At 36.8% G+C, this 67,220-nt stretch overlaps 1 protein-coding gene and 3 long non-coding RNA genes across 7 annotated transcripts; 2 read left to right on the forward strand and 2 right to left on the reverse strand.

Annotated features, from left to right (window-relative positions):
* Positions 1–1,051: 1,051 nt before the first annotated feature.
* On the reverse strand, positions 1,052–18,843 carry LOC126822141 (uncharacterized). The gene is made up of 5 exons (XR_008788069.1): positions 18,829–18,843; positions 4,714–5,025; positions 3,119–3,159; positions 2,186–2,453; positions 1,052–1,393 (listed from the first exon to the last, which is right to left on the reverse strand). It is a non-coding gene; the product is annotated as an uncharacterized LOC126822141 (long non-coding RNA).
* A 20,236-nt stretch (positions 18,844–39,079) lies between these two features.
* Positions 39,080–41,562, forward strand: LOC130012834 (uncharacterized). 2 transcript variants are annotated; one of them, XR_008788071.1, is made up of 4 exons: positions 39,080–39,218; positions 39,949–40,405; positions 40,658–40,835; positions 41,482–41,562. It is a non-coding gene; the product is annotated as an uncharacterized LOC130012834 (long non-coding RNA). The 2 variants fall into 2 exon arrangements; XR_008788070.1 differs by lacking the exon at positions 39,080–39,218 and having other exon boundaries at positions 39,229–40,405.
* A 10,752-nt stretch (positions 41,563–52,314) lies between these two features.
* On the reverse strand, positions 52,315–55,000 carry LOC130010219 (uncharacterized). The gene is made up of 4 exons (XM_056100802.1): positions 54,290–55,000; positions 53,533–53,781; positions 52,819–53,093; positions 52,315–52,442 (listed from the first exon to the last, which is right to left on the reverse strand). Exons 1-3 carry the CDS (start codon positions 54,988–54,990, stop codon positions 52,925–52,927), a joined length of 1,119 nt encoding a protein of 372 aa, XP_055956777.1. The 5' UTR covers positions 54,991–55,000; the 3' UTR covers positions 52,315–52,442; positions 52,819–52,924.
* A 3,492-nt stretch (positions 55,001–58,492) lies between these two features.
* LOC126822148 (uncharacterized) lies at positions 58,493–66,341 on the forward strand. 3 transcript variants are annotated; one of them, XR_007680677.1, is made up of 3 exons: positions 58,493–58,507; positions 65,255–65,522; positions 66,001–66,341. It is a non-coding gene; the product is annotated as an uncharacterized LOC126822148 (long non-coding RNA). The 3 variants fall into 3 exon arrangements; XR_007680676.2 differs by lacking the exon at positions 58,493–58,507 and adding an exon at positions 62,994–63,075; XR_008788072.1 differs by lacking the exon at positions 58,493–58,507 and having other exon boundaries at positions 63,092–65,522.
* The last annotated feature ends 879 nt before the right edge of the window (positions 66,342–67,220 follow it).

A 67,220-nucleotide genomic window follows, 5' to 3' on the forward strand; every position in this document is an offset into this window, starting at 1 on the left:
TAAAGAATTGTTCAGGAAATGTATGTAGGAAAACTGGTGTTGGTGTGTCATTGTTTTGTGATCATTCTTATATAGAATGCAAGGGGTGGGGGCGAGAGGGGTTAAAGGCACTGGACTTTATCTTGAATTAAATAAGGTTGGCGGGGTGGGGGGGGGGAGCGAAGCACTAGTGCCCGGGAAAATAGTAGCCATAACAGTTGGAATGTCACCTCTAAAAGCAGAGGTGAATGCCTGTCTGCATTAGCCAGGTCATTACTGCATACTAATAGGGAGGGAGGGAAATGGGGTTTAACGTCCACTCGACATAAACTAGGTCATTTCGGGACAAACCAAGGGTTCAATTTTATTTCAATAATTCGCTTGCGTGTAGGGGTCTTTAGCAATGGGGGAAACCGGAGTACCAGTAGAAAACCAATGAGGTTAGACAGGCTACCCTACTCCCTGTCACGTACAACCGGAGAATCGAAACCACACCAGTTGACTCAATGATACAGCGCACACGTGCTAACAATTCGGCCATGCAACCCGCCATATTAATATGAAATGAACCTAACTGCAATCGTATATAAAGATAAACAAAAGCTTAGTTATCTCTCAACTCCGATGACGACGACAATACGTCAAAAATCTAAGTATAAGCAAAGTCCAGAATAAAGAGATTAATGTTGTCGAGTAAGCTCTTTTGAATTTTCCGGCAAACGTTTCCCTTTCGGTGGATCTTGGTATTTGTACGTTATTAGCTGATGCCAGAGTCGCGTTAATGGCCATCATCTTGCTATGAGTTGAGGAACCACCTTATCAGGGTGTACCAAACTCTTACCCGAGGGGCCCAAGAATGAAAAGGGCTTGGTTAAAACTGGTCTAGCGTGTAAACACAGTATCATGGAAAATGGGAGTCTTCCAAAATCAGTTCGACACGGAAAGCTTTGTATGACCTTTGGTCCCAAGCGATGCCCTGATCTAGCGTGTAAACAACGTTTCATAAAAATGGGAGAATATTAAAAACCCTTTCTCAGTTTCAGTTACAGACATTCCAACACAGTGAACGAGGTAATTGTGCAATATTTTTTATTCTTTCATGTTATCCATTTAGATATTTATTTATCACAAGGACAACAGAATCGGACTTTGTAATCTTCACAATAGTGATCATACTGGTTTCGATCTAGGCAGAGAAATCCGTACGATGGAGAGACAGTGACGTTCTCGCCGCATGTTCGAAAGTCGCGGCCATTGCTTCGACGACGGACATCTATGGCGATTGGTTTTTCACAAATCTCATTTGGATTTTCTTCTCGTAGCTGTCCCAATAATTCCCAATCACCTGTGCCTGAGGGGTTGTCACGGTCGTAGAAATAGGTCCATTCATATCCGTTCGGGCATGTGACTTGGGCTGAAAATAGAGAATATTAACGAGGCTGACATTTGGCGACGAGGCGGGGAATGATAAGGGCCTGCTGACGATGCACTACTACTTCCAGTGCATGGCTCTACCCGTGCAATGTCGGGTAATCCGCTAGTTCTATTAATAATTCACGAAGTTACATACCCAAACAAGGGTCCATAAGTAGCCAAGGTCTAACAATATATAAATATATTCTGATTTCAGTTGAACTCTTTTGATAGGAAGAAATGAAATGAAATGGGGTTTAACGTCCTACTGTTCTGCTCCTAACCTGGGATAATGAAGACGGGCATACGCCATACAGTGTGCTATGAGGGAAATTTTGCCCGGGCAGCGGCGCTACGGCCTACTCTTATATCGAATTCCAACTGCCAATGGATCTTTTACGTGCACGCCAATGTGTACACGGGACCTCGGTTTTTCGTCCCATCCGAACGACTAGACAGCTGTCCTTGCCAGGCCCTCCATCCTGCATCACTGACAAGGGGAAACCACGCCGGAAAATCTGGTAGAACTTTCTCGGCCAATGCAGGGATCGAACACCCGATCTCATGGCTAGCGAGCCAGCGTCTTACCCACTTAGCCACGTGATCCCCATTTTCTCTATTCAGCTCCACGCTCCCATCTTGCCCAGTGAACGAATATGGCTGCAAATTAACGCTGTATAAATGAAACATAATTCAAATGTGATATTAATTCTAAAAGATTACTAATCGTTGGTTTCTGGGTCCCAGATATTGTATAGTTATATTTTCTTTATATAATACCTATGATACTTACCGTCTAGACAGCAGTATCGAACTTTGTAATCGTTACACCTTTGATCGGGTTGACGAGAATTAACACATGCGAAACCCGTGAACGGTGATGCTGTAATCACTTCTCCGGTGTTGATACACGCTTTTGTGGATACGGTTTCATATTCCAAGGTAGCTGGTCTTGCACAGATATTATCATAGGGCCTAGCCGTTCGAAGACTGTCCAATGGTTCCTCATCACCATAGCCGGACGGGTTGTCACGATCATAAAATTGGGTCCATCTGTTACACTGAAGTACAACAAATTAATAAGTTAAATTTGAACTATCACCAGACTTGTCAGTGGCGTTTCTGTCCAATCCTCTTAGAAAACCAAGTGCCAAGGAATCTTTAGGTGTACTGGATTTCGATCACTGGTTACGATCCATTTTTCTTAATTTACTTTTGTTATATTAGACGATTACGTACGCGGGCGAATGGGAAGCTATGTGATTTCAGGTAATTAGCTCAGAAAAAGAGAGAGAGAGAGGAGAGAGAGAAAGAGAGAGAGAGAGAGATGGTGGGGTTTCCGTTGCATTTCAATATCTCGCTTAGCAGTGGGAGAAAACCGGATGACCCACGATGTTGGACAGACGACCCTACTCCTTGTCACTTAAAAGCGTGGAATCGAAACCACACTACTCGACTCAATGACAGACCTTATGATCCATCGCGCACGCATTAACCATTCGGCCAACCAGCACCCCAGAGCACGAACAGTGCCGAATTGACGTGTAATTTCTATATCTATGCCATTATATTTTCTTGTTGGTGGAGTAAGCAGAGACCTGTATTGCTTAATTGACTTCAAATATACAAAACCTTATGGTGAGAAGTAAAGAAATAGTCAATTCTATGGTGTGGACACGAGCTCAAAGTAAAGTTTATAAACGTTCAAAAAAGGATATCTACTTACCACTAGAAAATCGCTCCAGTGGATACCTGCCTGGGTAGTTCCTATATAACATATATCGTAAAATCAATGGGGTTTAACGTCCACTCGACACAAACAGTACAGTAATACAAGAGGTCAAGTTAGGACAATTAAAATATATTTGAAATTGAACGTCCACTCAACTCAGACAGTACAGTATATGACATACATATTAATACAAAGATGTCAACTCCGGCCAATTAATATTATGTTTGAAATTTGAAAGAAAGAAATTTGTCCTAATACAAAATGAAGAGCCCCGGGGAAGAACGATCTAAGTCACTTTTTAAAAAGAATCCCAGTTAATGGCTCTATCTGGTAGCAAATTGTAAAAGCTTTCTGTGGAACAATCTATTTCAGATAAAAACAATCGACTGAAAAGGCCTCCTGGAAAAATACAAGTCCATCGTACCCTTTATTAAACCTTAATTTGCCTGAAAAGTCGAAGTCAGTTGTACTGGTAATTATGATTCGTATTTTAAACATCATTTTGAAGTTGTAATTAACCCACTCGTTCTGTTCGCGTCCATTATTCTCGCCCAAAAGTCTGCTTGCCTTTTATGCGAAAAGACAAAAATGTGACCTAGATCGTTCTTCCAATGGACTCTTCAAATGTATATGGCAGAGAAAGAAAGAGAAATGGGGTTTAACGTCCACTCGACACAAAACTAATTCATTTCAGGACGAACACATGATTCGAGTTTATTTCAATAATTCGCTTGCGCATAGAGATCCTTATCATTGGGAGGACCATGAGAAAACCCACGGGGCTGGACAGGCGACTCTACGTCCTACTGTTCTGTACCTAATGCTGACACGTCATACAGTGAATTTTGATGATAATTTAGTCAGGACAGTCGGGCTACTGCCTACTCTTATTTCGAATTCTCATAGCCAAGGGTTCTTTTACGTGCAGGCCAACGAGTACACGGAATCACGGTTTTCTTTACCTACCAGAACAACTAGACGGAAAAATTTGCGGAAAAAACTTCTGGGCAATCCCCGGGGTTGAAACCTAGTTAGCATCCACTCACTGTGCCACAGAAGCACCGTCAATGACATGGGGGCCACGGTGGCTATGTGGGTAAGACACTGGCTCGTTAGCTTGAAGATCGCGGGTTCGCTCACAGCGTTGCCCGAAAACGTCAGCTGGATATTAAGGCGTAGTTTTGGTTCGCGGATGGGACGACTGGAAACGAGATACTGTGTACACATTGGCTTGCGCGTAAAAGATCCCCTGACAGAGAAGGTGGTAGCGCCGCGGTCTGGGCCAAATTAGCCTCATAGCACATTGTATATGCCCGTATTTATAAGCCCATGTCTGAGTAGAATAGTAGGACGTTAAACCTCATTTCATTTCCGTTAATGAAATCAAATAAAAGAAATAATTAACCGGCGGGATGAAAGCCACACGAGCAAGAACTACGACGATGAAGAATTTTACGGTTATTGTAGAATCAATAGCAGTCTGTCTCGATCGGATTGAGAAATTAACAGCAATCACAGATCGCAGATCGACTGAACAGACTGACGATAAACAAACGATATATTAGTGGCAGAAAATAAAAGATACTTACCCAAAGCCACCAGAGCAAGTACTGCGATAATGAAGACTTTCATGGTTCTTGTAGAATCAGTAGCAGTCTGTAAATCGACTGACGACCAAATATCCTGGACAGTCTTATATACTTATTTCTAGGGTGATTTGAAAAATGATGCAATATATTTTCATTGTTGATGTTCGTAAACAATTTTGATTAATGGAAGTATCGTTGTGTCATGCACATCCATGCAGAATTGATGAGACAATCAATTCACTACACTATGTCGTTTCGAACTTTGATCAGCGTGGGGACGAGGTGGACGTTGTCTGCGCCGGACCCGCACTCCTAAAACATCATGAAACACTGACTATAAATGGCACTTTCAAGAGTATTTCCTCATCTTTCTAGCTTATGCACAAATTTAGCGTGTGACAATCTTACTAATTCCCAAATTAACTACTTTTAATATAAGTCTAAAAAGTTCCCACCTCCACCAAAAGTAAAAGAGGGCCTCTCAAAACAACCGTACTCGCAGGCCTTTCTTAGATCACTTCTTGATCTGCTGTAGTAAAATTTTAAAAAGAACCGGAAGTTTCCGACGTCAACAGCCTGCGCTCTTGGGTGGTGCGGGGACTATATCTATTTGTTAAGGCTAGCTCAAATTTAGTTAAGATCACTGAGATGTAAATAAGGTTAGGGCACGTGATCGTTGGCGTAATTATATGTTAGGGTTATGGTAAGCATTGGGGCTAGGTATAGGGTTAGAGTTAGGGTTATGGTTGGGATTAGCGCTAGCCCTGTTTACATCTCGTGGCCTGTGACGTAAAATTGAGCTGGCCTTATCATTTAGCACTAATCGTGATGGAGGGCAAGACAATTGCTGCTTTATTGGTAAGCAACAACAGCCACATTGGTGTACCTTTATGCTTACAGGTTACACCCCTGTGTTTTAGAATATGAAACAATTCAAGGTTTCTCCCAAAAAGATATCTTGAATGGTTTCGCAACTGCATATTACGTGCAGTTAACAAAACACTAAGTGAAATGTGTGCACATATTATTCAACGACTACTCTTGTGCTTCCTGTTCATTAGCCGTGGAAGGAAACGCAGAAAATCCACGAGGTTGGACAGGCGATCCTACTTCTTGTAACGTTCAAGTGGGAACTACTTGATGGTATTAGTTTTCATTTGTCCAAATTGATGTCCACTTTAAGCATGTAGTACAATTTGTATGTCCGATACTATTTACTATACGTGTACACTATAAATAAGTATTTGGTATTTTATTACTATAGTGCTACAGGGAAAGTCTAATCAAGTACATTACAAAACATGACCCTTGGTTCTTGCTAGGACTGTATCATATTTCTAAGATTTTCTTAGCAGCCAAAGCAAAGGGGCGGTTTGCAATAGATAAGCACTGTGAATATGGCCTTTCTGATCTTCGTTTTTTTTTTCTTTGAGTTCTGTTGAAAAGTGCATTTCGTCGTCATATTTCCAGATCAACCTACTCTATAAATACTGTCCAATTAATTAAATACTGTCAAATTAATTACCTGTAGGGGTGTTGAATGGCCGAGTGGTTAGCGCGTGCGCGTTTTTTTATAAGGTCTGTCATTTAGCAAACTGGCGTGGTTTCTATTCCCCGGTTGCACCTGACAAGGAGTGGCGTCACCATTACATCCTCGTGGGTTTCCTCCGGGTCCTCCGGTTTCCTCCCACTGCTAAAGACCCCTACAGGCAAGCGAATTATTGAAATAACCTGTCATTGGGTCAAAAGGCGTGGTTTCGATTCCCTGGTGGTACGTGACAAGAAGAGTAGGGTCGCCTATCCAACCTCCTGGGTTTTCTCTGGGTCCTCCGGTTTTCTCCCAACGCAAAAGACCCCTACGCGCAAGGGAATTATTGAAATAAAATTGAACCATATGTTAGTCCCCAAATAACCTAGTTTGTGTCTAGTGTACGTTAAACCCCAGTTTTTACTCTCTCCCTCTCTCTCTTTCTCTCTTTCTCCCTCTCTCTCTGTCGGATTACGTGTATTGTTACAAAGAAAATGAATTATATGTTTTCGAGTGTCTATTACGCTTTTTAATTACCTTTCATAGCACACATGTTGCAAGCTGCATGCATTACTTATGATATTGTCGTATAAATATTTATTGCTTTGTCATTTTTCATGCACATATGTGAATGCATGTATCACTTTATGACAATCCCGTATGTACATTAATAACATATTTGATTTGTTGTTTACCGCCAACGAATAGCTGAAACTCGACGAGTCAGCCAATAAACTTAACGCGCGTCATCACTGTGTTTGCCGGTTAAATTGGGTTGCTGAAAGATATATAGCGGTCGCTTCAGATCCTAAGATCTTTCACTGAGTCAGGTGGCGTGTGTTCGATATTTATACACTTGTCAAGCAGTCATATGTCCGGTTTCTCCGGTTTCCTCGCACATTTAACGAACCTTACGCGCAAGCGAATTATTGAAATAAAATTGTTAGTCCAGAAGTGACCTAGTTTTTGCCGAGCTTCCTCTCCCCCCGCCCCCTCTCTCTCCCTCTCTCTCTCTCTCTCTCTTAAAGTCCGTTCCGGAGCTAAAAACGTGTTAACGTGATAGAAGATAGTATATATGGTGTGAAGCATTAATTTAAATGTCATGTAGGAATTGTCAGCGAACTGCTTATAACCGTCCGTGTGTTTGTCCGAAAACCCTGTGAACGCGAGGAGAGTGAGAGAGAGAGAGAGAGAGAGAGAGAGGGAGGGAGGGAGAGAGAGAGGGGGTGGGGGGATTCTGTGGTGTCGGTTGCACTTTTGTACTGAGGAAATTAAAACATATCGTAAAATACAACGTGGAAGTAATAAGTAATTATGAAGTGATTCACAAACGGCAAATTAAGTAGAACATGTAGAATACAAAAACTACTGCCGTTCAATTTAAACTGTTCACGTATTTCACCGAACAGAAATGATTAGAAATTACAATATTGATTTTAAGATTTGAATATACATGTAATTCACTTTACAAAAATTCATATTATATCAATATGTACCTTTATGGTTAGCCCGTGCGTGCTGAATCAAAAGTTCTGTCATTGAGTCAACTGGCGTGGTTTCCATTCCCCGGTTGTACGTGACAAAGAGTAGGGTCGCCTGTCCAACCTCTTGGTGGGTTTTCTCCGGATCCTCCGGATCCCTCCCACTGCTGAAGACCCCTACGCCAATTATTGAAATTATGTTAGTCCCCAAATGACCTAGTTTGTCTCGAGTGGACACAATGGCAGACCTTATGATACAGCTCGCACGTGCTAACCATTCAGCCATCCAACCCCCTGTAATTGACTGAGATTAAGATGTAGATACCATAAAACATTAACAGTCTAATTATATGGAAAACCAAACAGCTCTTTATTCAGTGGTCTTAACTCTTATTTCTTAATTCATAGTCCTTTATTCTTATTTCTTCATTTCGTTTCATATTTCGACATTTGTACACCAAAATTAACATTTGTATCTTAAAATCAATATTAGTTGTACAAATGTAGATTATTTTATTGATTTTCTGATATAAATTTTATCTTTATATTCAAATCAAATTAAATCAAACAAAAATACATTTTACAAATCTTATGCGACAAATGTCTGATTTGTAAAACATATATTGATTTTAAGATACAAATCTTAATTTTAGTGTACAAATGTCGAAATAAGACAACAAATGAAGAAATAAGAATTAAGGACTATGAATTAAGAACACTGAATAAAGAGCTGTTTGGTTTTCCATATAATTAATGTTTGAATATATAAAATAACTTCTAAATGCCATGGATTTAATATAGATAAATAAAGATCTGTATATATATGATTGTGATAATGTGAAATAATATTTAAATTATGCTCTAACTGTAAATTATGATGATTACTATTTCTTGGTTATAACATTAATTGAAAATTACAATTCTAAATATATTTCTCGAGCACAATGTACTATAGGCCGGAAGCCTTGTATACCGAGAGAGAGAGAGAGAGAGAGAGAGAGAGAGAGGGGCGGAGGAAGCTCGGCAAAAGCTAGGTCACTTCTGGACTAACAATTTTATTTCTATTTAACGTCCACACAAACTAGGTCATTTTGAGACTAACTCATGGTTTAATTTTATTTCAATCATTTGCTTGCGCGTAGGGGTCTTTAGCAGTGGGAGGAAACCGAACGACCCGGAGAAAATCCACGAGGTTAGACAGGTGACCCTAGAATTATGAATAAAGTTATTATTATCATTATTAAGCATCATTTTAGAATCGATTTCAAGGTTCCAAAAATAGAGACATACGCCCTTTAACGGAAAGTGTGAACCTTGCCGATTTTCAGCAATCTCGGACTTTCTGTTCCAGAGTTATTTTATATGTTGCGAAAAGCTTCTGACCACATAGATAATCGATTTATCATCAAATTTGGTAAACTTCCAATGTTTCCTTTCCAACAAGCTGCTGTGCTGGCGTATTTCTACGTTTTCCGTGGCTATCTTTTTATTACTTGAATTTCATCAATTGTGCATGGATGTAAATGACATACAAATCCTTCCATTAATCAAATTTCTTTACGAATATTAAGAATGAAGATATATTGCGCTGCTGTGGCCCAGTGAATGGATGTCCTGGTTCGATAAGGTTACATCCACACACAGGCATATTAGCGTACCCACGGGCCTACGTCTGGAGGGGCGGTGGGGAGGGGGTAAGTGCCCCTAAGGTCCACCAAAATAACCGTAACCGAATCAAAATATGCCCTTTTTATTGACTAGATGGTTTTTCTTCTTCTTCTTCTTCTTCTTAGTCTTCTTCTTAATCTTAATCTGTAACGTCCGCTTCCACCAAAGATGATATCGCAGACAAGTTTTTCTTTTATTTGTATATATTATATACATCTTAATTATTAATCATCTATTATAGGTCATATAATAGCGTACTTGAAGAAGGGAGCATAACACGAGAGAGAGAGAGAGAGAGAGAGAGAGAGAGAGAGAGATCGTCTGTGTTTTGGTAGGACGACCATAAAATGATTAGTATGACGTTACTTTATATATCATCGATGTCACATTACCAGTCATTCTTTGTCTCAAGATCTGCGAAAAACTTGACAAGTTGTAATATGGAACTTCACCCACGTTCACAACAACAATGACAAACTAATGTCAGTTTAAACAGTGCCTCGGGCTTAATACAACAATTTTCAGAACGAATCGATAGAATAGTAGGGAAATCAAATGGAACTACACGCCTGTATCTTAATTATTATACCCTCCTAGGAAATATTTCATTCGTCCCAAGAGAGTGCTAGACAACCTGGAGGAATATCGGTAGCATTGTCAAAGTTACTGAAAGCAGCGATGGGTCTAATAGTCGCACGTCCTGTTTAGAGAAACATTGTGGTTTGACCCCCGTGACTTGAGTATGCCTTCATCCCAGTAAACCAGATCCAAGGTGACCCCCGTAATATATTTGGACGAAGTGGTGCCTATCAAAAATGAAAAATGAAAAATGAAAAGAAATTAAATGTAATGGGGTTTAACGTCCTACAGTTCTGCCCCGACTGGGCTAAAGATGACGGGCATACGCCATACAATTTTGTCTTGACAGTGGCCCTTTCACCTGCGGGATCTTTCACCTGCACGCCAATGTCTACATGGGACCTCGGTTTTTCGTCCCATCAGAACGACTAGACAACTTCTGTGTTAGTCTCTCTGTGTTAGTTTTCATCATCCAAACCCTCAAATATCTTTAAAGGGACCATCCCTTAAGTACGTATCAAATTTAAGCTCCAAAATATCGAGGAATAGTGTATTTACCTTATCTCAAATTTCAGCTCAAAATATTGAGTTTATTGAACTGATAATCTATTGCAGTTCCTTCAGAGGTCTATACAGTACATAGGTCAGCATGACCAACGTGCTGTACTTGATGACGAAAGGTAAATTTCACCTGCACATTATTTTTATAAAATAAAAATCTGGTTTTATCCAGACACCGTATAATACAGCTTGGGACACCGGTCTCCATTTCCAGATGAAGTCTGACGTGTTTACGTGATGGATAATGGCCGAAGCCTGTCCATTATGTAAATAGAAAGAACAACTGAGGGGCGTTAGCCCCGCAGTTTTTCTTTGTATTTACATAATGGACAGTCTGGGGCTATTATCAAACTTAAAACATAACACCATAGAGATACAAATAATGGATAGTTTTATAAAACAACGAGACATAAAAAATGGATATATTCTTAAAACAAAATACACATGCTCTTGAATGCATGTGACAAAACACTCCAGTCATACAATGCAAGCATACATAGACAGCCCAAAATATTCTACATGGAGACGACATGTTTACAACACAGTCGAAAACAAATATTAATAATGAGAATATATGTGATAAGCATTTGGATACTGATTACATTGGTATAAATGTACTCGATATGGAAAATAATAGCAGTAAAAATTGTGATGTTTTGATATGGGTAATAATAGCCGTCAAAGTTGTGATGGAAAAACTGCTCAAGAGAATGATTTAGATATTGATAATATTCTTAGTACTGTGGTTAATATGGAGGGTACTAGCCGTCCCAATTTTGATTTAAAATTTAATATATACTCTGATATAAGTGACAGGACACAGGATCAAAGGCACAAACCAATTCACGAAATTCAAACTCAACTGTCAATATGGTGTAACGGTGATATATTAGAACGTTTTTTTTATAATCGAATAAAAATTGTGACTCAAAACACGTTTTTTTTTTGTTTAATCCGGGGACATAATCCAGGAAGTTACGGTCCGATATGCGCCAATATCGCAAGGAATCGAGATCTTTGGGTTATAAACACACATGTTCAGTTTCATCAAAATGGGCTAATAATTGTGACTTCTAGTGTCTACAGTCAGGGGTCATAATCCATGAAGTTACGTTCCCATACAAGCCAATATCGAAAGGAACCGGGATCTTTGGAATACATACCTATATATTTTAAGTTATGACCTGTAGAGTGTCCACAAAGAAGGCGTTAAAATGTGGGCGTATAAAAACGTATCAACGGATAAGTGACATATAACGGACGGATTTAAGTGGAATTCTTTATGTAGACAAACACGTGAAATCAACATACGGTCATGTGACATTTCGGTAACATTGAAGTTTTAAAGTAATTTCATGTTCTGTAATTTAATTTGTTCAGAGAATAAATTATCCCAAAATATATGTTCATTTTTCAGATACGTGTCTATTATTGGTATTTTTTTAAACAATAAATAATAGACGATTGTTTAATAAAAGCGTACATTCTCCTATATACAGGTTAAAAACATCAAAGGGTGACGTCATATCTATGTTTTAAGTTAGAAGATTTTGAGTGCTTTAACATAAAATTAAGCAGTTTTATTCTCCAATGTATAATCGAGATTAGCCCTTTAATAAAGCAAAAAGATAATAATTACAGTACTAGCTGTGCTACACTCGTGTTTTGTTTTTTTCAAATTTCTGTTTTAGGGTTACGGGTGAACAAATTACAAGCTGACTAAAGTATAACCTGTTTTATATTATATATAAATAAAATGGGGTACAAGGTCCTACTGTTCTGCTCTGTTTGGGCCAATGAAGACAGGTCTACTCTTATATCTTATGTCCAAGGGACATTTAACGTGCACGCCAATATGTAAACGCGACGCACTGTTATATGACAATGGCCCGTCGTGGCTAGGTGATCTCCAGACTAGCGAATCAACTTTACACAGTGAGCCACCGCGACTCCCAAAGATCAATGGATGTAGATTTCTGAGTGGCTGTTCGCCCATCACGCTTCGTCGCTGAGTGTAACAAAGTACTCTTTAACTTTCATCAAATTGAACGGTCATCAAGGTTCTTAGAACTTTATGACCTCAGCTGATTTTTGATAATATATGATAAACTTCTGTTAAGGCACGGACTAATTAATTCAATATGTCCTTTAAAAGCTACACACGAGCTGTGTATAACACTCGGTAGAATTACATGACTTCAAAGAAAATACGTAGTGCAGTTACAGATACCATAATCTGATAAATAAACAATACCATATATTATGATGATCACTTTTTCCTAATTTTCCTACGCTATATAATGAGGAGTTCACTGACAGTTAAAGAAGACAACTAAAGACGAACAACAGAGACGGGGCACAGAGAGACGAAGAGACCGGCGTATGGACTCAACAGAGTTCAGCCGAAGAACAGTGGATTTAACATAATTATATGTGTTCCTGTCGTAGACTTGTTCTTATATAGTTTAGGTACCTGTATTGCTGTTGTAATTATGTACATATGTGATATTCTGTTCCCGTTGTAAATAAATGCTGTATTTACTAAACTGATCTCTGTTATACTAAGATAGTGTAACAGTTATCTGTTTTTGGTGCATCGACCGGCGATTTCCGTAGGAAATCAGTACCCACAGTATCTGTTATGATGCATCGACCGGCGGTTTCCATATGAAATCAGTAGCTGTGTTCCTGTGATCACGAATAAAAACCCGCGTGGCAGACAAAGAGTTTTCACCACTAAACATCCGATCAGATGGAGAAAAAAACAAAATGCAAGACTGAAACGTTTATCTGTGAAACCGTGGGTGGCAGACGCGGTTTCAATAAAAAAAAATAGTGTTCGAGTGATTAGTTATGGATGCCGTGACTGTGAACCTTGGAGTGAATCGCCATAACAACGGGAAGTCCTTCACGATGATCATAGGCCAATGATTGGAGATACAGAGTTCGATGATATGAAAATTCTTAATTCAAGGATGGAAATGGAGAAAATCACCAAACACGAGGGAATGACGAAGAAAGAAGCTACAAAAGACTTTCAAAGCACGATGGCGATGCAGGAACAGCGGGGAACAAAAATTGTATGTGATTGTTGTTTTGTTTTTAAAAGAATGTAAATTATAATTGTTTGTTTTTGAACACATATTTTGGCTTTAAAAATCAATAGTAACAAATTATTAAGAGGTTTATAAATTCTTGAATAGACGGTTGAATAGTTTTCATCATCCATCGCTATATTTAGGGTGAAGATATTAACTCACAAACATTCACATAGTATTCACGGTTTTATCCCCGATGTTTTTTTGGGAGGGGGGTTGTGCTCGCTACTGAGCTTGTTCTGACTCTAATCTCTAAGTATGTCATGTGGTGCTAGGAGTTGCGACTAGCGACGTGATCTCTGTCGGCAATATGTAGATTTGACTTCAGACCATCCACGGAGCTTTGTTTAAAAACAACGACAAAGGTGCAAGATATCAGAAGTTTAAACATCATGGCACTGGATGTGAAATAAAGAACTGCAACTGGTGTATTCTACTGGCCTGTTTTACAGTAATAAATCGATGCCCCAGTTGACCAACTGGCCTATTCTACAATAACACTGTCCCTGTTTTGTAGACTGATGTATTCATTAATAACACGATATCCCAGTTAAATGACGAGAAAAGCAGTAGGCGACCAGTTGCACCTTAGTTTATATTCAATTAATATAATAATATTAAAGGAGGGGTCCCAGATATGCAATGAAATGAATGGGGTTTGACGTAATACTTCACTTTTGCTATGAGAGTAATTTTGCCCGCACTACGACCTAGTTGTATATCGATTTCCAACTTTCAAGAGTTATTTTACATCCGAATAACTCGACAATGTCCTGTACCGTCCCAGGTATAAACGACCAGGCCTTTCACCCTACACTTTCCCATATATACGTCTACGCCTTCCGACCCACACCGCCCCATACATATACGTCTAGGCCTTCCGCGCTACACCGCCCCATATATACGTCTAGGCTTTCCGCCCATCACCGTCTCTTATATACGACTATGCCTTCCGCCCTATATATACGTCTACGCCTTCCGACCCACACCGACCCATATATACGTCTAGGCCTTTCACCCTACACCGCCCCATATATACGCCTAGGCCTTTCACCCTAAACTGTCTCATTTATACGACTAGGCCTTTGGCTCTGCACCATCCCATATATACGTCAGTGATTAATCAAATGTTAAATTACCTTCCCTTGTCTAAAATAATATAAACGACCAGTTTTGTATCTGGGTGAAGTCAAGTTTCAAATTCTACTCACATTGTCACATTATGGCGTTTTATTTAAACACACTTATATCAACGGATACCCTGTGACATATTTAAGCGATAAGTACATATTCCCTCACAAAGTTAAAACTTAATTATTCTTATCTTATATCTATAATTGCAGTGGGAAATCCGCGGGAGTTGTCTCTATTGTCAATATCTGTGGTCGCACAGATAAGGATAATTACACCGGGATGACCGAGGCAACCTGCACACGTCATATTCTTCTAATAACACCCCTCTGCGGAACAGAAGCCTTTTTAGTTGGAATCGAAATAAAAGTAGGCCGTAGCGTCCCTGTCCGGGCAAAATTCCCCTCATAGAACACTGCATGGCGTATGCCCGTCTTCATTTGGTCAGTAGGAGCGGAACAGTAGGACGTTAAACCCCATTTCATTTTATTTCTGTTTTTGTATAAAAGGATTGGGACTTCTACTTTAATTCCTCCAGACACACTGAATATGTCAAGTTGTATCCAGAGTGTACAAAATTATGTTAGCTGATATAGAATGTATTGTTCAAACGTGTTAATAAAATTATATGCGGATTACATTACAGTATAAAAAAACATCCACTATTATATAACCAAGGTCGTCGTGACTCACTATACTGGTAGGGTGACACACCATAAATAAATATCTCCAAATGTCTCGACAATTACACCACAATATTTATATATACACCAAGCCTTAAATCGGGTTCGCACATTTATAGTCACTAAATAAACGGTCAAATGTACTTAATAAGCTATGACCATTTAATCATCCATAAATAATAAACTGAAAGATGGTTACGAATCTCGGCTATAACATCAGAGCAAATGTGAGTAAAAAAAAAAAGTTACGTGCCCTTGTTTTGAAATTAGTCTCGCTTAACCTCTCTGACGACCATTCTACGTCTGATAAACAGGCAGGGATAATCAAGACTCGATCCTTTTTTACGACACACAACAGGAAGCTGGAACAAGAAATTGAACTTAGAAACACGCACGTTAGGCAACTAAATAATTGTTTTAAGAACCTTGTAAAAGTAAAATTACTGCTAGTAATATTTCAGAGATATTATTTGTACTAAAACAAAAGATGCCGCCCCCAACGGTACAGTTAATGATAAAGCAATTTAAAAATTTAAACGAACGTAATTTCTAAAGCTGCTGTAATAACCAAAAGGCTAAATGTTACTGCTATTCAGAATCGTCAAAACAGTAGATTTTCTACGGCTGTAATTGTTGATAGATGTTTAGGGAATTGCACGTGCAATGACTATTTATAGTCTTATAGTCTTTTTGTTCTTTAGCGCGATTTATAATGAGACGTCTTGATGAACGTGTCCAGTGCGTAAGTGAAATATCAATCCGCACGGCTAGAACTATTTCTTAAGACAACCTCCGGATTTCGTCAAGGTAGCTTATATGTAAATAAGGTTAGGGCACGTGATTGTTGACGAGATTGTGGGTTTGGGTAAAGGTTAGGCTAGGTCCAAGGTTAGGGTTGGTGTTAGCGCTAGCCCTGTTTACATCTCGTGCCCTTTGACCAAATCCGAAGGTGGCCTTAAGTAATAAATCTAACCAAATCCGCATTTCGGATGTAGACGGGACTAACCAGGTGCGATCGACTACTATTCAATTTGGACTGGTCGCTAATGTCGACGAACAAAACTGAATATTTTCTTACCAGACGCACCAAACACAATTTATCACTCAATAACACATTATATAGTAGATATCGCTTGTGTGATAAATTTCATAATCTAATGCGATATATCCTTAAGATATGGATTTGATTGGTCAATTAAAAAGGAACTACTTTTTTTTATTTTCAAAGAACAATTCATTTTTTATTCAACGTAACTTCTTTTTTATTAAAAAGGACTATTTCCATTTAATTGACTTTGATCGAAACATTAGGTCAGTATTAAAATTTGCAATGGTTGAACTCCTGACAAAAACTGACGTATCACTACGCCATACTGTAATCTGGTTCAGTAAAAGTGAAATCTATAGCAAATAATTATATTTATTTTTTTGTGCATGTAAGAAAGGATTGTGTGATAAATAAAATCTCCTACTCGTCTTTTTTTATCAATAAAAGACTCGTAGGAGTTTCTCTATACATATCACTACAATTCATTCATACCACTAATATTAATAGATATGAATTTTGATGTGCTAGATTTTAATTTGTAAACAAAATCTTCGTAAAAAAATAGTTTTATGGAACAGTAGGCCTAATATACAATACCAATTTTTACAGATTAAAACAAAAATATGGAGAATGACGTTTCCATACTGAATCTTTTAGAAAATGCAGCACCGACTTATGAATTTAGGATTAATAGGATTATTCCTTAACAACCTAGGCATACGTATACAAAAGCCCTGCATCAGTAAGATCGATGACCCAACAAAAACTGTCTTTAATTTGTAAGATATTTTAAAAGTAATAATAATTCTAAAGACTTTACCAAAAAATGTTACCAATTCTTTTATTGTCCAGCTTAGTTTTTAAATTTTGGAATAATTGTGCACAGTCTGGTTTCACAGAAGATTTAAAGAAAAATATTTGCAAATATACACAGAAATAATTGCTACTTCGGCAGATTTTTAAATATCATTTAATTCATTATGAACAGTTAATCCTTAGAATACTCAGATATGGTCCACGACATTTTACATAATATATATCCAAGCGATATATCCCTGTATACACTGCATTTATTATTGTAGATATTTAAAATTAGGAAGATTACATTAACTTTGCATAGATATATTATATATGCAAATTTAATGTAATCTTCCTAATTTCTAATCTCGGCCTCCTCCATCACGTCTGGGATAGTGTTCTGGAAATTGCATCTTGGCCTCCACTGACCTCATTATTCGGTTCCTGGTTTGTACCACCCCTTCCAGCATACCCCCTTCTCTATCACGTGCCACGTAAAATAGTTTGTGCAAGGCATCTCTAAAGTTATCCACCATATTCTCAATCTCCGTTTCGATTTCGTCCTTTTCATGGATTTTCTTCTTGCTCGCCAATCTATAGGTTACTGTCAGGTTGTGATCGCCACTGAGATTGTTCTGACTCTCATCTCTACAGTCGTCATGTGGTGCATGGAGTTGACGACTAGCTGCCTGACCCTCATCTCTACCGTCGTCATGTAGTGCTAGGAGTTGACGACTAGCTGCCTGACTCTCATCTCTACCGTCGTCATGTGGTGCTTGGAGTTGACGACTAGCTGCCTGACTCTCATCTCTACCGTCGTCATGTAGTGCTAGGAGTTGACGACTAGCTGCCTGACCCTCATCTCTACCGTCGTCATGACGTGGTGCTAGGAGTTGACGACTAGCTACGTGACCCTCATCTCTACCGTCGTCATGACGTGGTGCTAGGAGTTGACGACTAGCTGCCTGACCCTCATCTCTACCGTCGTCATGACGTGGTGCTAGGAGTTGACGACTAGCTACGTGACCCTCATCTCTACCGTCGTCATGACGTGGTGCTAAGAGTTGACGACTAGCTGCCTGACCCTCATCTCTACCGTCGTCATGTAGTGCTAGGAGTTGACGACTAGCTACGTGATCGCTCTTCGCAATATGTAGATTTGACCATCCACGAAGCTTTGTTTAAACACAACGACAAATATACAACATATCAGAAGTTTAAACATCATGGCACTGGACGTGTAAAAAGGGAATCGATCTATTCTACAATAACACGGTGTCCCCGTTGACAGACTGGCCTATTCTACAATAACACTGTGTCCCTGCTAAAAGACGAAAAGCAGCAGACGACGTGTCGATGTATCTGACGCGAGACGGTTCAAACACCGTTTATAAGTTTTGAGAGGTTTAGGAAAAAAAATAATATCATGAGTATATTTGTAATATATCATAACCTCAGGTTCGTCGATCGCGGCACCACTTAAGAGTATGTGATAGAATACATAACTCTTATTTATTAAAAAGATATTTGAATACTCTACATATGAAATTCATTGTGGTTAGATATAATAATGTCTATATACAGCTGCGCCTACTAGGTCTCGGAAGACCCAATCTTCCTGTGGTCCGAGGGCAGGCCCTCTCCCGGTGTCCGGAGGACCTCTAGCTCTCTCCCGGTGTCCGGAGGACCTCTAGCTCTCTCCCTCTGTCCTCTCAAAGTATGCCAATTTGTACCGTGCAGACAATCCTGATTGATTTTCATGTTATATAAACGATTAAGCTGATTGGATAAGTCGTAGGCACATTGAGTCTGATTGACAACTGGGACTCTATAGTAAATTTAGAACAATGAAAGGCTAATGACTTGGTGTCTTATTATAGCAAGCCGAGTAAATAGGCGTTGCTAATCAGAACAATGAAAACTAATTATTAAGAGTCACACGTCTTAACACTAGACAGTAGGTGTTAATACTTGTTAAGAATACTTGTTAAGCTTAAATCTTATATCATATATTTGTCTAAAGACAAACCGAGCAAACAATTTGAACAACCCATTACATCTTACATCTTACATAATACTATGTCATAACCCCCACTCCTGCCATAGATTAAATTTTACAATTAATCTACCACATGTCGAAAATGAGTTACAAATGAAAAATATAAATTAAAATATGATTTCAAAATACAATATTAAATTTTAGATCCCAAATGATATTGTATTACATTCCCCCCCTAACCACAATTATAAAATAGTGGAATATATAAAATATGAAACGATTTTAAAACAATAAAAGATTAAAGCACAATACAATAATTGAAGCATCAAAAAGCAGATGGAAATATTATCTATGTAAAAAAAAATGTTCAGTATTCCACGGAGTAACGCCGGGGTAAATATAGTGTCATATTTCGTTATATACAAGAAGCACAACATCGAAACTAAAAATATTCACAAAAGTATAAGAGTCACTAGTCACTTTACGCGTTTCTTCCTGGATCAGTAGATTCTATTAATAAAGACACACATTACATGGGAAGCACAGTACACGGAAAAAATCGTCATAAACGAATGTCATATAAATGATAAATGAAACACGCAAACATAATCACAATCACACGCGATCCAAATTAGGGAATCCAAAAGTGAGAACTCCTTGCATTAGCTGGAACGGATAGTCTATAATCTCTGTTGGAAATATTCTCCATAAATTATTGATAAATGGATATCTTATCCACCATGTATGTATATATTTTCAACCAATTATGCACATAGTATCCATCAATTATGCATATATTCCCCATCATGTCAGCATATAATTTCAACCATGTATCCGTGCCCAAGTTTTATCATTTGCTTATTATATCATGGAGTGAACTCAATTAACTGTTAATCAAGTTAGTAAGTGGAACAGACTATTATAAAATATTTACTTACATGTACAATTGACATAAACCAAATTGAAAATAGGAGGTCATATTTCTTTACCGCAGGCTAAATTGTTATGAATGATCTGAACACATTTCACTGATCTTATATAAGATATTTTGGAAAGAACCTATCAAAATTAACAGTGGTTTTATCTCTATAAATTTTAAACAAAACAATACATCACATTCCCTCCAGGGGTGAGACCAATTCCGCCTTATAGGAATTTCACTTAAAACCTCTCCCGTAACATCTCGGGCTTCCCAATCGCATATTAATGGGGCATCCCAATCTCATATCATTGGGGTTAACACATCGGGGCATAAATATATATATATATATATATATATATATATATATATATATATATATAGACAGAACAAAAAAAAGATAAAACCGTTTATACAGTGTGAATATGTATGAGTTATATCTCTCAATTAGGATACTCTTCACGCGATTCCAGTTAATTAAACAAAAATAAAACATTTCACTTCAAATTATAGGCCTGATAATACTACGTTACTACTAACTTTAAGTCAAAATATATGTTCAAAACAAACATTTATAATTTACATATTATTTAAAAACTCACCATAACTCATTTGTTAAACAAACATAATAGATATGTTTGTTTTAGTAATTTTCATACACATAATAAAGTACTGGTTCACTACTAGCAATATATTTAATTTTTATATAAGATACAACAGATGAAAGGGCATATTTCTTAACACTAGAAAATGGTTGAGCTAATTGAGTTACTACATAATGTTGAAGAGTTGCAGACAAACCGCTTATTTCGCCAGTTAAATTATTAAACATAATATATCAGCATTAACCGTGGCCATGATTAGGATCAGAAAAAGACTTACCTCTTAATAAAATGCTTTGATCTTCTAGTGGCCAGGACTTTGAAAACGTTGGTCTGGTATACGGAACCCATTAAGAGTATGTAATATATCATAACCTCAGGTTCGTCGATCACGGCACCACTTAAGACTATGTGATAGAATATGTAACTCTTATTTATTAAAAAGATATTTTAATACTGGATAACATATTTACATGTACTTACATATGAAATTCATTGTGGTTAGATATAATAACGTCTATATACAGCTGCGCCTACTAGGTCTCAGAAGACCCAATCTTCCTGTGGTCCGAGGGCAGGCCCTCTCCGAGGTCCGGAAGACCTCTAGGTCTCTCAGGACCTCTCGACCTCCCCAGGTCTCTCTCTCTGTCCTCTCAAAGTATGCCAATTTGTAACGTGCAAACAATCCTGATTGGTTTTCATGTTATATAAACAAATAGGCTGATTGGATAACTCGTAGGCACATTGAGTCTGATTGACAGCTTAAATCTTATATCATATACTTGTCTAAAGACAACCCATTACATCTTACATAATACTATGTCATAACCCCCACTCCTGCCATAGATTAAATTTTACAATTAATCTGCCACATGTCCAAAATGAGTTACAAATGAAAAATATGAATTAAAATATGATTTCAAAATACAATATTAAATTTTAGATCCCAAATGATATTGTATTACATATTGTCAGGTTAACCTGACCTGTAGTAAGTATAGTAAATTTGAGTAATTAAATGAAAATTAAAGTGAGTCTCTAGGGAGTAGTTAAAAAAATTGTTTTTGATATAACTAAGGAATAAAAATGATAATGAAACGAATACGGAATAAAATAAGGAATTAATGTTGTCCCCGACTTAAAGTGGGAAGATGGTAGATCTAAGGATAGAGTTGGCATGTTTCTGCTTTGATTCGTTAAAATGTGTGTTTTTGTGTCGTTTGTATACGTATTAAGCTACCCTGGTAATATAATTTTGGGACCCTTGTCCAAGTTTCAGGGTTATGGTTTTAGTCGTGTAAGACTAAATTGGGTAATTTAGCTTTTGAATAAAAGGTTAGATTGCTATTATTTGTGTTTTTGTGTCGTCCATGTGTTCAGCTATGTAATTTTGAGACCCTTAGTCCAAGTCTCATGAAGTTTAATTTAGGGATTAAGGTATAGTTTTTCCTGGGAAAACTAACATTAACGGCTCGTTAAATTGTGAGATTATCACAAAGTCATTAATACGAGTTTAATACGAGGTTAAGATAAGAATAAGACACTTTTTAAAAAGTGGAGGTATACCGTAGATTTTGTCCGTATATGATTTTGTGTAATTAAATTTTGCTTTAGAAACGTAATATAAACGTTAAATGTATATTTGCTAAATGCTATTGTGTCATTAATTAACTTTTGCTTTAAATTGTTAACACGAGGTGGTTATTAGGAACCTGTAATGTTAAAGTTGACGTGTGTGAAAATCAAGTGATGCGTTAATATATGGGTCATTATCAAAATCGGTAGAAATTGCAAATCACAAATGACCAAATTTCGAATATGTTTAATTGTTTATTTTTTATATTTCGAATATGTTTAATTGTTTATTTTTTATATTTATTTGATATAGTATACAGTTCTGAATAAATTTAGAACAATTTTACAGAATTAAAAAAATTCTCAGCTTTTATCTGTCACCAGTTGGAAATATGAAATTTCTCGTAACGATTAATAATTTTGTTGAAAATATGTGAATATTCCATAAAACCACATTTTTTTAAGCAGATTATTTCTAATGATTGGTCATTCAAGCATACTAAAGCATGTTTTCCTCAATTTGGCTAATGTTTTTTTAAAAAGAAGGTACAGTTACGAAGTTTATACTTAAATGAAGTATTATGCATTATTATCTATGTAAGTCTGTGTGTGTACCCGGACAATAATTTCGTCATGCTCTGTAGAGAGGTATCAATGACAATAAGTAGAAAAACTGAAGATATGGGCTTGCTATCATTTTTACTGACTGTTTATTCGCAGTGTTACAGAAAGGACTATCATGTTACAGTAAAGACACAAAGACACAATTGTTACAGGGTTGACATAAAGGTATCTTCTTTTGAAAGAAAGTTGGAAATATTCTGTCAAGAAATATATCTCCACAAATTATGTCACATGGGTACTGACTGGCACTAGCATCAAATTGTCAGAAAAACGAGACGTCAAATTTATGTTAATTGTGAGATGTTACTGGATTGTATTTATAGGAAGGACATGCTGTCCTGGCAACATAATAACATTCTTTTAACACTATTTTATTAGCTTGGAGTTCCAATTTATGTAAAAAAATCATAAAATGTTAAAATATAACATTGCTGAAAATAGCAGAATATATTGGGCTTCAAATAAATGATAATAACAAACAAATAACTTTCAAAATAAAAGTAAAAGTCAACATGAGCACTTTTCTAGAGGAGTGTATACTATGGCTATCAAAACAGAATTATAGACATGGTATGGTTTGGGGGCGTTTGGAAAACTTGGACTATGAAAAATTTATGAAACATTTTCTATTTATTTTGCTGGAACATTAATACTTTATCCTATCATCTTGTAAGATGTTGGGGAAGTATATTCTACAAAATTTTATTCTGTGGTGTTTTTCACCACAAGAGTTCCACAAGATATTGGGCATAGAAAATAATTCAATTTTTTCCAAAATCTCGTCTTAGACCCTCTTATCCTCCGGTGTGGTACCACATTCCACAAGATTTTCGACCTGTTATTTATTTGTTAATTTAATCTTGATGTGGATGATATTACGATATAACGTATAAAGAGATTTGTAGAATTTGGTGACATCAGGACATTTTACTTTTGATGACCAGCTAGAATGAAAATAAATGAAAAGAAGTGGCTTTAACCTACTACTTTTCTGTAACTGGGATAATGAAGACGACCATGCGCCGTGTAGTGTGCCATGTGCGAGTTTTTGCTCGGACAGCGGTGTTGCTGCCTCCTCTTTGTCGAATTCCACATGCCAATGTTTAAAACAGTGTTTTCCACCCTGGCGTCCGCGAGGTCAGAGGGATCCGAGGGGGTGGGGTGGGTTCGTGAAATAAGATAGCCCGGTAAACTAGAGTACGAAAGGTTTGGTGTTCGGACAATGAATTTCAGTGGGCTGATATCCAGTCACATTTGTTCTGTTCTTGAGATTGAAAAGACACACAGGAACAGAATAAGTTTAGATCAAAGCAGGGTTCCCTGCTTTTCTTTTGGAAATGTCTTTTTTTGAATGTCATCTACAATAGGAACGTCTCTCGGATTAACATTCCAAACGATCATTGTGTTCATAACTTCTGTATAAACTTGCAATATCGCTATTCTTTATTTACTTTGTCGCTTTTAGGCTTCTCATAATGTTACACTTTCCAACAATTGTAAGTGAGATTATAAGCATGGGAGCTGTGCCGGATTCCGATGGAGAGATACCCTAGGCTATTCCGCTTATGAGACCCCTTCCAATCTCCCACCATCGCAACTAGAGGAAAATGAAAGTATGGTGAAGCAAATCCAAGGAGGATGACAAGTGTAAAAAACTATTATACACCTAGGCCCGAGACCCCCTAGATCTTGAGGCCCTAGGATTCAGTTTGCTAGTTTGGAAAAAATAAAATGTAATTACTATTTTCAAAAATTACTTTCATATGACTTCTCTCGGCTGATAATTTATACGTATAAACATAAAGGGTATTCGTATCAGGTTTCGAAAATAGTTTTTAATTTCCTTTCATATATTATCGTTGCGCAATAAATGTGCAATTTGTGTATAGAGTCATAAGGTACATTAAGATTAAAATCTTTTATTTTTAAAAACGCGAAAAGTAGGCCTATGTTTGCAGTTACCAAGCTTAACTAGTTTGTTCCGCACGACTGTCTTTCGTGAAAACAAAATGTACGGTCAATGTGAACGTGTTGCTTTCGTAGCAAAATATAGGTGCAATGACAAATAGAGGACACCAATAAGAGAAATAACGGATATAGAAACCATTTTCTGTAGGTGGGCATAGAAAGGACAGAATTGAAATATGAAGTTACGTAGAAGGATTATGTTTCTACGTACACCGTAAACATTAAATATAATACTTTAATCATTTTGACATACATTATAATGTCTACCTATATATGGTTACATGCGCAAAACGAGGTAAAAGAATTGTACCCGGACATCATTCTCCAATATTAATTATCCAATAAAACTAAAACATGAAATGGTGTTTAACATCCCATTTTCGGCACCAACCTAGTGTAGTAAATTCCGAGTATTAGAATTGTTTTTTCGGGCGTAGAAGGCAAATCATTAATTGTATATTATGTGGAATTCTTGTGGTAAAAAAAGTCGAAATTTCTTGTGGGGGGATAAGGGACTCTGAGAAGAAATTTTTGAAAAAATATAATTTTTTCTGTGTCCAATATCTTGTGGAACACATATGGTAACAAAACCCACCACAAACACTCTCTCAAAAGTCGAAAATCTTGTGGAATGTAAGTACCACACAGGGCCATAAGGGAATCTGAGAAGACATTTTTGAAAAAAATGAATTCTTTTCTATGTTAAATATCTTCTGGACACTTGTGTTGATACATTCCACACAAAAGCCCCAAACCTTGCCATAAATGTTTGAAGTGGATCTATAATTCAGACAACATTTTCGTATTTATACAAATAAACGTCTTTCATTTTCTTAGGCCAGTAAAAACAATTACTTGATGTACTCATTCGATTTGTAGTTCATTATTATCGCTATAAGGAACAGCTCTCACATTCACATTACCAAACTGAGCATAAATTGAAAATTAATTGGCGCCTAACACACTCGAGAATGCGTGGATCAACCATATTCAAATACAAGATCTATTCTTTCTGATGTTATCTAAATATTTCTTTGATGAGATCTGTAGCTGGATCAAATACGTCGGGGTATGGAGCATAGATTTTCGGTAAATGTGCCGATTTCTTTTAGGTAAATGTGCTCCTCTGGGAAATGAACTGAAGTTTAACGTCCTACTGTTCTGTACCGACTGAGTTAATGATGACAGGCATACGCCATATAGTTTGCTTTGAGGGAAATTGTATCCACACAGCGGCGCTATGGCCTACTCTTATATTGAATTCCAACAACCAAGAGATCTTTTACCTGCACGCCAATGTATACACGGGACCTCGGTTTTTTGTCCCATTCGAATGACTAGACAGCTCTCCGTTTCAGACCATCCGTCCCACACCACTGACATGGGGAAACCACGCCAGAAAATCCCGATGAACTTTCTCGCAAAAGTGAAAAGCTAAGGTAGTAAATAGCATTTGTGGAAAATTTCCTCGGAACGTTTTCTTCATCTAAACCCTCTAATAACTTTAAAGGAACTATCCCGATTTTAACAGAGTCTCAGAATTAAATGTCTGAGTACGTGTGAAATTTAAGGCCAAAATATCGAGGAATAGTGTATTCACCTTTTCTCAAAATTTCAGGTCAAAATATTGAGTTGTTTGGACGTAACTCTTTTAAAATTGTGGGTCAATTTTTTGTTGGGTGAGCTGATTATCTATTGCCGTTCCTTTAGAGGTCTATACTGTACATGACCCACGTGCTGTACTTGATAACGAAAGGTAAATTCCACCTACAACGGTCTCCATTTTCAGTAGAAGATTTTAAGGGCTTTAACACAAAATTAGGCAGTTTTATTCTCTAAAATATAATCGAGACTTATATCAAATTGAAGCAGCATGGCCCCCGTGAATGTTTTAGACCATCTGGTTCGTAATTTGAGCCCCCGGGCGATGCCGGGTATCCTGTGTGTACTCTATGTTCTTGAGCGTGATTTATAATGAGATGCCTTGATGAACGAGGTTAAACACTAAACAAACTTTGTACATAGACCACATTTTGCATAAATACAGGGTACATAACTCGAGAACGGTCCAGAAACTTTGTACATATAGACCAGCTCACAATTTATTCCTTCGCTGGTGGCCATCAATGAAGGGCGAAAGTTTTTATTTTAGTATGTCTCTCCTTTTCCGTTTTCCCGCTTTTGTATGGCGATTTTTGTTGACTTTTTGGTGTAGAATCGAAGACAAGAGTTTGAAAATACATTTTCTGTCATAATTTTGATGCGGAGGGATACAAGAGATGAGAGGTTGGTTAGGTTGACATGTAGGGCGGAAAATAGCATGGTTACATGTCTCTACTTCCAGCTTGTGTATCTCAAGTTTCTCTTGGAGAACCTCCTACGCGCTTTTGGGCAAGAGATTGCCACATGATGCTCCATCTGTGGTAGAAAGCGTTGTATCTAACGAAAATTTGGGAAACAGATGACAACATTAAAGTTAATTGGGAAATCATTAATGATCTGTGGCCAAATATCACATTTTGCATAAATTGCAGTGGACATAACTCCAGAACGGAATGCCCAAATGTGCGCTACAATTAAACCCATCCAAAAACTTTTAATACTAGACACAACCTTTTAGTGTCATAAAAATCAACTGAAAAATATGTTGCCTCTGGAGGGTCCACAAGCTTTGTACATATTTCACATTTTGCGTAAAAGGCAGTGGGACACATACAGTGCGCATCAAAATCGAACTCATCCAAGACCTTTTGATCCTTATCATATTATTTTGAGTTCCATACAAATGGGACATAAATTCTGACAGTTTGAGGGTCCACAACCTTGGTATTACAATTTGCGTAATTGGGAGCGAACATTTTGTTGGTACGACGAAATTCGAACTCAATCGTAATTATAGTGTAACGTTGATCAAGTGGAACGGTTTTTAAAATCAAATAACAAGCGATTGTAATCCAATCTCGTGGTGAGATTTTCCTGAATATTTTTTTTTAGAAATAAACAAATTTATAACTTTTAAAATATTTGTGGACTGTCTGGTTTCACATAAAAATTCACAGCACATTTTCAAAAAAAAAATTAGATAAATAAATAAATATCTGGTACCTGTTTACATTGTTATTATTCCTAAGAATATTGCAGTACATACTTTAGGTAAGTAGATCCACAACATTCTACATGAATAAATGTCAAATATATCCAAGCGAAATAGTATTGTATACAGTACATCTATTATTGTAGATATATATGTAAAGTTATGGGAATCTTCTAACTAATCCCTTAGGTCACGTCCTTCTTCTTGCATCTTGGCCTCCACTGACTTCTTTATCCGGTTCCTGGCTTTTACCAGATAGAGATTTTTGTGACAGAAATATTACACTTGGGAAACTTACCCAAGCCCTTAAATCAATGTCTAAAGGGAAGAGCCCACGTTTAAGTGGATTGGCTACTTTGGGTCCTTTTAGGTCCTGTATACTTAAATATACTTAATTTATGTTTTATGAAAGGGAGCCTGTCGCGATCCATGCGTAAAGGTATGATATGTGTAATATATAAGGACAAGGGAGATAAGCGACAGTTGAAAAATTTCCGACCCATATGGACTCAGACTAGCAATTATTTGCCCATTGACTTCAATGTTAAATGACTGTAACATCACAGGCTGTAGCTTTTTGCTCAACATTCCGTTGGTTCCAATCTTTATAGGCACAATGGGGACAACATTTGGCAATCTCCTCATCATAATTTTGTAGGGGGTTGACCATTTAGATTTTTTGCTACACAGATTTGAAGTTGACAGGGGTGAAAATCTCACTTCCGACACAATGATTGCTCTGCAGAAAGACACTTTACACCCCCTATCCCTCCGCTGTAATATCATTAGTATTACCCAAAACTGCTATGAAATTGCAAATTTGATCCCTTTTCTCCAATTCTAGATCAAAAAGTCAACCCAAAAATGCAGGAAGAGGGGAGAACAAAATTAAGGGAAAAATTGTCTATTTATAACTCGCACTACATTCGTCCATCATGAAATAAGGCCATCATGAAATAAGGGGAAATAATTACTAGTCTTAGTCCATATCCCTGCTACAGACGGATTATAAGGTTCTATCCAGGTGTCTGGCACTCAGGCTACGAACAGTAATCCATAAACTTGTATCTGAAGAGCAAACTTGTGGCGTGCCGGGGCGATATATTGCTGAGAATATTGCAAGTATAAGAGACATAATTGACTATGTTGACTATGAAAACCAGGATGGATTTATTATGAAACTTGACGCAGAAAAAGCCTTTGATAGAGTTAGTCACAATTATCTTTTTACTGCATTGAAGTATTTTGGGTTTGGGGAAATTTTTATATCATGGATTAAAATTCTTTTTAGTAATGCAATAAGTACTATAAAGTGTAATGGTCATTTGTCCCCCTTCTTCGATTGGTCAAGGGGAATAAAACAAGGATGTCCGATATCAGCCATGTTATATGTATTGACAGCAGAACCACTTAATATTATCATAAAACAATCTCCTCTTAAAGGTATTAGTATTAGTGGCTGTGAGGCGATTTCATTGATATACCAACATGCAGATGATATCACTTTAGCTCTCTCGGAAGAAAAATCAGTAAATAATGTTTTTGAAATTATTGAACCCTATTGTTTAGCATCAGGAGCAAAAATGAATGTTGAAAAGTCGGAAATAATGCCTGTAGGTAAATCGGTCCATACCACATATAGCTTTAATATACCAGTTAATATTGTTACTGAGTGCATGTTAATTCTAGGTGTATATCTTGGACCGAATAAACTGTATTGTGAAAATATGAACTGGCGTACTAAAGTTACAAAAATCAAACAAATTCTTAATTTATGGAGTAAACGAAATCTAACCTTACATGGCAAATCCACTGTTGTACAATCGGTAGTTTTAACTAAATTATATTTTCTTATGGTCGTTCTACCAATACCCCCGGATATTGCAATTGAAATAAACAAGGCTATTCGTAACTTCCTTTGGAATGGTAAACCTCCACGTATAAAACAAACTTCGGTTATTGGGAATAAATGCGACGGTGGATTGAGCTCTCCTGATCTTAACCTCAAGAGTAAAGCCTTAAGTCTAAAATGGTTAATTAAATTAAGTGACGAACAGTATGCTCATATATGGAAAAACACAATGATGTATTTTATTAACACGTACGGTAATTTTAATCTTGGTAAAGATATCTTAAAAGTTTTATATACCAAAAGATTATTGAAGAATTCACCAGATTTTTATAAAAACTTACTAGAATCCTGGGATGATTTAAACAAAGGCACAAGACCCTTCCCAGATACAATTGTGGATATAGCTATACAACCATTGTTTAACAATAAATATATTAAGAATAATAATAAACCCCTAAATAATGATACTTTCATTATTTCGGGCATTAGACAAATAGCTGATATTTTAGATAATACTAAACCTGGGTTTATATCTACAAAACGTATTATTAGTTTAATTCACGCTTATAACCCTAAACGTAGATATAACACAATTGTTAGAAATTACGAATTAATCAAGACAAGTATCCCCCAATCATGGTTGAGAGTAATTCACACTAACACGTATGTAACAACAATGTCGTCTTCCAACACGAGTCATATGATAGACGATGAATTGATAACACCAAATAAATTAACTTCTAAATTCTGCTATCAGAAGCTACTCAGCTATAAATTTGTTCAACCAACTTGTTTAAATTATTGGGAGAAAAAGGGTTTCGTGTGTAATTTTCCTATCATATGGAAAATCGTGTTTTGTACTTACAAAAATCCTAAATGTGTTGACTTAGATTTTAAAGTTGTACATAATATATTATGGTCAAAAGAAAAGCTATTTAAGATAGGTAAAGTAAGCGACGAATATTGTCCTGTTTGTAAATTAATGCTCGAAGATATTGAACATTTATTCATTAGATGCCAACATTTGACAGATTTTAAACTTTTGATTAAAGATATACTAGTGGATATATTGAAAATAAATATAAGTATTAATGAACTAGGCACTGTTATTTTATTTGGTCGTCAACAGTCATGTACAACCCTTCCAATAGAGTTATGTAATATTATTTTATGTACAGTAAGAATAGCTATATACAAAAGAAGAATGTTAGCCTTAAAAGATGGACATATTATAGATGTTAAGCAATTGTTTAAAAGATTGTTAAAAGATCATATATACTGTGTAAATATCTACTACAAAAAACATAAAACTGTTAAAGATTTTATTTCCAAGTTCATTAAGCCATCCTTTCTTATTAAACAAGGATTAAATGGTGAGATAAGCATTGACTTTAAAAAAAAAAAAGTTTTTATTTCAAATGTACATACGCACTTTTCAATCCTTTTTAACAATTTCATAATGTTGTATATTAATGTATATATGAATACATTCTAAAGCATATATGTATTGTATATGATATTGTATTTAAAATTTGTGAATAAACATTTTTCAAGAAAAAAAAAAACATAACCCAACTTTTTATTCAAAAGTTAAATTACCATAACTTTGAGACTTGGACTAAGGGTCTCAAAAATACATAGCTGAACACAAGGACGACACAAAAACACAAATAATAGCAATCTAACATTTTATTCAAAGGCTAAATTACCCAATTTAGTCTTACACGACTAAAACCATAACCCTGAAACATGGACAAGGGTCCCAAAATTATATTACCAGGATAACTTAATACATATACAAACGAAACAAAAACACACATTTTAACGAATCAAAGCAGAAACATGCCAACTCTATCCTTAGATCTACCATCTTTCCACTTTGATCCGGAGACAACATTAATTCCTTATTTTATTCCCTATCCCGTTTCATTATCATTATTATTCCTTAGTTATATAAAAAAAAAGTTTTTAACTACTCCCTAGAGACTCACTTTAATTTCCATTTAATTAATTAAATTTACTGTACTTACTACAGGTCAGGTTAACCTGACAATATACATACCTATCTCATGATATTATATTTTTTTAGAAACCTGTCAATACTTATAAACGGTGTTTAACAGGCACAGTGTTATTGTACAATAGACTAGTCTTTCAACGGGGACACAGTGTTATTGTAGAATAGATCGGTTCCCTTTGTTCACGTCCATTGCCATGATGTTTAAACTTCTGAAATGTTTCATATGTGTCGTTGTTTTTAAACAAAGCTTCGTGGATGGTCTGAAGTCAAATCTACAAATTGCAAAGAGAGATCAGATTGCTAAGCTAAGTGGCCAACAAAACCTGACAGTAACTTATAGATTGGCGAGCAAGAAGAATATCCATGAAGAGGACGAGATCGAAACGAAAATTGAGAATATGGTGGCTAACCCTGGAGACGCCTTGCACAAACTATTTTACGAGGTAGGAAATAAAAATGAGGACAAGCAGAGCGGGGTGGTACAAGCCAGGAACCGGATAAGGAGGTCAGTGGAGGCCGGTATGAAACTTCCAGGACCACCTCGCGGGGTGGTACAAGCCAGGAACCGGATAAGGAGGTCAGTGGAGGCCAGGATGCGACCTCCGGGACCCATTGGTAGAGGAGCTAAGGTTAGAAATTAGGAAGATTACATTAACTTTGCATATACTAGCTGCAGTGTATACAGGGATATTTCGATTGGATATATGTGGACATTTATTATGTAAAATGACGTGGACATAAATACTGAGTAATTCTTAGGATTACCAGTTTATAATGAATTAAATAAAATTTAAAATGTGCAAAAAATAGCAAACATTTCTGTGTACATTTGCAAATATTTTGGACAATTTTTCTTTAAATCTTCTGTGAAACCAGGCTGTGCACAATTATTCCAAAATTTAAAAACTAAGCTGGACAATAAAAGAATTGGTAACATTTTTGGGTAAAGTCTTTATAATTGTTATTACTTTTAAAATCTCTTACAAATTAAAGATACTTTTTGTTGGGTCATCGATCTTACTGATGTAGGACTTTTGTATACGTATGCCTAGGTTGTTAAGGAATAAACCTATTAATCCTAAATTCATAAGTCGGTGCTGCATTTTCTAAAAGATTCAGTATGGAAACGTTATTCTCCATATTTTTGTTTTAATCTATAAAAATTGGTATTGTATATTAGGCCTACTGTTCCATAAAAATAATTTTTTTACGAAGATTTTGTTTACAAATTAAAATCTAGCACATCAAAATTCATATCTGTTAATATTAGTGGTATGAATGAATTGTAGTGATATAGAGAAACTCCTACGAGTCTTTTTTGATAAAACAAGACGAGTAGGACATTTTATTTATCACACAATCCTTTCTTACATGAGAGAGAAATAGAGATGGGGTTTAACGTCCACTCGACACAAACTAGGTCATATCGGGACTAACATATGGTTTAATTTTATTTCAATAATTCGTTTGCGCGTAGGGGTCTTTAGCAGTGGGAGGAAACCGGAGTTTGAACAGGCGACCCTACTCCTTGTCACGTACAACCGGGGATTCGATTTGCTATAGATTTCACTTTTACTGAACCTGATTACAGTATGGCGTAGTGATACGTTAGTTTTTGTCAGCAATTCAACCATTGCAAAGTTTAATATTGACCCAGTGTTTCCATCAAAGTCAATTAAATGGAAATAGTCCTTTTTAATAAAAAAGAACTTACGTTGAATAAAAAATGAATTGTTCTTTAAAAATAAAAAAGTACTTCCTTTTTAATTGACCAATCAAATCCATATCTTAAGGAGATATCGCAGTAGATTATGAAATTTATCACGCAAGCGATATCTACTATATAATGTGTTATTGAATGAGTGCGTCTGGTAAGAAAATATTCAGTTTTGTTCGTCGACATTAGCGACCAGTCCAAATTGAATAGTAGTCGATCGCGCCTGGTTAGTCCCGTCTTCATCCGAAATGCGGATTTGGTTAGATCTATTAGTTAAGGCCACCTTCGGATTTGGTCAAAGGGCACGAGATGTAAACAAGGCTAGCGCTAACACCAACCTTAACCCTTACCCAAACCACAATCTCGTCAACAATCACGTGCCCTAACCTTATTTTCATATAAGCTACCTTGACGAAATCTGGAGGTCGTCTTAAGAAATAGTTCTATATGGCGGGGGAAAGCGGCAAAAACCTAATGCTATGTAGAAATGTCTAATTCAAAACACACATGTAACATAATGCCATACCAAATACCTAAAACGTCTAATGCAAAAAACAAAATACAAGAAACCTCTAATACAAAATACCTCATACGTCTATTGCAAAAGACAAAATACCTCATACGTCTATTGCAAAAGACAAAATACAAGAAACCTCTAATACAACATACATATAACCTCTTATGCACAATTGATTTTACAATCTGAAACATCTACCATAAGCATTAGATGACATATCTCGTTGTCATTACTTACGTTTCTCCACGTCAAGGTCGAAGTATTTTCTAATCGACACAATAATTTCTCCCAAACGAAGGGAGCTAACTCTAGTTTATTGTTGTACAACCGGAAGCGCGGTACTTTTCGAAGAAAAAAGCTTTTGCAGTTACTTACAGGCCTACTCAACATTTGTATTATTATTTATAGGCATATTATAAATGAATTCACCGGTACGTATACTTTTTTCTTTATATGATTCTATTGTGGTACTCTAGCCTTTAGATCTCTTTCGAAAGTGAAAAGACGAAAAAATCACTTCTCTCTACTACAGACTAATGACTATAGTATACATTCAATACTATACTATACATTCAATACTATATTGAATACATCAATACATATATGACGTTGTCCCTATCCAATGTCAATGACTACTACACTACAGTATGTACAGGATATATAATACTTGAATTGCTAGGATAAATATACTTATATTTTCATAGGCCTAGACTGTGCCAAACCAATATATTAAATTCGATGAAAACACCAGAGTGAAACCACTATGCTATGGCCATGGCCGCCATGGGTGAACTTAAAAAGGTGAAACCACTGTGACTGTTACCACTGTTAGCCCATTTTAACAATCTGTGATTTGCCTAGGAGTAGGGATCTGTACTATTTCTAGTATGAACCTTTTCATGTGAAGCAGTTGATGTTACTGCTCTTTGGGGGGCCCGGTGTGGCCGAGTGGTTAGGACGCTTGCCGCTCATGCTGGGGGTCCCGGGTTTGCATCCCGGCGAGGTCAAGGTCAACCTTGTGGATCTTTCAGACTGGGTTCCCCCTTGTCAGGTGGGGGCTGACATGGAAAAGCGTTCTAGTCCATCGGAGACGACGATAAACGGAGTCCCGTGCTCATTCGATAGAGCACGTTAAAGACACCTCGCCAGTTAAAAATTGGTTGTAAGAGTAGGCCATGTGCCGCTGCCTTGGCAAAATTCACCCTCAGTGCACACACTTGGCATATGCCCGTCTCTAATTAGAATTACAGTGCATAAAAATGGGACGTTAAACTCTATTTCATTTCATTTCTTTAATTTCAGTAGAATGGATTTAAACATTAATAAAACAGTAGATCTGCTACGACAAGCTGTAGTTGCATTAGAAGAAGCGAGCGTCACACCAAGAGAAACTGCAAGGAGACCTGCTGCCAATGATCCTGGATCATCTTGTGCCGATGGTGAAATCAGGAGACTATTAACCAACACTTCTACTACTAGCACCCCTATAACTAGGCCCACCGGTACATCATCTAGTGAAATTCGCAGGCTTTTTACACCATACAATAGATCAAACCCCAGACAAGTACCGGTAACTCAACAGAGACAGTCTAAGTGGTCGCATAATTTTTTATGCTTGGCAGATCCACAGCATGTATTTATTACAGATGTTTGATTAAAATTAATCTTAAGTTTTTCACACCAACGCTTTAAAATGTTTGAAATATTTAAAGTGCTCTTCAAATGGCATTAAATTGACTACAGAAAATATATTCATAAAATATGCTTTGGATAGATGTAATATGATGCATGTGTGCTTGAATATAACAAGACCTTCTCTATTCTACAAACAAGTGTAAAACTTCTATTTTTGTAGCCTGGTCTATTCATACTCACAGAACTCATTAACTTATAATACAAATTTATTTCTGCCTTCAGGATTATGTCCCAACCAAGGATATGAAAGTAAATCTCTTTATGGCTGGTTTAGGAGAAAAGAGGCTAGTATTGGATAAATCTCTAGATCCAGCTTATTTCAAGGAGAGCGCCCTTGAACATTATCCAAAGTTAAAAGGAGGAGGGGGATTTGAATTACTCAGGACCTGCAACAGAACATGCCTGGAAATTATTCCACCCCAAAGATCAGGCTATACAACTTCGTTTTTAGCTGACTCGTGTAGTCTTGGACAGTGTGTTATTTTCATCAGGCCTCTCCAGCAAGCTTTGAATATGGACATCTCAGCATATGAATCTGAGGTAGGCACAATCAAAATAATTTTTTTATTCAAGTCCGAGGCAGGACATTAGATCATTGACACTTATTCATAAGTGAGCATATCATTTGGTTGCTAATTTTAGTTTATGCTTTTTTTATTATTATTAATATTGTAGCCAACAGATGATTGTCCCATTGAAAAGTGTCTTATTTGTGAGAAAGACATTCCCATAATACAACTGAAGTCCCATCTTAAAGAAGAACATGAGGTGAGTTATTGGCTTTGGAATAGACAAACGGCAGTGGTACTGTATTTAATGATTGTCATATAGTCAATTCAAAATAATTGAAATGACACAATGCCAGATTTATAAAGAGTAAGAATCTTTCACATTTGAAAATAAAAGTCATTAATTTTGAATCTCTGTGTAACTAAATAAAACTCTGGATAACAACAAATGTTTCAGACATAGCTAGCATTAAAGTAGACATACCAGTAATTAGAATTAATAAGAATTGCTCCAACAAAAAGTATTTGACTGGTGACTATGCCCCTTAACCTTTTTCAAATGCCATAGTCAAGTTTTTGCGACTTCTCGGTCAAACACCATAGTCACACTAATGCAACACTAGGTATGATTCAGAACGACTTGTGTCCAAGTTTGTGCCAACTCACCATCGAACGGAAGATAGATGAATGTCAAGGCCTTGTAAACATACGAAAATAGCTGGGCCTTAGTTCTCAAATAAGTTGTGAATTTTTAGTTTGAAAAAAGTCAGAAAATCAGATGTTCTTTTTGATAGCGACAGTGAATTTGGAATTGGAAATTTTTATGTTTTCATGAAAAAGAATTTTGTCCAATTCCCTTTGACTTTTTCATCGTGATATTGCTGTATTTTTTATAATTATCGTTTAGGTAAGTAAGTGGTCTATGAAATACAGTGCTATCAGAAACAATTTGTCCTTCACAGGAATGAAATATAAAAGATTAAAGTATTTGTAAATCCGAACCTATATTCTTTGTTTTATTGTTTATTCCTGTTACAGGGTGATGATGCACTGCCTGTTATCAAATCAAAGAAAACGAAGATAAGACCTATTTGTGATTATGTATGTCAGATAGAAGTAAGATACATTTTTTATTTTTTTTCTCACTACCGGTATTACAAATTGTTAATATACCGTACACCACTGGAAAGTTGGACACTTTTACTGCTTTTTTACAAATAATTTTGTCACTAATAGCCCTGCCTTGTGCTAAACCCTGTGGTGTAATGATGAATATTATGGTGCTTTGCACACATTTTATCCATTTGAAGAATATTAACAGCAAGAATTTTGAAAAAAAAGGGTGCTGCCAACTTCACCTATCACAGGGGAGAGGGGTTGTAAAATTGCAAGAGCAATGATACAAAAGCACTGGCACAGTTCAGCAAACATAGAATATCTGGTGAACATGGCCAAGGACAAGAATATGAATGTTTTGGCACTAATATCACTAAGCACTTGTTGAAAAAACACAGTAATAGGATTTAAAATAATGCTTTGTCATTTTGTTTAAAATAAATTTATATACAAGAATTAACTGAGGAGCTACTTAGGTACTTTTGAAAAACGTCACATTTTCACTTATTTTGTTGTGAATAACTGTACCACGACATGTTCATGTCCCATGTGAATTATGAAAAATATGATTTCACCAAAAAATGTCCTGTTGAGCAGAATGCCTTTCGGACATCTTGCACTTATAGTCAAACATGACTGGCAAATAGTAACTCGTATTAAATTACTGTTATATTTTATAGGATTTAGAGTCTGAGCTACAGAAAAATGATACACAGAAGTACTAATTATGTTGAAAATTATAATCTTTTATTGCATGCTGATTACTTATTTTTAAAACATTTTCTTTAGGTCCTTTATTTTTATGTTTGAATAAAGGTTAAGTTACCTTTCAAAATCAGTTGATGCTTGATTTCATGTTATTAATGTTTCAGTAATTATTTTTAATCAGTTTTATTAAAACAGACTGAACAGGGCTCAATTTAACCAATATCGCATTGCAGTTTTCTATTCTAATGTGAATCAGAGATTAGAATAATTTAGCAAAACCCAAAAATGTTCTCATGATATCAAAAAGGACTAGTCTGTTTCATTTGTGATGTGACGTCATTTATTGGATAGTCGCAATATCCAGACGTAAATGACTGGTCACAAAGTGTCCTAAAGGGCTTAAATCGTGCTACAAACATCAATTTTTTTTTCTTTGGGTGGATTTGGATGCTCAAAAGACACTATCAGATGAATAATAGATGAAATAAAGAACAGTTTCCCTTTAACTGATCTGACAAATTTAAATTTCTTTGGAATACTGTGCTAAACAAACTGATTTTTATAAATTGGGCCAATTAAAACATTTTCTTTAGTTCTGTTATATTTATGGTTAATAAAGGTTAAGTAACCTTTTAAGATCTGTTGATGCTTGATTGATAATTATTCATTATCTCATCTATATGAGTGCATCATAATAAATCAACATCATTATGTAGTCTAGATGTCGGAAATTAAACAGGACATAAGATTCAGGCTGCTTCAAAATATGAATACAATATAATATTAGTTTTTCTTTCATAAATGAGTCATATTCATCATAATATGTTAGTCAAGTGAAATTATTAACAGGAGCGTATATTTTGGTAACACACCATATGTATCAGTTTACAATTTTTATAAAAATTTTATTTTGTAGATGGACGGCTTGCCCAATATGTTTTGAAATCTTTCGTGAAGATTTAGTTGCCAGTCATTCTGCTAGTTGTTGTGATGAGACTACTCATATAAATGAAAGGTTTATGAAAATATTTTATTAATTTTATGAAAGTTTCTGTCAAGCAAACAATAGCATGTAATTCATGTACCCTACTTAAAAGTCGATTTGGACTAAATTTTTTGCTTGAAATATCTTTATGGTAGTCCTGCTGCATGGATTTAAGGTTTGAATATGAAAGATTCTAAAATATATTTAAAAATTTTTAGGTGTCTGTAGTTGGAGGATGGCTTATAAGTTTGTTATAACTCTTTTAGTTTTTGCTGAATCTGTATGACAGAAAGTGTTGATCTCATCTGAGATGTGGATGTGTAATAACAGTAAAATTATGATTTAATTCTAGGTTTTTAGGTGGATGAATTTGTTTAAATTTGTATTTCCTATGTCTCAATTTCAAGGACTACTAATTGTCCATTTAAACCCTATTTTGTCTGTGTGATTAAGAGTGTTATTAAAGCTTCCCTTTTGACCCACTGCGAAAAAATTCTGAAGTGAGTTATACCCTTTAAGACAATCTTAACATCTTAGATCGTGACGTTAATGTCTCATAGATAAAACAGATTAAAAGAGATAATTACGTCACAATCTGTGACTTTACAGAGCGTCTTAAAGGGTATAATACAATTGTCGGGCATCAGAATATTTTTTTTTCAGTGGGTCATAAGGGAATCTTACATAAGACTTTTATCAAAAAATACAAGGTTAAATAGACAACAATTGTCCTTTAGTATTTATTAAATTATCTTTTCAGTCATCCTATTAGTCTTCATGAAGCTCTTGAAAAATTTAAAGTGGATGTGTTTGGGGAAAAGAAGGAGAAAATAAATATATCTGTTTTACGTAATAAGTTTCTACAAACTGCTATGGAAAATCTAGATGATATTGACTTCCAGCAGATAATAAACGTGATATTTATCGGTGAAGAAGGTGTCGATGCTGGGGGACTCGCCAGAGAGTTTTTCTCTCTATTGTTCAAACAAACACCAGTCTTTGAAAATGGTGGATTTAATGTTAATTCACAGTTACTGAGTGATAAAATATATCAAATTATTGGCAAAGCAGCGTCATATTCAGTTCTCAATGGGAATCAAGGACCTCAGTGTCTAAGATCTCACCTTGTAAAGTATATATTAAGTAATGTGCTTCCAACAGATGAAGAAATTCCTGAGGAAATTTTGCCAGCTAATGTCTTGTATGTCCTTCAAGAGGTATGATTATAGTTTTGTTTTTCAGTCCTAATCAGGAAGGGATTTGTTGGTGTTCAGAAAAGTTTAATTGGGAAGACAACATGCTTTGCCTCAGTTCTGTTCCCTTCAAGTACATCCTGTCAGACTTGTATAGTAACTGAATGCTCCTACTGTTAAATTTCAAATACCTAGAACCAGTTAAAATATTCAATGAATTGGCTGCAATTTTAGAAGACATCTGATCTGACAAATGAATTTGGTTATTTTTCGTAGATGGGTAGATTAGATAATGAAGGATTAAATACTCTATTGACAGAAAATGCAGATGTATTTGAAGCTGCAGGTTTTAGACAGAAGCTACATTCAGGTTCAAAGCAAAGTGCAGCTCTGGCTCTTCATCAACATTTTGGATTTTACAGATTTCTACCGGTTATGATACAATTTATAGATGGTACGCTCAAACTTTTCATGATTTTTTTGTTCATTTTATGTAACAGAACTACCACGAAGACAATACTAGCTTTGTGAATATCAGAAATGGATGCAGAGTTTGCAAACTCAGTCGGAATAGCATCAAGTCTTCTGGAAGGGTTGCATGCCCTGTATTGCTTATTTTAGAAATTCATTTAAGCCGTTAAAAATGAGTTTAATTTTACAAATTTTAAATTGTTCCAAATTTATTACAAACGTTTGATATGGGCAATACTGGTGAGGCAGCACATATTAGGTTAGTAGTGGAATTCCTGCCACACTCGCTGTAACATACCATATGTAGAAGTGTAGGTGACACTTTTTCTTTCACAAAACTTTGAAACAGAAAGTCATCTTATGCTGTCAAATCAAGTGAGCATGGGGGCCATACAAATAGCACATTGTCACTTACATGTATGATCTTAGCAGATTCTGGTTGATTACACTTCTATAGATACTGCTAAAATTTGAGACAAGCTGAGACAAAAATGCTCATGATATGAGGTGTAATGATGTCAAAGTTTTTTGTACAACTTCTTACTTTAATTGCTGCCTCCTTAGTTGGCAGCCATTCAACTATAAGACAAAAATAAGTGGTAGTTGACGAGTTATCTTTCTTTATTAAGGTTTGAAACTTCATGGTGTGTATGATCTCTTGGTAAAATATCCAAAGGAATCATCCTTATTTTTAAGTATACATAAAAGTATAAAGACAAATCCCCCAGGAACAAACTCGATCAAACACTGTATAGTTTTAAAAGGATGTAATCTAGTACAAGACGCGTTTCGGGCTTAATAGCCCTTCATCAGTTGGTGTTACAAAACAATATGATAAAAATTAATCCAGATCTATGATGTATATATACAAATTTTAGCTCATGCGCTTTAAAATTAATTTGGATTAAATAATCCTTAGATTAAGATTCTATTAAAAAATGAAAAAAATAATCCCTATACTGGGATTAAAAAAGAAAGATAGAAATTTAATCCCTATACTGGGATTAATTATATTTTTTTTAAAAATAGGTGATTAAATTAAATTCTGCGGCCAATTGCTTCCATGATTCTTCAAATAGGTCTGGATCTTCTTGGATCTGATTCAATTCGAGAATTTTTTCTGTAGTATTTGTTGGTTCTATTTCTTTAGAGGTCCCGTCTGTTTCCGGGATGGAGAAGGAAAGGTGGTCAAAATTAATCGTGGGATAAGTTGAACGGCGGCGGGCCTCAAAAGGCGGGACCCATGTAGATGGTTTTTCCGGTATACAGGTGGGGGGTATTTTGACGGTCATCTTCTTCTTACATGGAGATGCCTTCTTTTTCTTTAATTCTTCTTCTGGAATCTTGTTGTTCTTCTTCCATTTATTCGTAAGATAATTGAGCTTCTCTTCATTGCTACTTAGGTGGTGAATATTCTTACGGTGTTTGTATAGATTGTGTCTTCTCGTGAAATCGGTATTGCAAAGACTGCAATGAGCCGTTGCGTCCATCTTGGCAAACAAAAAGTTTTAAAGAATGTTTGAAAAAATCGTTAAGCTAATTCGTTTAGTCCACCGGGGCTAGTTGTTGCTAGCAACGTTATGAAGCTTTCCTTATGACGTAATCGTTTGTTTAAATTGCGCGGAGTTTTTGAAAGGATTTTTATATTGATAGTATGATTATAAATATTAAAATGATTGCTTACGGGGGTATCTTTGAAATTTCGTATGTCGCTTAAATGATTATAAAATCTGCGTTTGCAGGTATCCGAGGTTTGGCCAATGTATTGTATCCCACATAAGTTGCAGGAAATAGCGTAAATTATATACGGGGTGTCGCATGTGAGATAGCTTTTAATAAAATATTTGTCCCCCGCCTTTCGAAGAAAGCAGGGGACTATTAAAATGGGTTCGTCCGTCTGTCTGTCTGTCTGTCTGTCTGTCCGTCACACTTTTTGGGACACAATAACTCTCTTCCTAATTGAGCTAGAATGTTCAAACTTGGTGTATGTGTTTATTAGGTCAATGCCTTGATGGAGTTCGAAGATGAGCATTTTCCGCTTAGGGTAAGCAGAGATAAGCAATTTGATTGGTTGATGCTTTGGGACACGATAACTCTCTTCCTAATTGGGCTAGAATGTTCAAACTTGGTGTATGTGTTGATTAGGTCAATGCCTTGATGGAGTTCGAAGATGAGCATTTTCCGCTTAGGGTAAGCAGAGATAAGCAATTTGATTGGTTGATGCTTTGGGACACGATAACTTTTAATTGAGCTAGAATGTTCAAACTTGGTGTATGTGTTTATTAGGTCAATGCCTTGATGGAGTTCGAAGATGAGCATTTTCCGCTTAGGGTAAGCAGAGATAAGCAATTTGATTGGTTGATGCTTTGGGGCACGATAACTCTCTTCCTAATTGAGCTAGAATGTTCAAACTTGGTGTATGTGTTGATTAGGTCAATGCCTTGTTTCATACCCTGTTAGGGTAAGCAAAGATAAACAATTTGATTGGTTGATGCTTTGGGACACGATAACTTTAGTTCCAATTAAGTGAGAGTGATGAAACTTGGTGTATAGTTTCATTACATCAATACCTTGACTAAGTTCGATGATGAGCATTTTCTGCTCAGGGTAAGCAGAGCGATAAGCAATTTGATTGGCCGAGACTTTGGAACACAATAACCCTCCTTCTAATTGAGCTAGAATGTTCAAACTTGGTGTAGGGGTTTATGAGGTCAATGCCTTGATGGAGTGCGAAGATCAGCATTTTCTGCTTAGGGTAAGCAGAGATAAGCAATTTGATTTGTTGATGCTTTGGAACACGAAAACTTTAGTTCTAATTAAGTGAGAGTGATGAAACTTGGTGTATAGTTTCATTACATCAATACCTTGACTAAGTTCGATGATGAGAATTTTCTGCTTAGGCTAACGAGCAATAAGCATTTTGATTGGTCAAACTCTTCTTCTAATTGAGGAAGAATGTTTAAACTTGATGTAGATGTTCGTCTTGACTGAGTTCAACAACTCTTCTTCTAATTGAGGTAGGATGTTTAAACTTGATGTAGATGTTCGTCTTGACTGAGTTCAATGATTAACATATCGAGCTAAAGCTAAGCAGAGATAAGCAATTTCCTGCTTTGGGACAAGATAACTTTGATTCTATCTAATAGAGAGTGATGAAACTTAGTGTATAGTTCTTAATCAGTTTGATTGCTTGATACTTTGGAAAAAAATAGATGTGCGATTAATTAATATGTGTCATCTATTTATTTGGGGATTTCGGCGGGGGACATCAGCCTCACTGTTGGTTTGTTCTTTTTGTTAACAAGTGATTCAATTGACGAAGTGATAATTAAGTGTCGGCAAACGGAACAATTATTGCCGCATTTATAACAACCATTTGGTTTAGGTAAAGAAATTGAAATATCGGAACGTATTAGTAAATCTTTTAGGTTTTTGTTGCGTCTAAAACATACTTTAAGTGGAGTATTTGAAATCGATCGGGTTTCAATGCTATTATCTAATATTGAAAATTCTCTACTGATGGTTTTTTTGAAATTGACATGAGGGATAAAGTTAGTTACGAACGTGAGTGATTTATCTATAATTTTATCCTTGTATTTAAGCAAATCGTCTCTATTGATTAGGCGGGCTTTATCAAAAGATCTGTTAATAAGTTGAATCGGATATCCTCTTTTTAGAAACTGGATCCGACAGTGTCTGAGGGAATGTTCTCTATTGGTGGTGTTGCTGGAAATTCGGCAAATTCGTAGAGCTTGACTAAAAGGTAGATTGCGTTTCTGATGTATGGGATGGCAACTTAGGTAGTGGAGATACAGGAAGCTATCCGTTGGTTTGGAATATAATTTAGTTTGAAGGTGTTTATCAGCGTCTTTATAAATGGTGACATCTAAAAAATTTATCTTGTTGAGGTCGTACTCGAGAGTGAGTTTGATCGAAGGTAGGGGATTGTTGAACTCCTCTATGAAGTCAGTCAGACTCTGTACATTAGAGGGCCACAGGAAAAAAATATCATCGATGTATCTGTACCATACAGGAGGTTTCATCGAGGTTTTTTCTAAAAAAGATTCTTCTAAGTCGCTCATAAAAATACAAGCTATGCTGGGGGCTGCTTTGGTACCCATACTGATTCCTTGGTTTTGTAAGTAGTATTTGTTGTTGAAAATAAAACAGTTTTTCTTCAGGATGAAATTTAGAAAACGTAATAGGATCCATGAGTGGACGGTTTTGTCATCTCGATTTTGTAGAGCTTTTTACAGGTGGTCATGGCTAGATTATGCGGTATAGATGTGTAGAGACTGGTGACATCTGCCGTACATAAAATGGTTTCTTCATTAAGTTTCGGAATTTCTTGGATTTTACGTAAAAAAATCAGTGGTATCTTGAATGAATGAGTCGGCTTTTTTGACTTCTTCCTTAAGGTGATAATCCAAAAATTGAGAAATTTTTTCCGTTGGTGAATTAACTGCTGATACAATAGGTCGTCCTGGATTGTTTGGTTTATGGATTTTTGGCAGCATGTAAAACACTGGAGTTCTCGGATATTTGGTTTTTAGGTATTTTACGGTGTCCGGATCTAATAAATTATTTTTGCTAGTGTAGTTGAGAAATTTGGTAATTTCTTCGTTGAATTTTAAAGTTAAATTGGTTTTAAGGGGTTTATAGAATTCACAATTATTGAGCTGGCGCAGTCCTTCTTCAATATAATCGCTTCTGTTAAGAATGACAATTTTGCCACCCTTATCTGCTTTTCTAATAATTATGTCTGTATTTTTTCCTAATTCTTTCACGGCTTGGATATAACTTGATTTAAAATTCTTTTTGGTATTTAATCTTCTAGGTGTGATTTCTTTGATTTTATGTTGGGTGATATGGATGAATTCTTCTAATGGTTGGCATCTGGTGTGCGGTGGCGTCCAACCGGTTGGTTTGGCAAATGGGCGAGGTACATAATTCTGGTTGTTAGGAGTGTTTCTATGGTAATGATTTAGGCGAATAGTTCTTTCGAAAATTTTGCAATCAGTTAGGATGTTTAATTCTTCAGTTTTGGTGGGTGTAGGTATAAAATTAAGACCAAAGGCTAAAGCTTCTAGGTGAATAGTTGATAATTTAAATTTAGATAGATTGATAATGATCTGGTCTAATTCTTCCTTATTCAGGCTTCTTTTCTGGAATCTTCTTGGCATTTTTTGGTCTTTTTTTGAAATCTTCCAATGCGTTGGATACTATGGAAAAGAGGAGTTCCTTGTTTTCCTCACTGGCGTCTATCTTGCGGATTTCTTCGGAGACTTCTTCTAACTCTTTTTGTATATTAATTTTATGGTTGTTCCAGTAGTCTAATAGGATGAGTGTGAGTTCTTTGCCAAAGTTTTGATGCGCCGCTTCCCAACGTATTTGGAAGCGACTCGGGAAATCCGGTGTTTGCGGTAAGGTTTTACTTTGATTTAATCCTTTAGGTACAAAGTGTTTTTCTATGGATAAATTCAAAAAAGTAATGTGGTTATCACATTTGAGTAAGTTGAATCGTAGTTTTCTGAAGACCCGTAGATACGGGACTAGATTGTCTGGAAGCTTTTTGCTGTTGGTAAAATGAGTAGAAAAAATGTTTCAGGTTCAATATCGTTTCTAGGTCGTTTATTCGGATTTTCTTCTTCCATACCGGAGGTAAAAGGTGTAAGAGAAAGTACGCTAAAGTAGCGCTCAGGTGTCTCTAGAGTGTGAGAGGATCCACAAATACTACTTACAAAACCAAGGAATCAGTATGGGTACCAAAGCAGCCCCCAGCATAGCTTGTATTTTTATGAGCGACTTAGAAGAATCTTTTTTAGAAAAAACCTCGATGAAACCTCTTGTATGGTACAGATACATCGATAATATTTTTTTCCTGTGGCCCTCTAATGTACAGAGTCTGACTGACTTCATAGAGGAGTTCAACAATCTCCTACCTTCGATCAAACTCACTCTCGAGTACGACCTCAACAAGATAAATTTTTTAGATGTCACCATTTATAAAGACGCTGATAAACACCTTCAAACTAAATTATATTCCAAACCAACGGATAGCTTCCTGTATCTCCACTACCTAAGTTGCCATCCCATACATCAGAAACGCAATCTACCTTTTAGTCAAGCTCTACGAATTTGCCGAATTTCCAGCAACACCACCAATAGAGAACATTCCCTCAGACACTGTCGGATCCAGTTTCTAAAAAGAGGATATCCGATTCAACTTATTAACAGATCTTTTGATAAAGCCCGCCTAATCAATAGAGACGATTTGCTTAAATACAAGGATAAAATTATAGATAAATCACTCACGTTCGTAACTAACTTTATCCCTCATGTCAATTTCAAAAAAACCATCAGTAGAGAATTTTCAGTATTAGATAATAGCATTGAAACCCGATCGATTTCAAATACTCCACTTAAAGTATGTTTTAGACGCAACAAAAACCTAAAAGATTTACTAATACGTTCCGATATTTCAATTTCTTTACCTAAACCAAATGGTTGTTATAAATGCGGCAATAATTGTTCCGTTTGCCGACACTTAATTATCACTTCGTCAATTGAATCACTTGTTAACAAAAAGAAATATTTTATTAAAAGCTATCTCACATGCGACACCCCGTATATAATTTACGCTATTTCCTGCAACTTATGTGGGATACAATACATTGGCCAAACCTCGGATACCTGCAAACGCAGATTTTATAATCATTTAAGCGACATACGAAATTTCAAAGATACAACCGTAAGCAATCATTTTAATATTTATAATCATACTATCAATATAAAAATCCTTTCAAAAACTTCGCGCAATTTAAACAAACGATTACGTCATGGGGAAAGCTTCATAACGTTGCTAGCAACAACTAGCCCCGGTGGACTAAACGAATTAGCTTAACGATTTTTTCAAACATTCTTTAAAACTTTTTGTTTGCCAAGATGGACGCAACGGCTCATTGCAGTCTTTGCAATACCGATTTCACGAGAAGACACAATCTATACAAACACCGTAAGAATATTCACCACCTAAGTAGCAATGAAGAGAAGCTCAATTATCTTACGAATAAATGGAAGAAGAACAACAAGATTCCAGAAGAAGAATTAAAGAAAAAGAAGGCATCTCCATGTAAGAAGAAGATGACCGTCAAAATACCCCCCACCTGTATACCGGAAAAACCATCTACATGGGTCCCGCCTTTTGAGGCCCGCCGCCGTTCAACTTATCCCACGATTAATTTTGACCACCTTTCCTTCTCCATCCCGGAAACAGACGGGACCTCTAAAGAAATAGAACCAACAAATACTACAGAAAAAATTCTCGAATTGAATCAGCTCCAAGAAGATCCAGACCTTTTTGAAGAATCATGGAAGCAATTGGCCGCAGAATTTAATTTAATCACCTATTTTTAAAAAAATATAATTAATCCCAGTATAGGGATTAAATTTCTATCTTTCTTTTTTAATCCCAGTATAGGGATTATGTTTTCATTTTTTAATAGAATCTTAATCTAAGGATTATTTATTTTTAATAGAATCTTAATCTAAGGATTATTTAATCCAAATTAATTTTAAAGCGCATGCGCTAAAATTTGTATATATACATCATAGATCTGGATTAATTTTTATCATATTGTTTTGTAACACCAACTGATGAAGGGCTATTAAGCCCGAAACGCGTCTTGTACTAGATTACATCCTTTTAAAACTATACAGTGTTTGATCGAGTTTGTTCCTGGGGGATTTGTCTTTATACTTTTATCTACACGGACTGGTTCCTGCTCTCCCTCAGATGTATCACTGAGATCCGAACGAGATTACACTGTCACAGGGAATCTTCCGCCCTCCTAGTTTTTGAGTGTGGGGGTTTCATCGTCTTTTGGACTTGGAATTTTTTAAGTATACATGAAACAACATACTAAGATATCATAGATATGTATCAACCAAGTTATTCGTCAGATCAAGAAGAAAAGAATATTGAGGAAATTATTGTTTACAATTTACATCAATTTCTTAGAAAATTGCAAAGTAAGTAATTATTCTTTAGTCACATATACAGGAACACATAAACACAAGTTATGGAGAACAGTTATTAAATGCAATACAAAAACTTTCTGTAACAATTTTTTTGTAACAACTATATTGTAGTCTGGTTCAGTTAATTTTTCTTTATACACAGGCACCACTGAAGTCAGTGGAGTCTGAGGGCATTTCAGATATCTAGTGATTTTCCATTTAATTTTCTGAATGGCAGGGAATTTTCATAAAATCTATTTCTAAAGAATGTAAATGCGCTGCATTAGTCTTAAAGTGAAATGATTTTGAAATAAGGAAAAGATTACCACTAATGATTATAACGTAACTAAGTTCATTAATCCTTCATTTTATGTAATGATAATGATTTGAGTCAGGTGTAATCTGTGATGATTTTTATGTGCCTTGTCCACTATGATAGGTACTATGGCAGGCGTCGCCAGCAAGGCCCAGTGAGGCAGGGCATGCTCACCCTTCCAGAACACATGATGCCACTCTGCAAATGGGTTTGTCAACTTGGCATCCCTTAGGAGAGTCCACATAGGTAATGCTTGAGACTTGCCCATTTTTTTTTGGGGGGGGGGGGATTGATTCCGACTTAATTTGGTATGCGATACATGTGATTCAACAGTTAAGTTTGAAATCCTGAAATAATTCAAGAAAATAACGATAGTTATATACTTTTAGTTATTGCCATAGCTTTTATATGCATGTCTTGAATATTCAGAATATATACTATCATCATTTAACACTTTTTCATAAGTGCATATATTTTGTTGGCTGCCACAGTGTTAATGTTCAAATAATAAAATTTCATTTTTTACTTACAGGAGGGAAGATAACTTCAGAGTGGATAAGCCTAAATGATATAACAGATGTAAACACACCTGTCAAACTGACTATTAAAGATTTTTTACGGGCAGTGACTGGAAGCTCTTCGATAAGCAATAATATAAAAATTGGGCTGATATTGTTTGATCACAAAAGCGATCTGTTAACGACTGTGAATACAAGTGCCCCATCAATTACATTTAGCCAAACCTCATCCCTTAAAGAATATTCCTTCCTTGAGAAATCTATGATAAATATAATAGTAGGTGCATATGGATTTGGCATCAATTAAAGGGACTGTTTCTTGTAGTGCAAAACCATTGTTTCATATTTCACTAATTTTATCCATAAGATTCAAAAGCAATCAAAGTCTTTCATAATTCCCTCCTTTATTCTTTGCTGTCCATATTGTATACTCTGATAGAGCACGTGTTTATGTTATGTACTACATTATATAAACAGGAGAAGAAACTTATATTGCAACTCGACATAAACTACAAGAAAAATATAGCTGTAGTCTATGTTATTTAAACAGAAATGACAAATTTCTGCTGAATCAGCTTCGTGAACCCCAATAATGCAATAGAAAAATAATTTTCTTTTGAAAATGTCTATTTTAGCAATCTACAATGCTTTTAAACATCAGAGTACAATTGTTATAAATATATTTGAAAGATTAGCTTCTCAGATATACACTAGAGCTATAATTAAACATGTTTAAATTTCTTCTGCTGTTAATATATTCCTATAATATCATTGATATGTAAACCTGATTGACAGGGTCATTTTATTGTTGTGTTTTTCAGATCATCCCCGGAGACGGGAATATGCAGGCCTTGTTTTTAAAATCATTTTTAAAAAATAAATTATAAAGCTTTCAAGAGTAGTTTTTATGCACTTTTATGAATAATTTAAACAAGTGGTTGCCCAGCAAGATACGCCCACTTTTAAAAAATATTTTTTTGGTATATCAAAGACTATACTTCAGAAATATTTGTCGAATCAAGATCTTATGGATATAAACCTACACACATTTTTGTAATTAAAATTCGACCAAAACTGTGGCCTCTATCGCATTCTCAAGCAAATTTGAACATATTTTTGGTGTATCAAGGGTTAAATATCTGTGAATATTTGTCAAATCAAACCCAAATTCGAACTTGTCCGAGATCTTATGGATATAAACCTACACACAAAATTTTATTAAAATTCGACCAAAACTGTGGCCTCTATCGCGTTCACCAGCCAATTGTGGACGGACGGACAGGGGCGACGGCAAAATACGACCACATTTTTTGAATGTGGGCGTATAAAAATAAATAATTAAGAATAATAAGAATAAGAATAGTTTATTTGTACTTTTAGGCCGTTGGCCCCTTATACATGATAATTGATAAATAAATTATATACAGTTATACACATGGCACAAATAATGAACATTTACAAAGTTTACATCTTGTATAGAAATATAATGCATGGCTGGACAATTAGATGAATCAAAAAAAGATTAGCAGTAACAATAACCTTCCACAAACATCACATTTGAATAGAATTTTAGTGATAACAAATACTTCGCCACAAGCAAGAAGTATCATACTCTATATTACAAACATGACATATAATGGTTTGCAGGAAGGTTAACCATATCGTACTCTTCACCATATACATCACATTTAATAGTTTGCTAGAGGTTTCGCCGTATCATACTATATACCACAAACATCATATTTAATGGTTTGCTAGAAGTTTAACCAAACAAACATCACTTTTAATGGTTTGCTATAAGTTCAACCAAGCCATACCCTTTACTACAAACCTCATATTTAGTGATTTGTTAGAAGTTTAAACATATCATACTCTTTATCACAAATATCGCATTTCGTGGTTTTATAGACGTTTAACCAGATCATACTCTTTATCACAAACATCGCATTTAATGATTTACTAGAAGTTCAACCAGATTGTACTCTTTACCACAAACATCACATTTAATTGTTCACTAGAAGTTTATCCATATTATACTTTTTACTACAAACAAAACGTTTAATGGTTTGCAAGAAGTTTAACCATATTGTACTCTTTACCATGAACATCACATTTAAGGCTTTGCTAGTGGTTTAACTATATTGTACCCTTTACCGTAAACATCACATTTAATGGTTTGCTAGAAGGTCAACCATATTACACCCTTTGTCACAAACACATTCAATGGTTTGGTAGAGTTTAAACCATATCATATTCATTTACCATATATATCACACTTAATGGCTTGATAGAAGTTTAATCATATCATACTCTTTACCACAAACATCACATTTAATGATTTGCTGGAAGTTTAACCATATCCTACTCTTTACCATAAACAACACATTTAATGCTTTGCTAGAGTTGGCCACACCGGGCCCCCTAAGCATGGGACAAATCATAATAAAATAATAATAATATAAATAACTACTCTCATAATGAAAGACCAGATTTTTTATTTTTGGCCTGCAGCACATAATTATTGATCCGATAAATCAATTTTACTTGTAAGAAAGTGAACAGTTTTGCAAAACATATCAATTCCATGAGAATCGGATGTTTGTAGTGGGTCAACATGGTTTCTTAATTCTTCTTCAACATCATCAAGAATGATACAAGAGTTCTGGGGAATCTCAACACAATCAGGTTCATTCCCAGTCCATAATCCTTCTCGATTCACTCCAAAGTCTTGAATATTCTGAAATGAAAATTATATTAAAGTTGACAATGTATTACTGGTATAAGGAGTGAAGGAAAAAACTAGTTTCATAATAGAAACATTGGCCAAGTTTACAACACAAGTATTTTTTTTATAACAAAAAATAGTGAAGATTATATACTGGCGAAGTATTACTGAGAAAGTTTCACTTACAGAAATATTTCATTATTTATCTGGTGCAGAAAATGCATGTGTGGTTTATATAATTTAACATCTACAGGTATTCAAAATATCTTTGACTGTAGTGCTACATGAATTGAGTACTTAAGTGGAATATATTGTTTTAATTAATGAGTTTAATGATAATAAATAGCAAGATGCAAAGATAAAAAGACACAAGTTCGTATATACATACCTCATGTGTCAACGTTTCAGATGGATTCAGCATTTGACCATATGTCCACATCTGAATTGGAGATTGGCATTGGGCAGTTCTCAATGGCCGTCTCATAAAGGCATTTCTAAAAAAAATCAAGGTGGTTCTGAATTCTTGGTAAAAAAACATAGTGCAGGGCATAAAGATGTAGTTCATCAGTAGGTATTAGAATACCTTGGTTCTCCATTGAGCAAAATAAATTATAAAATAATCCAATGCAGCCTGTCCACACATCTCGCCAAAATCGCTCAATTCTGAAAAGATAAAATACATTTACTGGAAATAATAAACTTTTACAGTACTAACATCACTATCAGTAACAGCTAAATATTTCTCTGTTTTTAATAACATGAAATTTTGCTTCAATCTTGAAATTAAGCTATAGGGACAAATTTGACATGACTATTAATTTCGTCAAGTTGACCTTTAGAGTGTGTGCTATATTATGTTTTAAATGTTTTGTAAAGCTGGTAGTCAATAAAAATACCTAACAAACAATATTAACTATGTGGACTCTCTGAAAGTGATGTCGGGTTGACAAACCCAGTCGCAGAAAGGCATCAGGTTTTCCAGAAGGGTGAGCATGCCCTGTCTGGCTAGCAATAACCGCCACATATCGATCATAGTCGAGCTATGAGAAAAATAAAGTTTTTGGACTTGTGTAATGTCATAATCTACAGTATAAACACAAACCTTTGGTTGTGAACGCTGCGTCCAGTTATATGGCTGCCTCTTCCTACTCCCTTTTGTTCAACCATAAATTTGGCAACAAGAACATTTTCACCGCCTTTGTCAGATCTAACTCTTTGCGGAATACCATACACTGTGACAGCTTCCATAAAACTCTGAACCACATTCTCAGACCTGTTATTATCAGAAACTGTTAAATATACAGGTAATCTGGAGAAACCGTCTATTCCACCATGGATAACCATTCTCCAACTGCAAAAAGTAAACGTAAAAATCTAATTACAAATCTAAATAGTCACACTCTGTAACAATATAATTTGATCTGTTAATAAACAGACTTTTACATATTAACTCCATGAAGAAAAATTTAAATTTAATGAATATCAACAGGCTTTTGCCTATAGCCCATTTGTAATTAACATAACAGTAGGGCCTACATGAAAGAAATATAACTACCAAAAAAAATGGAGAGGTAACAAACCCAATTGCAGAATGGCATCAGGTAAACATACCTGACTCCCAAGCGCCCTCTGCAGAGTATTTATCATTGTGGAGCTCAAGAAAATATTCTGAATTGGACTTGAAGCTAAAGGTTTATCAGACTTATCCTCCAGCAATACCATTGGTCTATTGGTGTGTAATGTAACTAGTAAAAAAATATGTGAACTCTACTAAAGCCTTAACCGAGTTGTCTATCAAACTCAGTCACAGGGTGAGCGTAAAATGGAAATACTGGTGATAGAAGTTTTGGCAGACTTACTTGATGAGCTTATGGTAGCCATCAATATGCCATAAGGAGTTTGGCGCTCTCACATTATATTTGCGTATGTTTGGTTTCAAAATGGTCAGATGCCGCAATATACACCCTTCTAAATCCACTCTTCTCACAGATTCACGAACCCTTATTTCTTGAACATTGTCTCCATCACTAAGTAAGTGTGCCCTCACAGATCTATAGCCAACATCTGGATGGTTTATTAATATCTGCTCAGTTTTTACATCCAGTTCTTCATCAGATATTGTACTGAATTTATTTCCATATTTGATGCCATACTCTGAAAGCCTTGTCCTCAATGTTCTGACACTAATTCCAAAAAGTTCGGCAATATCTTTCTGCTTGAAATTACACTCTATCAAAAATTCCAGCTGGCTCAATGGTATTTCAGTCTTTGGCCTGCCCGTTTTCCCGTTCACATAAGTTGGTTGTACTCCAAAAGATTCTCCTTGCGCTTGTTGTTGAACTTCAACTTGAAGCATGGTATTCACAAGATCATATGCAGAAGACAAACATTGCATGGCATGGTCTATTTGAGAATCATCAAACTCCACCGATACCTCTGACAAGATACCAGACACCATGTCTAATTCTCTTGCAACATACTCAATGGATTGCCTACTTTCAAGTTTATAAGCTAAATTTGTTATCAGTCGTTTGAGTTCGCTGATAATTTCGACAGCCATGACGAGAACAATAAACTAGAGTTAGCTCCCTTCGTTTGGGAGAAATCATTGTGTCGATTAGAAAATAGTTCGACCTTGACCTAAATAAAGATAATTCAGCGGAGAAACGTAAGTAATGACAACGAGATATGTCATCTAATGCTTATGGTAGATGTTTCAGATTGTAAAATCAATTGTGCATAAGAGGTTATATGTATTTTGTATTAGAGGTTTCTTGTATTTTGTCTCTTGCAATAGACGTATGAGGTATTTTGTATTAGAGGTTTCTTGTATTTTGTTTTTTGCATTAGACGTTTTAGGTATTTGGTATGGCATTATGTTACATGTGTGTTTCGAATTAGACATTTCTACATAACATTAGGTTTTTGCCGCTTTCCCCCGCCATAGTTCTAGCTGTGCGGATTGATATACTATTCAAAAAAAGTAGGGGATATTTGATTTTGGGGGCATAATACTAAAATATGCAAATGACTACGAAAAAAGTCACTATAGAACCTAACAGAAGAAACATTTCCAGTTACATGTGACGCCCAAACGCACCAATAGCTACCGCATGTAATGCAGGTGATGCTTGGGATCATCATGGGGGTCCAACCCAAGATTTGCACGACTTTGAATGTTACAGTCATTGTGGCATTGAATTCCAGGGTGGAAACATCAGTTTAATTGTTTTAGTGACCAGAAAACAAATTTTGATATGCGTCGGCTTACCCAAAATGAAAGGTTACGTGCCCTTGGCATGCTACAGATCGGCACAACACAGGCGGTTGTGGCGCGGACGATGAATGTTTCTCAGTCTGTCATAAGCAGGCTATGGTCCAGATACCGTGATACACAATCTGTACAGGACAGACCACGCTCAGGTCGACCAAGGGCGACAACTCAAGCCCAGGATCGATTTATCCGTACCTTGGCCTTGAGAAATCGTGTCATCACAGCAAATCAGATCAGCGCTCGTCTTCAAACAGACACTGGTGTGAGAGTGAGTGGCCAGACGATTCGGAATCGACTGCATGGGGGTCACCTTCGCGCCCGACGTCCTCGCGTGATCCCTTGTTTGAGAGATCATCACATTCAGGCAAGACGTCGTTGGTGTAGGGATCGTCAACACTGGGATAATCGACGCTGGCGCAATGTGATGTTTTCAGATGAGTCAAGGTTCACTGTTGATTTTTTGGACAGACGTAGGAGGGTGTGGCGTCGTCGAAACGAGCGCTTCCAAGACGTTAACGTCATCAGACATGATCGATTTGGGGGTGGTTCTGTTATGGTGTGGGGAAGCATCACTGTTGCTGGAAGAACGGCTTTACATGTTGTTGCAGGGCGTGTTACAGGCCAGTACTACCGGGACAACATCTTGGCAGTCCATGTTGTGCCGTTCGCACGACGTCATGGCCGCCGTTTCATCTTCCAGGATGACAACGCAAGATGTCACAGGGCCAGGATCGTTACAGGTTACCTCCAACAACAGAACATCACCACATTACCTTGGCCAGCACTGAGTTCCGACCTCTCCCCCATCGAGCATGTCTGGGAGATGCTTGGACAGAGGTTACGTCAACGTCAACAACGTCCTGACAATGTCCAAGAACTTGCTGCTGCGTTGCAACAGGAATGGGACAATCTGGACCAAAATGACCTTAGACGTCTCATTAGGAGTATGCCACGTCGGATCAATGCTTGTTTGGCAAACAGAGGAGGATTTACCCGTTACTGACTTGGTTGTGATGCTGTGGTAACTTTGCTGTTTGACCCCGGGTATCATTTTACCCTTATAATGGTCAGTCTGTGCCTTACTTAGTCTAACGATCATTTGGAATAAATCGATGAATGTGAACTTCATTTCATTTTGTCATTTGTTTCTTCGTCAGTTTCATTAGGTGACTTTAATAACACTTAAAAATCAAATATCCCCTACTTTTTTTGAATAGTGTATTTCACTTACGCGCTGTCTCATTATAAATCGCGCTAAAGAACAGAGTACACGCCGACGTGTACTGGTTTTGAAGATTACATTCCAACATATTATGAAATGAAATGGCGTTTGACGTCCTACTTTTCTACACCGACTTAGCTGATGAAGACTGACATGCTTCATGCAGTGGGTTGCTAACCTGGAGGCCAGTATTAGGATGACCCGTGCAGTGAAAATTTTCCCTTGCAGAAAGTTGGTCTCGACACGGCGAATTTGCACTCTTCAGTGGCTTGGCTCGAAGTGATTTCTGCCTAACCACGCAGTATGATGAGACTATAAATAGCCATCGCGCGTGCAATTCTCTAAACATCTATCAACTATTACAGCCGTAAAAAATCTATTGTTTTGACGATTCTGAATAGCAGTAATATTTAGCCTTTTGGTTATTACAGCAGCTTTAGAAATTACGTTCGTTTTATTTTTTAAATTGCTTTATCATTAACTGTACCGTTGGGAGCGGCATCTTTTGTTTTAGTACAAATAATATCTCTGAAAAACTTGCGTTATACTGATACTAGCAGTAATTTTACTTTTACAAGGTTCTTAAAACAATTGTTGAGTTGCCTAACGTGAGTGTTTCTAAGTTCAATTTCTTGTTCCAGCTTTGTGTTGTGTGTCGTAAAAAAGGATCGAGTCTTGATTATCCCGGGCTGTCAATCAGACGTAGAATGGTCGGTAGGCTGGTTAAGCGAGACTAATTTCAAAACAAGGGCACGTAACCTATTTTTGAGGGTTTGGATGATGAAAACGTTCCGAACAAATTTTCCACAAATGCTATTTAATACCTTAGCTTTTCACTTTTGCGAGAAAGTTCAGTGGTGCCGGACAGAGAGTCTAACACAGCGAGTTGTCTAGTTGTTCCGATGGGACGAAAAACCGAGGTCCCATGTAGACATTGGCGTGCAGGTGAAAGATCCCTTAGTAGTTGGAATATATATATGAGTAGACCATAGTGCCGCTGTCCGGACAAAATTGCCCCCATAGCACACTGTATTGCGTATGCCCGTCACCTTTAGCCCAGTCGGGGCAGAACAACAGGACGTTAAACCCCATTACATTTAATTTCTTTTCATTTTTGATAGGCACCACTTCGTTCAAATATATTACGGCGGCCATCTTGGATCTCGAAGCGATTGGTTTGGTTTACTGGGATGAAGGTTTACTCAAGTCACGGGGGTCAAGCCACAATGTTTCTCTAAACAGGACGTACGACTATTAGAACCATCGCTGCTTTCAGTAACTTTGACAATGCTACCGATATTCCTCCATGTTGTCTAGCACTCTCTTGGGACGAATGAAATATTTCCTAGGAGGGTATTTTATTAAGATACAGGCGTGTAGTTCCATTTGATTTCCCTACTATTCTAGCGACTCGTTCTGGAAATTGTTGTATGAAGCCCGAGGCACGGTTTAAACTGGCATTAGTTTGTCATTGTCGTTTTGAAGGGATCTGGAGTTCCACATTACAACTTGTCGAGTTTTTCGCAGATCTTGAGATAAAGAATGACTGGTACTGGTACTGTGACATCGACGATGTATAAGGTAACGTCATACTAATCATTTTATGGTCGTCCTACCAAAACGCTTGATTTTTATACATTGTACCTCTAAATGATAAATACAGACAAGCTCTCTCCCTCTCTCTCTCTCTCGTAATGCTCCCTTCTTCAATTACTCTATTATAGGACCTATAATATATGATTAATAATTTAGATGTATATAATATATACAACTTGTCTGCGATATCACCTTTGGTGGAAGCGGACGTTAAAGACTAAGAAGACGATTAAGAAGAAACATCTAGTCAATGAAAAGGGCATATTTTGATTCGGTTACTCCCCTCCAGACGTAGACCCATATTTTGATTCGGTTATGGTTTATTTTGGTGGACCTTAGGGGATCTTATCCCCCCCCCTCCAGACGTAGACACGTGGGCACGCTAATATGCCTGTGTGTGGATGTAACCTTAGCTAACCAGCACATCCATTCACCGGGCCACAGCAGCGCAATATATCTTCATTCTTAATGTTCGTAAACAATTTTGATTAATGGAAGGATTGGTGTGTCATTTACATCCATGCACAATTGATGACATTCAAGTAATAAAAATATTTTATTATGCCCAATTAACCAGTGCATAGCAGAATACTGCAGAAAAACTAATTGTGTGACAGACGAGGCTATCAGCACGGAGAGAAAAATGGGGTTCAACAAATCAAATATATTATTAATGTACATACGGGATTGTCTAAGTCATACATGCATTCAATATATGTGCATGAAAAATGGAAATGGTGGCAAAGCAATAAATATTTATACGACAATATCATAAGTAATGCATGCAGCTTGCAACATGTGTGCTATGTAAGGTAATTAAAAAGCGTAATAGACACTCGAAAACATATAATTCATTTTCTTTGTAACAGTACACGTAATGAGAGAAAGAGAGAAAGAAAAGGTGGGGTTTAACGTCCACTCGACACAAACTAGGTTATTTCGGGACTAACATATGGTTCAATTTTATTTCAATAATTCGCTTGCGCGTAGGGGTCTATTGCGTTGGGAGGAAAGCAGAGGACCCAGAGAAAACACGGAGGTTGGATAGGCGAACCTACTCCTCTTGTCACGTACGACCGGGAAATCGAAACCACGCCATTTGACCCAATGGTTATTTCGGGACTAACATGTGGTTCAATTTTATTTCAATAATTCGCTTGTCTGTAGGGGTCTTTAGCAGTGGGGGGAAACCAGAGGACTCGGAGAAAACCCACGAGGGTGTACAGGCGATCGAAACCACGCCAGTTGACTCAATGACAGGTTATTTCGGGACTAACATGTGGTTCAATTTTATTTCAATAATTCGCTTGCGCGATGGGGTCTTTAGCAGTGGGAGGAAACCGGAGGACCCGGAGAAAACCCACGATTATGGACAGGCGACCCTACTCCTTGTCAGGTACAACCGGGAAATCGAAACCACGCCAGTTTGCTAAATGACAGACCTTATAAAACAACGCACACGCGCTAACCAACCGGCCATTCAACACCCCTACACGTAATTAATTTGACAGTATTTATAGAGTAGGTTGATCTGGATATATGACGACGAAATGCACTTTTCAACAGAATTCAAAGAAAGAAAAAATCAAGATCAGAAAGGCCATATTCACAGTGCTTATCTATTGCAAACCGCCCCTTTGCTTTGGCTGCTTTAGTAAATAATATGCTCTACGTAACTTGGGTCTGTGTTGTGAAGAAAATCTTATAAATATGATACATATTTTGAAAACTTATAAATATGATACAAGGACCGAGTGACATGTTTTGTAATGTACTTGGTTAGACTTCCCTGTAGCACTAGTAATAAAATACCAAATACTAATACCAAATACTATTTAGTAAATAGTATCGGACATACCAATTTTGCTACTTGGTTAAATGGACATCAATTTGGACAAATGCAAACTAATACCATCGTTTCAAAGACCAAGTGCCTCCGAAGTCGGGAGGTTGGATGGTCCAGTGGTTTAACGCGTGTGCGTGAAATCATTAGGTATGTCATTAAGTCAAGTGGTTTCGAGTTCCCGCTTGAACGTTACAAGAGGTAGGAGATGGCCTGTCCAGCTCGTAGATTTTCTGCGTTTCCTTCCACGGCTAACGAACTCTAAGAACAAATGAATCAGTGAAATAAAATTGAATCATATGTTAGTCCCGATGAGACAGTTTTTGTCAAGTCCACACATCAACGTAGCATTCGTTGAATAATATGTGCACACATTTCACTTAGTTTTTTGTTAACTGCACCTATTATGCCGTTGAGAAAACATTCAAGATACCTTTTTGGGAGAAACCTTGAATTGTTTCAAATTCTAAAACACAGGGGTGTAACCTGTAAGCATAAAGGTACACCACTGTGGCTGTTGTTGCTTACAAATAAAGCAGCAATTATCTTGCCCTGCACCACGATCAGTGCTAAATGATAAGGCCAGCTCAACTTTTCGTCATAGGCCACGGTGGTAAACAGGGCTAGCGCTAATCCCAACCATAACTCTTCATGGCGGAGTGGGAAAGGGACGTTTTCTAGATGACATTTTCATAGTCTGGACGCACACGCTAGACGAATTTTGGACGTTTTTCAACATTCTGGTTCATCATCATCCATCTGTTAAATTAACCGCTAATGTAAGTCATAACAGCATAGATTTCTTTGACACCACCGTCTTTAAAAGCAGCAACACCAAAAACACAGGCCAGCTGGAAACTTAATTTTTTTTAAAGAAACCGATACACATCAGTTATTGTACAAGAGCTCCTTTCACCCCAAAGATACCTTCTCTGGCATCATAAAATCTCAGATTCTCCGTTTTCATAGGATATGCACCTAGAAGACTCACTTTGAGTCAGCATGTGCGCTGGTATTTAGTAAACTAAGAGAAAGGGGATACTCCGACGTATAAAACAACAACACTCTAGCTGAACTTGCCGCCAAAGGAACAAATAATATGCAATCAGCAAAAACTGATGGCCATCCAAGATGTCAAACATATCCGACCATTTTCATAAAAAAAACATCTGGCACACAATTCCCAGTATTAGACCAACTTTCGTGCAGTAGTTCAAACATAATTTATCTAATTTCATGTAGACAATTGTGACAAGCAATACGTAGGGTAGACTCAAAATGCACTTAGGGAAGGAATTAACGGTCACCGGTCAGACATAGTCACCAAAAAAAGACAAACCGGTCTCAATTCATTTCAACCAACCAAATCATGACATTTCTGGCGCAATAGCCCCTTTTGTAGTTCCATTTACTGCAACAGCAGCACTTGCATCCAAAATCATCAGAAAACTCTATACTGATCTCCAAGAAAATCACCCGAAAATCTTCACACAGAAACTTATATTTAGCATTTTCTAAAAATAAAAATCTGAACATCCTAGTGCACAGTAAATTAGATTAAATAAGACCAGTCTCCAGTCTAACCCAAAGCAAATGATATATTAAATCCTATCCCTAACCGTTAGTAAATAAAATCAACTAGATATAAGAATCCCTAGCCCTAACCCGGTGATGTGGAACAAACACGATTTTTTTAGAAAATCCAATTCGTAGTAAGAAGTACACTAATGTGGCTCTCCCTCGAGAGCCCCAAATTTATTCTTTTTTCTTCAGAAACAAAAATACCAGAATACCAGAAGCGCCATCCAAAGAAGACCATCAGCGCCACCAACACCAAAAAAACAGTGAAATCGCCTTTGTATATACATCTAATGTATTGTATCTATTTTTAATAAAGCTAGAAAATATCGCGAACTAATTTTTCAGCAACCTAGGTCAGTGCTTATGTGGAGACTTAACCTCTCCCCCAAATTCTTAAACCTAACCCTGTACCTAGCCCCAATGCTTACCTTAACAATAACATACAATTACGCCAACAATCACGTGCCCTGACCTAATTTACATCTCAGTGATCTTAACAAAATTTGAGCTAGCCATAACAAATAGATCTAGCCCCACACCACCCAAGAGCGCAGGCTGTTGACGCCGGAAACTTCCGGTTGTTTTTGAAATTTTACTACAGCAGATCAAGAAGTGGTCTAAAAAAGGCCTGCGAGTATGGTACTTTGAGAAGCCCCCTTTTGCTTTTGGTGAAGGGGGGAACTTTTTAGACTTATATTAAAAGTCGTTAGTTTGGGAATTATTAAGATTGCTACACGCTAAATTTGTGCATAAGCTAGAAAGATGGGGATATATTCTTGAACGAGTTATTTATAGTCAGTGTTTCATGATGTTTTAAGAGCGCGGGCCCGGCGCAGACAACGTCCACCTCGTCCCCACGCTGATCAAAGTTCAAAACGACATAGTATTGTGAATTGCTTGCCTCATCAATTGTGCATGAATGTGCGTGACACACAAATCCTTCCATTAATCAAAATTGTTTACGAACATTAACAATGGAGATATATTACATCATTTTTCAAATCACCCTAGAAATAAGAATATAGGACTGTCCAGGATCTTTGGTCGTCAGGCAATTTACAGATTGCTACTGATTCTACAAGAACCATGAAAGTCTTCATTATCGCAGTACTAGCTCTTGTGGCTTTGGGTAACTATCTTTTATTTTCTGGCCACTAATATATCGTTTGTTTATCGTCAGTCTGTTCAGTCGATCTGCGATTGCTGTTAATTTCTCAAACTGATCGAGACAGGCTGCTATTGATTCTACAAGAAGCGTAAAATTCTTCATCGCCGTAGTTCTTGCTCGTTGAGCTTTCATTATTTGATTTCATTAACGGAAATGAAATGATGTTTAACGTCCTACTATTCTTGCTCAGACATGGGCTAATAAAGACGGGCATATACAATGTGCTATGAGGCTAATTTTGCCCAGACCGCGGCGCTACCACCTGCTCTGTCAAGGGATCTTTTACGTGCACGCCAATGTGTACACGGTATCTCGTTTATAGTCGTCCCATCTGCGAACCAAAACTACGCCTTAATATCCAGCTGAACGTTTTCGGGCAACACTGGGAGCGAACCCACGACCTCCAAGCTAACGAGCCAGCGCCTTACTCACTTAGCTACCATGGCTCCGAGTTCATTGACGGTGCTGCTGTGGCACAGTGAGTGGATGTGGTGGTTTGCTAACTAGGTCTCAGATCGCCCCCCGGGGATTGCCCAGAAAGTTTTTCCGCAAAGTTTTCCGTCTAATTGTTCGGGTAGGTAAAGAAAACCGTGATTCCGTGTACTTGATGGCCTGCACGTAAAAGAACCCTTAGCTATAGGAAATCGAAATAAGAGTAGGCAGTAGCCCGACTGTCCTGTCTAAATTGTCATCAAAATTCACAGTATGACGTGTCAGCATTAGGTACAGAACAGTAGGACGTTAAAACCACATTTCATTTCAATGTGGATTTGAAAAAGAACTATATGCTTTGTCAGGATGGCTCCACTCCCTCCCCAATACAAGATGTAATATTACAAATGAACCTTAATTTTGGGTGGAAACTTTAGATTTATTTTAGCGATTTAAAATAAAAATCAGAATCTATGATTTTATTTCTGACAGCTATAAGCGTACCTGACGTACATACAGTTTAATTTTGTTTCTAACAGCTATAATCTTACATACATTTTAAAATTGCCGATACGCCGTAGACATATTATTTGTACAGAGCGGCTTTGCATACAAAGTTCAAGATTCGACTTTGAAAAGCTAAATGGTTCAGTAATACAATCCGTGAGAAAGTCGGAATCAACCATCACCATAGCCACCAGCAACGCCACTGAAATTCTGTCTCTCATCGGACTGGCACACAAAATTGTAGATATTCTTGATCTAAGTCACATTTTTGTCTTTTCGCATAAAATACAAACAGACTTTTGGACGAGAATGTTTGTCGCGAACAGAACAACGAGTAGGTTTATTACAACTTCAAAATGATGTTTAAAATACGAATCATAATTACCAGTACAACTGACTTCGACTTTTCAGGCAAATTAAGGTTAAATAAAGGGTACGATGGACTTGTATTTTTCCTGGAGGTCGTTTCAGTCAGTAGATATCCTTTTGCGAACGTTTATAAACTTTATTTTGAGCTGACATGTCCACACAAAGGAAATTGACTATTTCTTTACTTCCCACCATAAGGTTTTGTATATTTGAAGCCAATTAAGCAATACAGGTCTCTGCTTACTCCACCAACAAGAAAATATAATGGCATAGAGGTAGAAATTACACGTCAATTCGGCACTGTTCGTGCTCTGGGTTGCTGGTTGGCCGAATGGTTAATGCGTGCGCGATGGATCATAAGGTCTGTCATTGAGTCAAGTAGTGTGGTTTCGATTCCACGCTTTTAAGTGACAAGGAGTAGGGTCGTCTGTCCAGCATCGTGGGTTTCTCCCACTGCTAAGCGAGATCTTGTAATGCAATTGAAACATATGTTAGTCGCGCAAAGATCTAGCTTGCGTCGAGTGGATGTTAAACCCCACCATCTATATCTCTCTCTCCTCCCTCTCTCTCTCTCTCTCTCTCTCTCGGCTAATTACCCGAAATCACATAAGTTCCCATTCGCCTCCCGTACGTAATCGTCTAATATAACAAAAGTAAATTAAGTAAAAATGGACCGTAACGATTGATCGAAATCGAGTGCACCTAAAGATTCTTTGGCACTGGGTATTCTTAGAGGATTGGACAGAAATGCCGCTGACGTGTCTGGTGATAGTTCAAATTTAAAGTGTGTGGTGATAGTTCAAATTTAACTTATTAATTTGTTGTACTTCAGTGTAACAGATGGACCCAATTCTATGATCTTGACAACCCGTCCGGCTATGGTGATCAGGAACCCTTGGACAGTCTTCGAACGGCAAGACCCTATGATAATATCTGTGCAAGACCAGCTACCTTGAAATATGAAACCGTATCTACAAAAGCGTGTATCAACACAGGAGAAGTGATTACAGCATCACCGATCGAGGGTTTCGCATGTGTTAATGCTCGTCAACCCGATCAAAGGTGTGACGATTACAAAGTTCGATACTGCTGTCTAGACGGTAAGTAGGCTATCATAGGTATTATATAAAGAAAAAAATAACCATACAATATCTGGCTTGTCTGCGATATCACCTCGGTAAAATACAACTAACACACACACAAAATATCTGGCACCCAGAAACCAACGATTAGTAATCTTTTAGAATTAATGTGACATTTATACAGTGTTAATTTGCAGTCATATTCGTTCACTGGACAAGATGGGGGCGTGGAGCTAAATAGAGACAATGTAAACATTTTCTTCCGATCAAAAGAGTTTAACTGAAATCAGAATATATTTATATATTGTTAGACCTTGGCTACTTATGAACCCTTGTTTGGGTATGTGACTTCTTGAATTATTAATAGAACTAGCGGATTACCCGACATTGCACGGGTAGAGCCATGCATTGGAAGTAGTAGTGCATCGTCAGCAGGCCCATATCATTCCCCGCCTCGTCGCCAAATGTCAGTCTCGTTACTATTCTCTATTTTCAGCCCAAGTCACATGTCCGAACGGATATGAATGGACCTACTTCTACGACCGTGACAACCCCTCAGGCACAGGTGATTGGGAATTATTGGGGCAGCTACGAAAAGAAAATCCAAATGAGATTTGTGAAAAACCATTCGCCATAGATGTCCGTCGTCGAAGCAATGGCCGCGACTTTAGAACATGCGGCGAGAACGTCACTGTCTCTCCATCGTACGGATTTCTCTGCCTAGCTCGAAACCAGTATGATCACTATTGTGAAGATTACAAAGTTCGATTCTGTTGTCCTTGTAATGAATAAATATCTAAATGGATAACATGAAAGAATAAAAATATTGCACAATTACCTCGTTCACTGTGTTTACACGCTATACCAGTTTTTCCAAGCCCTTTTCATTCTTGGGCCCCTCGGGTGTGAGTTTGGTACACCTGGAAAAGGTGGTTCCTCAACTCATAGCAAGATGATGGCCATTAACGCGACTCTGGTATCAGCTAATAACGTACAAATACCAAGATCCACCGAAAGGGAAACGTTTGCCGGAAAATTCAAAAGAGCTTACGCGACACCATTAAACTCTTTATTCTGGACTTTGCTTATACTTAGATTTTTGACGTATTGTCGTCGTCATCGGAGTTGAAAGATAACTAAGCTTTTGTTTATCTTTATATACGATTGCAGTTTGGTTCATTTCATATAAATATGGCGGGTTGGATGGCTGAATTGTTAGCACGTGTGCGCTGTATCATAAGGTCTGCCATTGAGTCAACTGGTGTGGTTTCGATTCTCCGGTTGAACGTGAAAGGAAGTAGGGTAGCCTGTCTAACCCGTTGGTTTTCTACTGGTACTCCGGTTTCCCCCATTGCTAAAGACCCCTACACGCAAGCGAATTATTGAAATAAAATTGAACCCTGTGTTTGTCTCGAAATGACCTAGTTGATGTCGAGTGAACGTTAAACCCCATTTCTCTCCCTCCCTATTAATATTCAGTAATGAAATGAAATGATTTGGGGGTTTAACGTCCTACTTTTTTTCTTCACCTGGCTAATGAAGACAGGCATTCACCTGTGCTTTGCGAAAAATTCTGGCGGGACATTCCAACTGTTATGGCTACTATTTTCCCGGGCACTAGTGCTACGCTCCCCCCCACCTGCCAACATTATTTAATTCAAGACAAAGTCCGGTGCTCTTACCCCTCTCGCCCCCACCCCTTGTATTCTATATAAG

Source organism: Patella vulgata, chromosome 5 (genome assembly GCF_932274485.2).
Source record: "Patella vulgata chromosome 5, xgPatVulg1.2, whole genome shotgun sequence".
In the NCBI taxonomy this organism is placed as follows: Eukaryota; Metazoa; Mollusca; class Gastropoda; family Patellidae; genus Patella; species Patella vulgata.

Bases quoted from the DNA above. Each gene is read 5' to 3' on its own strand.
- LOC130010219 (XM_056100802.1), bottom strand. From the start codon at position 54,990: ATGGCTGTCGAAATTATCAGCGAACTCAAACGACTGATAACAAATTTA. The intron at 53,782-54,289 runs GTAAGTCTGCCA...TACTTTTTGCAG, and splicing joins GGCTACCATAAGCTCATCAA to TTGGAGAATGGTTATCCATG. The intron at 53,094-53,532 runs GTTTGTGTTTAT...TTATCTTTTCAG, and splicing joins CGCAGCGTTCACAACCAAAG to AATTGAGCGATTTTGGCGAG.